We start from the raw sequence: 69,819 nt of genomic DNA on the forward strand, positions 1-69,819 counted from the left end.
GATGCCCCAGGACACCCAGGCAGGTCAGGAGGAAGTCACTGCCCCTTTCCCCTGCTCTGTCTTTTAGCTGAAAATTGCCCTGGGCTGCAGGACAACCCTGCTGCCGATGCTGTCCTGTTGGGGACGGATTGAGGGATCTCCTTCCCCTTCCCTCTGCCACAGAGGAAAACACCATCCTCTCCTTGTCCTTCCTCCCCAGGCACTGAGCTGTGGACAGAGACCAGGGAGAACAAAGCCCTGCCACAAAACCTCGTGGAAGAGGCTGTTTTGAGCAGCTCCACAGTGCAAGAATCCAACAGAGAGGAAAAGCCCCAGAGATCCCACACGAGGAGGGGGCTGCAAACCCAGCCCAGGGTGCTCTGTGGAGGAGAGACCCACCCTGTGCTTGGAAGGCAGCCAGAACTTCAGCCAGAGCTCTGACCTGGGGGTCCAGCAGCATATTCACACCAAAGAGAAACCTTCCTCCTCATCCACCAGTGGGTGCACACGGGGAAATGGCCCTATGAGTGTGAGGAATGTGGGAAGAGCTTCACTCAGAGCTCCACGCTGATCTGCCACCAGAAGATCCACATAGGGAAATGGCTTTATAGGTGTTTGGAATGTGGGAAGAGCTTCAGTGACCGCTCTCACCTCCTCTGCCACCAGAAGGTCCATACTGGGAATGGCCCTGTGAGTGTCCCAAGTGGGAAAAGCTTCAACTAGAGCTCCCATCTCATCACCCAGAGTGATGCCTTGACCTCACACCAGTGGTCCCATGTGTAAGGGAAGCTCTGCAAATGCCCTGACTGCGGGAAGATCTTTGTCCAACTTTATGACCCATCAGAGGACAAATATTGGATGATCCACAGTGACCCCCATTGGGCAGAGACCCAGTGGTCTAGACTGGATAAAGATACATTGACCAATTTTCCTGCTGAGTCACATTGGGCAGAGTCCTGTTTACCCACGTTCCAAGTGATCCACATTGGGAAGCCATCTGGCTAGTGGTGTCCACATCCTCCTTGTTCCCCATAGGCACCCTGATGAATGCAGGGGAAGGAACATCCACTAGAATGCAGACCAATGCTGGAAATTCATTGGGCAGAGCAGTCTTGTTGACTTTAGACCCCAAAAAATCTGACCAGCAGCCACCACTCATTTCTTCAGGAGGCATCAAACAAAACTGGATGATGTTTGAGGTCTTTTGCAACCAAGAGGTCTTTTAAATTCAATTGTCCTAATTCTCTATGGCCCACAGACATCTTCCACAGACAAGTGGTGATGGATTGGTGCAAAGACCAAATTATTCAAATCAAAGGCTCCAAAAAGGGCTCTTCCCACCCAAACAGCCCAGCTGCAGAGATACTCACATGACATCAACATGTAAATCCTTCTATTTGGGCCTTCGTTTTCTTTTGAGCCATTTTAATCTCTTAGAAACAGATGAAATTGGGGCTAAAATAAAGTAATTAAACAAAGATCTTCAAACCCCAACTATTTCAGTTTGATTTCAAGGAGAATTTCAGATTTAGGGGGATAATCAGGAGGATTTGGGGATTTTTATGGAGATTTGGGGCTGTTTTCCTCAAAAATACGGCTGCTCATGCCAGGTGATTGGGGTGTGCCAACAGTATGTGTCCCTGTACTGCAGTACCTGAGCCCATCTCTTCTCCAGTAATTCCAGTTGGGTGTTCCAGTACTGGGCCTGGGTGTTCCCATATGGGGTATCCCCTCAAAGTGCCCAAATCACTGTTGAAGTGCTGGAGCTGCTTTAGGTTATAGATGTTCTTGTCCATGAACCTCACCCACTCAAGGCCGTTCAGGAAGTGACTCTGGGCTGACGCCGGCAGTTTATATTCAGACACAAACGGGACGGGGCCACTGGGATCAGCGTCGTGAGCTATTTATTTTCATCATCAGTCTCATTACATGGTTATGACAATGGAGAGGAGAGATGCTAACAGCTTGCTGGTCCGGCAGGAAAACCAAAGAAACTTAATGTTACAACATACCATAAAGCCGTGTTAGCCAATTACATAGAGCAAAAGCATACTGACAGTAGTTCTATCCAATCACCTTAAGCACATGTAGCTTTGGTTAAAACAATAGTGGCCTATTCTCAAACCCAATGGCTCGTTTATAAGAGACAACGAACAAAGCTCTATTCATAAGCATAACCTTCTAGATATATACTAAATAAACTTGTTGCAACTTAGAAAGCCAAACTACACAGCTCTATTTTTCTATTTCTCACGTCTTCTCTACCGCTTAGTTATCTTTTTCTGCTGTGTTAGCACTTCACAATTCCTGCTGCATCTGAGGCCTGTCTTTTTTACCACCTTCCCAAAACCCTCTGGTTTTTATGGATTCCCACATGGGCTTTTCCCAGGAACACCACTGTGTGGGCAAGGGGATGCACCCCCCTACCCCCACCACCCTACATCAGGTCGGAAGCTCAGGGGGCCACTCTGGACCCCCCTTTCCAGCCCCCAGTCTGCCACATGGCCACTGCAGCACCAGCTGCTGTGTGAGGGAAGTCCCCCATTTGCTCCTGAGGGATGGACAAGGGGATTGGGGCCCCTCCCCTTGTGGATCTCATCCCCCCCTCAGAGCCCCAGGGAATCGCTCCAGAGATCAAGTGACAGGGGACGCGAAGGGTCCCCCACTGGGAAGCCTTTTCCCACTGTCCCACTTTCCCTTAGGTGTCCTCTCAAACATCTTTCAGTTCCCTCCCCTGCCTCCTTGCTCAACCCAGAGCTGGGGGGACTCCCAGCACCACCAGTAGGGCCCCAGCTGCCGCCCCTCGCCCCATGGCCGGGGCCGGGCAGGGAGCAGCAGCCCCAAAGCAGCCGCGCTGCGCTGGGAGCACCAGTCCGGAGCAGTCCGGAGCAGTTCAGAGTGGGGGGGGGCAACAGCCGTGCCCAGGCAGGGCCGGGCCCCTGCCTCAGCTGCCCCCTCCGGGACAGCTTGGGGGCCCCCCCTGGCGCCCTCCACATGTGCCCTTCCCAAATTCCCCTGGCAGGGAGCGCTGAGGGTGGAGGTCACAGCTGGAGTCCAGGCTGAGCACTGCGGGTCTGCCTGGACACTGCCGAGTCACCAGCACCAAGTGCTCTGCTCAGCTGAGCGCTGCCTGAGGGACTGGGCTGCAGCAAGGGGGGACACCCTGCTCGAGGGGGGATGTCCGGGGACCCTCACAGGCCACTACCAACCCCCTCCAGCGGGCTGACCCTGACTGGATGCAATGTGCCACCAAAACTGCTTTGTCCCTGCCCTCTGCACCTGGACGGGAGAGAATATAAAAGGAAAGGCCCAGGAATTGAGATAAGGACCAGGAGGGATTGCTCCCCAAACACTGTCACAGGCAAAACAGACTCATCCTGAGGAAAGGACCTCAATTTATTACCAACCAAATCAGAGCAGGATAATGCACCTTGTTCCTCCTCCTGGGAGGTGCTGCTCTGGGACAGAAGTTGGGAGTCCTTCCCCAGCCCCAGTGTGTGTCCCCACAGGTCCTTCCAGCAAAGCTGTTCCAGCGTGGGCTCCTCTGCCCAGGGATCCATGCAGGGAGGCTGCTCCAGCACGGGCTTCCCATGGGCTCACATCCTTCTTTTCGGGCATCCCCCTGTTCCAGCATAGGCTCCTCCAGGGGCTGCAGGCAGCTCCGGCACCTGGAGCAGCTCCTGCCCCACCTTCTGCACTGCCCTGGGTGTCTGCAGAGCTGTTCCTTTCACATGTTCCCACTCCTCTCTGCACCCGATTCCATCTGCACAAGAACTTTTTCCTTCTTGAATCCATTATCCCTGGGGTGTCACTGTGATCTCCTATGGGCTTGGTGTTGGTGAGTTGTGGGTCTGTCCAGAAGCTGGTGCTGGCTTTGCTGGCCATGGGGAAATTCCTGGCAGCTTCTCATAAAAGCTACCTTAGTAGCCCCCTAGTTCCAAAACCTGGCCACACAAACCAGTACACGGGCCACCTGGAATATGGATCAGCAGGTCTCAGTCCAGTGACGGTCACTGTGAATCATCCAATGTGGGTCCTCTGATGGGTGATGAAGCTGGAGCAGCAGATGAAGATCTTCTCACAGTCAGGGCATTCTCAGGGTGTTGTGGGGTGTCCACAATGAGCCTCTGTGAACGACCTGCACTCCCAGAGCAGGCTTGCTTAAACTGCTAATGAACAGTCTTTGTGTGGAGCTCCAAACCTAGTTTATTGCTATGAAGAGGGTCCAAGGACAGATGGCTGAGGACAGGGTTTCATATGGGGGGGAAAAGAGGCAGATCCAAGGCTCAAGGGCCAATGCGAACTGAGTACAAGTGGCGCAGAGCAGCGGCAGCAAACTGGGAACCAATGAGGTAACCAGGAGCAGATCACCACAGTAAACCGGGACCAACAGGGGACAAGAGAGGGGAGAACATTCTAGGGGCAGTACCTAAAAAGAAAAAAGGGCAGTTTAACTGGCTGATACCAATAAAGCCTGTTGCATTAACATGAGACTGGAAATGCCTATAGGTGAGACCATTGTATTCAGAGGGAGTCTCTCTTTGACCCTCGTCACCTTTGCCCTTCCAGGGCTGAGGTATTACAGCTCCAATGGTGGGCCCCTGGGCCTCCAAAGCAGGGCTTCCCTTATAAGTGGGACTGCTGGTGTTGGGTCAAGCCAGAGCTGCTGGAGAAGCTCTTCCCACACTCAGGACACTCGTAGGGCCTCTCCCTGGTGTGGATGCGCCGGTGCAGGGTGAGGTGGGAGTTACGTTTGAAGCCCTTCCCACAGTCGGGGCAGCGGAAGGGCCTCTCATCCGTGTGAATGCGCTGATGCAGAAGGAGATGGGAGCTGGTCCGAAATCTCTTTGCACACTCAGGACACTCATAGGGCCGTTCTCCACTGTGGATCTTCTGATGCTGAATCAGGTCAGACCTGGTGCTGAAGCTCTTCCCACACTCCCAACATTCAAAGGGCCGTTCCCTGGAGTGCAGGCGCTGGTGGGTGAGGAGGTTGGAGCGGTCATTGAAGCTTTTCCCACATTCCTTGCAGTTGTAGGGCCGTTCCCCTGTGTGAATTACCTGATGGCGGATCAGACAGGAGCTCCGGCCGAAGCTCTTCCCACATTCCAAGCATTCAAAGGGGCGTTCCCCCGTGTGGATCATCTGGTGGCGGAGGAGGTGGGAGCTCCGGCTGAAGCTCTTCCCACATTCCAAGCATATGTGGGACTTCTCCCCCACGTGAGGCTTCTTCACCAGCTCTGAGCTCCAGGTGAAGCTCTGGCCGCCTTCCTGGCACAGGGGGTCTCTTTCCTCCTTGGAGCACCCTGGGCTGGGTTTGCAGCCCCTCCTTGTGCGGGATCTCTGGGGCTTCTCTTCCTCATTGGCTTCCTGTGCTGTGGAGGGACTCAAAACAGCCTCGTCTGCAATGTTCTGCCAGGGGGATTTCTCCTCCTTGATCTCTGCCTTCAGCTCAGTGCCTGGGGGAGGAAGGACAAAGAGAGGATGGGATTTGCCTCCGTGCCAGGGAAGGGGAAGGAGATCCCCCCATCCATCCCTGGCAGGATGGTGTTAGCAGCAGGGGTTGTCCTGCAGCTGGGGGCCATGCTCGGCTGGAAGATGGAGCAGAAATGAGGGCGAAAGGGGAAGTTACTTCCTCCCTACCTGCCTGGGTGTCCTGGAGCATCTTCCTCTTCCTTGCAGCCTCCTCCTCCATTCAGCCAATCCTTAGGAATGACAAATCCTGGTTTTAGGGGAAAACAATGTGTGAGTGTGCTGAGCTGGAGGTTCCTCCTGCCCAAGTCCATTGCTAGAAGTCACCAGGTATCTTGTGTCCATGAAAACCTCTGAAACACCATTATGCAGGAAAAAAAACCCCTCCAAAATATTAAGATTCAGCACAGGAGTCCTCCAAGATACCCCCGTCTCTGGTCTCTCCATTTTGGGGTCCTGGAGGTCTTCCCTCTCCTGGGTCCTGCTTAGGGTTGCTGGAAGTTTTAGCGGTCCTAGGGGTCCCTTCTCCTCTGAGTCTCTGTTTCGGCTGCTGGGGGGTCCCAGGGCTCCCACTCTTCAGGCTTGCCCCACTCCACGATGCCGGGGACGTCCCCCCTCCCAGTCCCCCGTTTCAGGGTCGACGGAATCCTGCCCTCCCCGTTAACTCTGTGCTTCCTCCTTTCTAGTCTTCCGGGGCTATTCCAAACACCTATCGCCCCTCTCCGGTGTCCCACTCCAGGGACAGCCAGAACCGGTATCCCCTGCCCCCGCAGGCGATCTCCAGCTGGCGTGCGAGACCCCGCATCCTCCCCTGGGCACGGCCGGGATCCCCCGTGGAACAAAACACCTCCCGGGGACGCCCCAGATATCCGAGGTAGGTTCCCCCTCCCTCCCCGGTCACCTGCGGGATGCGGCGGGGGAGATGCTCCACGGGCCGGGAGGGCTGCGGACACAGGGCGCGGTGGACACGCGAATTTCCTCTTCTTCTTCCTCTCCGACTTTCTGCTGCTTTTTCTTTTTCTCCTTTGCAGAAGATCAGACAGCTACAGAAGCTGACCTCCTGTCCCTGGTACAACTCGAGGCAGGAATAAAAATGAAGACCCCTCCTCCTCGTCGTGTCTCAGTTTCTCCTCCTTTTCCGGCTCCTGCTCTTCCTCTTCCTCTTCCCTTGCGCCGCCATCAGCTGCGGGCAGGGGTCTCTGGGAGGAACAGGACGGGACACGGTAAGAAGGGAGAAGATGGTAGAGGAGGTGGGTCAGCCCCGAACCGAGATGGGGAGAGCTGGGATTCGGGGGGACGATGGGAACGGAGTGGGAGAGGGAAGATGAAGGGAGGTGGCACAGCGGGAAAGTGGTTCCCAAAGGGTCTCCCTTTATAGCTCCCTTCCGTAATCCCTGGAGGAGTTCCCTGCGGCTCTGGGGGGAAGCAGATCCTCACTGGGTGGCTCTTGGAGGGTTTCCCTCGCCCAGAAGCCGGTGGGGCAGAGGGGAATGGGAAAGGGGGGTCCGGCATGGCCTCCTGAGCTCCCAGCCGGCTGTGGGGTGCTGGGAGTCGCTGTGGCGGGGGCACATCATGACCTGTGTCCCTGCCCACACAGGGGTGTTCCAGCGGACGGGAAAGGCCAAGTGCCACTTCCAGAACGGCATTCCAGAGTGGAGCTGGACAGGAACAGCTTGGGCACTCCGTTAGAAAGCCACTCTGCATCATCCCATGCTGATTCTTGTCTACGTTTCACCCAGCTCCAGGCTCTGGAAATTCTCTTCTTCCATCTCCATTCATCACTCACCAGCACGGGCACGTGGAGAATAGCCTTACAAGTGTGAGGAATGTCGGAAGAGGGTTCAGAGCATCTCAGATCTCATGAAACATCAGTGGACACGCCTGGGAAAATCTCTACCCAGCCCCCCCTCCTATCAGGCAACACTATGATCTGAGAAATACTTGTTTAGGCCTTGGCCTTGACAAGCAGCCCCTGGGCTTAACTCCTCTTAAGTTTATCACCAGCATTGTCTGTTCCAGGGACTGGTGCTGTCCAACAAGCTCCAACAGCCTTGGAAACTTTTTTTTTTGCCTGAATAACATCCCAAAAGGGATAATATTTTAGTTCTCAACCTTTCCCAGAAAGTCACCAGCCTGAGCTTGGGCCAGGATGGACAATGTCTGTGAATAAAGCCCATCCCTTGGGCCCCATAAACAGCAGCCCAGAGTGAGTGAGGCCTTTGAGTTACAGTACAAGCTGGCTTGTACTGGGCAATTTCACCCAATCACACCTGCACCCTAAGCTGCAGACATCTCACTGCTCAGAGAACTGAGAGGTGGTAAGATCAGACCAATGAGCGGTTTAGACTGGGGCATTTTCAAACCCCCTGTATAAAGCTGGGTTCAGACAATAAAGCTCTCTCTATTATTGCCACTTGTAACTCTGAAGTGTGTCTCTGTCTCTGACCACCGACTCCACGTTACACCCTTGGAACTCTCCTGGGCTGCAGCAGCTGCGACAGCGACCTCCCTGTGCTGGGCCTCTGTGAGCTGGGAACTCTCCTGTTTGCTGCACTTGGGGCACCCCCAAATGGTCCTGGGCTGAGCCCCCCATTCCTCCTCAAGGCTCTGCCCTGCACCTGGTGGGAAGATTTGGGCCTGTGGGTATGTTCCTGTTGTGGTGTAATAAATTCTATGTGAAGTTAGAGTTTCAGTTAAGTGTTGTTAAGTTTAAGTTAAGTGCTATTGGGCCTTTAAGCCTGAACTGTTGAAATCCAAGCTCAGTTCTGCACAGGTGTCAACTCTGACCCTTGTGACTCAACAGTGGGGTCTTCCATATTCCTTTTCATCCTTACCCTCTTCTGGTTTTTTTCCCTCACCTCTTCCTCCCCCAGAACCTCCTGAGCTACATAAATTGTTTTGGGTTTATTTCACTTTGGATTGATTGATTTTGGATTTTTGTTTCCTTTTTCTTGGTGTGCTTTAGCCAGGTAATCTTCTCCTCTATCCTTAGAAGTAATCTTCTCCTCCTCTATCCCTCCTTCTCCTCCTCCTCTATCCCTTCTCCTCTTCTCCCCAGGCCCAGCACCCACTCTTGGTCTCCTGTGCCTCCCAAACCCACAGCATCCCGGAGGAGGGGCAGGGATGGAGCTGGGGCAGGTCGGGCTGGGGCAGCGCTGGGCTCTTGGCTTCTCCTGTCCACACTCAGCCCCACTGCAGCCGCTCCCGCCAGGACAGCGCGGGGGGGCCCAGCTTGATGCCCTCCATCTTCCCCCTCCTCAAATTCCCCTCCTGGGGGGCACTGAAGGTGAGGGGGGGGTTCAGGTGGGGTCCACGTGGGGAATGTTGGGCACTGTGGGTCTGCCTGACAACTGGTGAGGCATTAGCCAAACCCCTGCAGAACTGGGGGATACCCTGCAACCCCTTCAGGAACGGGGTCCCCCTGGGCCTCATCATTGCCAACCTTCAGCTGTCTCATTTCAGACCCCATCCAACCCCTCCCAATTCACATGCCACTTCTCCCAAATCCCTTCTCACCCCTCCCAATCCCTATTCCATCTGTCCCAGTCCATATCCCACCCCTTTCGATTCACATCCCACCCCTCCCCATCCCCTTCCTTCCCTTCCAGGGTTTGGAATGCTGTGGAATTGAATACTTTTGGGGTGGTATTGAGTCATTTTGGGGTGGGATCAAGCCATTTTGGGCTGGGATGGAGACACTTTCAGTGGCATTGAGTGGTTTTGAGGTGATGGATAGAACCCCTCACCTTTTGGGGTGCAAAGTAATGGAGGAAACTCCTCCAAATTCCCTCAAAAACCCCAAATCCTCCTGAATATCCCCCAGACTACAAATTCCCCCCCAAGTCCCTGTGAAATGGTGGGGTTTTACACATCTCTGACAAGGTTCTTTATTTTTACCCATTTTTGGGTGTTTTTAAAGGATAGATCACAAGAAATTCAAGGCCAAAATTAAAGAATTTACATGTCAGCACTGTTTGAGTATCTGTGGGTTTGGGTTGGGTCGGATAGGGTTGGGTGGGTGAAAGAGCCTTTTTTGGAGGGGTTCCCACAGAATTGTCTCCAAAATCTTTGTCTCTGCCAGTGCTGGATTACCATGTCTGTGACCAACTTGAATCACCAGGCTGATTCAAGTCCCAACATGGTCACCATAGATAACACAATGTGGGTCCTCTAATGGGTGAACTTGGAGCAGTGAACAAAGCTCTTCCTGCAGGCAGGGCACTCACAGGACTTCCCTTACCTGTGGGACTGTTGATGTTGGGTCAAGGCAGAGCTGCAGGAGAAGCTCCTCCCACACTTGGGACACTCACAGACCCTCCTCCTGGTGTGGACGTTCTGGTGGCAGATCAGGTTGGAACAGTCACTAAACCTCTTTCCACATTCCCTGCACATGTAGGGCTGTTCCCCAGTGTGGATGCTCTGGTGGCAGACCAGGCAGGTGCCTGACCTGAAGCTCTCCCTGCATTCCAAGCATATGTAGGATCATTCCCTAGCGTGGACACTGGTGGTAGATCAGATGGAAGAGGAGGCTGAATCTCTCTGCATTCCAAGCACGGGGGGTAGGGCCATTCCTCAGTGTGGATCTTCTGGTGGGCCGCACATCAGGCTGAAGCTCTGGATAAAACTCTTCCCACATTCCAAACACTTCTAGGGCTGTTCCCTGTGTGGATCTTCTGGTGGCAGCTCATGCTGGAGCTCTGAATGAAGCTCTTCCCACATTCCTCACACTCACAGGGCCGTGTGCACCCAGTGGTGGATGAGGAGGTTGGAGCTGTTGCTGAAGCTCTTCCCACATTCCAAGAAGCCCTTGTAGGATTTCTCCCCATCATGAAGCTGCTGGTCAACCACCAGGTCAGCTGCCTTCCCAACACAGGGTGGGTCTTTCCTCCTCAGAGCACCATAGGCTGGGTTTGCAGGCCCTCCTTGTGGGGGATCTCCATGGCTTTTCCTCCCTGTTGACTTCATGTGCTGTGGAGCCACTAAAAATGGCCTTTTTCTAAAGGTACTGCCACAGGGATCTGTTCTCTCTGGTCTCCATTCACAGCTCAGTGCCTGGGGGAGGAAGGAACAAGCAGAAGGAAGAAAAAGGACAAGGAGAGAGAAGAAGGAAGAAGGTGAGAAAGGAGATTTTCTTCCATGCCAGAGGGAAGGGAAAGGAGATCCCCCCAGTCTGTGCCCAGCAGGACAGTGTTGGCAGTGGGGTTGTCCTGCAGCTGGGGGCCATGCTAGGCTGGGAGATGGAGCAGGAGAGAGGGGAAAGGGGCACTGACTTCCTCCTCACCTGCCTGAGTATCCTGGAGTATCTTCCCCACAGTCTTCCCCATCCAGCCAAGGCTTGGGAAAGACAAATTCTGTTTTGGCTGAAAAAAATCAAGGTATGAGCTCATTGGACTGGGGTTCCTCCTACCCCAGTATATCTCATGTATATCTATATGGTCATCTTGTATATCTAAATGCCTCAGAAACATGAAGACTCAGTGTCAAAAACCCTCACAGCAGTTCTCCCTTTCTAGTTGTCTCTTTCTGGGGCTCTGGAGGTGCCCCTTCACTGGGCTGCTAGGGCTCCCATGGGTTCTGGGCTTCCCCTCTTCTTGGGTGCTGTTTAGAGATGTTTGAGGTGTCCCAGGAGTCCTTTCTCCCCTCTCTACTTAGGCATGTCTGGAGTCCCAGGGACCCCCTGATAAGAGAAATGGGTCTTAATGTCTTCACAAAAGACTAGGTCTGAAATAACCAATCAGGTTCTGAAAGAATGTGTGCAGAGGCCCTCATGAACGTCCAGCTGTATGACTTTGTTGCAGAACCCAGACAGTTTGAACTTCTGAGCTTTAGGGGAATATGCAGTAGGTGGTTCGGGAAGGCTGTACCTCAGGCGATGGGGAAACAAAGATGGCAGTACGCGGCCAAAAGTTTAGGATAGAAGGAGGTTGCATCCTCCTTTTATGAGGAGAGTCCCCACAGGTGTATGCCCTAGTGGACTCTCTCCCTTTGTTCGAATAAGGTTGCAGGGCTCCTCTGTCTCCTTTGTGAGCACTGGCTCTTCACAGCCAGTGATTGATTTTACCACACATCCGTCTCCAGACTCCCCCCTCCAGGCTGCCCGCTCTGTTCTCCCCTCTCCGCTCCAGACTGCCGGGGGTTCTGCCTCCTCCGTGCCCCCATTTCAGGGTGCCGGGGTTCTCCTCCTCGGCTCTCCCAAACCGCGGCGTCGCCCCCACTGCCGGCACTGTGCGACCGCCGTACGGCTGCGGGACCCCGCATTCCCCCGCCCACCGCCACCGCCACCGCTGCTCTGCCGGCAGCCGCATCAGGACACCCCCAAAAAAACCCACCTGCAGGGGATGCCCCGAGATATTTAGGGCGAGCTCACCTGCAGAACACTGGGGGGAAGGAGACGATGCTCCCGGGGGCGGTACAGTAAGCAGTGGACCACGAGCTTCCTCCTTCTCCTCCGTTTTCATCCCTCCTCTTACTGCTTGCTCCTCCTGGTTTTGCTCCTGCTCCTCCTCTTCCTCCTCCGTGGCCGCCCTTTCTTCTCCTCTGCACCACGGCCGCCCTAAGCTTACCCTAACCCCACGACAGCACTGGCTACGGAATGGGGTAACCCCCCCAAGCCCCCCAGTCACCTCCACAGGGATTGACCGGGAGTTTGGGGACTCCCCTCCCCAGTGTGGGTCCTCCTCCCTCCTGCCAAGCCCGAAGGAGCAGCTCCGAGGCTCAAGTGATGGAGGACAGCCGGGGATCCCCATAGGAACCTCTTTCTCGCTGTCCCACCTCCCCCTATCCCCCCTCTCCCACCCTTTCCTGACGTCCCTCCAAACTCCAGCTACCTCTCACCACGGTTTAGGGGTGACAGACCCCACATCTACCTCAGAATGGAGTTCCACGCCCCGTTATTCCAACGTTTCTCCCGCTTTTCCATCGTTACTCCTTCCCGCCCGCAGTCACGGAGGCTCCCCGTGCCACCAGCACTCCCAGTACGGCCCCAGCACTTCCAGTACGGCCCCAGCTCCCCCGCACGCCCCATCCCCAGCGCCGGGCGGTGCCGCAGCCCCAAACCCGGTCCGGACCGGTCTGGCCCAGTGCGGAGCAGCCCCACAGGGCAGGGCAGGGCCGGGCCCCGCGGGGCCCGGCCTGGGCACCCTCCACTGCCCCCTCCGCAAACGCCCCTCCTAGGGGAAGCCCCCAAAACCTGTTCATTATCTCCAAAATTCATGGAAAGCAGCACAGTCCTCCCCAAAATGGGCTCTCCAAAGGGACCCACTCCAAGTGTCAGAACCATGTGTTTACTTCTGGAACCGGGTATACCTAAGAATCCACTCAAGACTAGGGGATACCACAAAACAACCTACTACTTGGGGGCTTATTCTGAAAGCTCTCAGGAACAAGATCCTTCCTTCCTTCCTTCCTTCCTTCCTTCCTTCCTTCCTTCCTTCCTTCCTTCCTTCCTTCCTTCCTTCCTTCCTTCCTTCCTTCCTTCCTTCCTTCCTTCCTTCCTTCCTTCCTTCCTTCCTTCCTTCCTTCCTTCCTTCCTTCCTTCCTTCCTTCCTTCCTTCCTTCCTTCCTTCCTTCCTTCCTTCCTTCCTTCCTTCCTTCCTTCCTTCCTTCCTTCCTTCCTTCCTTCCTTCCTTCCTTCCTTCCTTCCTTCCTTCCTTCCTTCCTTCCTTCCTTCCTTCCTTCCTTCCTTCCTTCCTTCCTTCCTTCCTTCCTTCCTTCCTTCCTTCCTTCCTTCCTTCCTTCCTTCCTTCCTTCCTTCCTTCCTTCCTTCCTTCCTTCCTTCCTTCCTTCCTTCCTTCCTTCCTTCCTTCCTTCCTTCCTTCCTTCCTTCCTTCCTTCCTTCCTTCCTTCCTTCCTTCCTTCCTTCCTTCCTTCCTTCCTTCCTTCCTTCCTTCCTTCCTTCCTTCCTTCCTTCCTTCCTTCCTTCCTTCCTTCCTTCCTTCCTTCCTTCCTTCCTTTCCTTCCTTCCTTCCTTCCTTCCTTCCTTCCTTCCTTCCTTCCTTCCTTCCTTCCTTCCTTCCTTCCTTCCTTCCTTCCTTCCTTCCTTCCTTCCTTCCTTCCTTCCTTCCTTCCTTCCCTCCCTCCCTCCCTCCCTCCCTCCCTCCCTCCCTCCCTCCCTCCCTCCCTCCCTCCTTCCCTCCTTCCCTCCTTCCCTCCTTCCCTCCCTCCCTCCCTCCCCAGACAATTAGCTGTGGATGGTGACCAAAGGGGACAAATTCCCACAGCAGAACCTTGTGGAAGAGAGGCTGTTTTGAGCAGCTTCATGACTCAGGAATCCAACAGGGAGGAAAACCCTGGAGATCCCACATGAGGAGGGGCTGCATGCAAACCCAGCCCAGGAGCTCTGAGTAGGAAAGACCCTTCCTGTGCCAGGAAAGTGGCCAGAGCTTCAGCCAGAGCTCTGACCTGGGGGTCCAGCAGCAGCTTCATGATAGAGAGAAGCCCTACAAGTGCTTGGACTGTGGGAAGAGCTTCAGCTGGAGCTCCCACCTCATCCACCCATCCATGCTGCGAACGGCCCTACACGTGGGGAATGTGGGAAGACCTTCAATGATGTCTCCACCTTGGCCTCCCACCAGCAGCTGCACATTGGGGAACGTCCCTACAATAATGGATAATGTGGGAAGACTTTCAGCCAGAGCTTCAAGCTCCTCACCCACCAGAGCCTGCATACAGTGGAATGGCCCTTCAAGTGCCCTGACTGTGGAAAGAGCTTTGTCCATCGTCCCACCTGGTCATCCACCGGCACTTCCACAGCAGGGAGAAGCCTTATGAGTGTACTGAGTGTGGGAAGAGGTTTTGAGCAGCTCAGTTCTCATCAGACATCAACAGACACACATGGAGGAGAGTACCTTATGAGTATCCTGACTATGGCAAGAGGTTTTGGAATAGCTCACATCTCATCAGGCATCAGGAGGCACACACCAGGGAGAGGCCCTACGAGTGTCCCAAACGTAGGAAAAGATTCAGCCAGAGCTTTGCCTTGATGAGACACCAACAGACCCACCAGTAAGGGAAGCCCTACAAATCAAATGCCATGACAACAGGAAGAGCTTGAGTTGAAACTCTGAGCTCATCACCCACCAGCACCTGCACACTGGGGAGAAACCGTACAAGTGCTTGGAATGTGGGAAGAGCTTCAGCTGGAGTTCCAGCCTTATCACCCACCAACATCCGGGCACTTGGGAGCAGCCCTACAGCTGTGGGGAATGCAGGAAGAGCTTTAACTGGAGCTCTTGCCTGATTTGCTACCAGAGGATCCACAGAGGAGAACCACCCAGTGTGAGGAATGTGGGAAGTTTCACTGATGTCTCCAGCCTTATCACCCACCAGTGCCTGCACACTGGGGAATGGCCTTACAAATGTCAGGAATGTGGGAAGATGTTGGGAAGGATGAAAGTTTGACAAGTCTCACAGATATGTATGCTTGGCAGAAAGATTTTTAAATATAGAGTCAGATGAAGGAATAGAGATGGAAGCAAGTTTTGATATAAAAGAAAATTGCTGAGTCAGTCTTACTGGATAACCAAGAAGGCAAAGGGTGTGTTAGTTAGAAGGGGTTTTTATGACTTAGAGCAAAAGATAAACCCACCCCAAACAAGAAGATGTTTTTACCAAGCAGAAAGATAGCACAGGCAAACAAAACAGCAAATGTTGCAAGTAGAAAAACAGGTCTCAGAATTTTCCACTGCAAGAAAACTGAAAACAACTTCTAGCTTAAACTGTAGTGTACTATCTTTTAGCGATTGGAGAATAGTAACATGAATATGGTAATTATAGTAGTTATGATAGGCTATGGATAATAGTTAAGGTATAGATTGGTTCTACTGTATTAAGATGCTCAGCAAAGAAAAATATAGAATGCAATGTAACCAAAAGCAAAGGGTCTCCAGGCCTGCCTGGAGCTGACAGCTGTAGGCACAGCTCTGTCACCCATGATCCTGGACTGCTGTAACACCTTGGATGGAATAAACTGCATTTTGAAGAGCTGCCTGGAGTCCCACATCTCTCATTTAGGCTCTTACAGAAAGAGCCTTAACATCACCTACTACCTGATCTGCCACTAGAAGATCCATACTGGGGAACAGCCTTACAAGTGTCCCTAGTGTGGGAAGAGGTTTCAGAATGGCTCAAATCTCATCAGGCATGATGCACAGGGGATGCACACAGAGTAGAGGCCCTTCTGCTGTACCAGCTGTAGGAAGAGCTTCAACTATAGCTCCAATCTCATCACCCACCAAGACAGTCACGGCTGGGTGAAACCCTATGAGTGTTGGGAGTATGGGAGGAGCTTCTGCAGCTCTGCCTTGGCCTCACACTGCACCCATCAATAAAGGAAGCCCTTGTGAGTGCCCCAGCGGGGAGGAGGGGGGAAGAGCAGGGAAGAGCTTTGGTTATTGGTCCAACTTCTTCACCCGCTGGAGGACACACACTGGATGATCCACAGTGACCCACACTGTGCAGAGACCTGATGATCCATCCATATGCAGAGCTGGGATGCATTCAAGAAGCAGCTGTTTTTTGAGGCCTGTGATGAACAGGGATAATTTGAGGAATGGGATGTTCCCCAAGTGACCACCAGAGACCCCCAACTCTAATGTAAATGAGTTCCAAGTGATTTAAATATGTAAATGAATTTGAGGGAAATGTTTAGCATATATGTATGAGTTTGGGAAATGTATTAATATATATTAGCTATATCAATACAAACAAATGTTAGAGGTAGCTGAGTGTGTGTGATAGGGGAGTCATACCTGCACACACCTAGCACCGAAATAAATCTGCTTTCTAATAGTGAAATTACAGAGTTAAAGACTTTAGTTCCTGTTTCCATGACATTTTCTTGTTATCCAGCCCCACGCCCGCACACAATTTCCAGCTCCAAACAGGTGCTGCCACTCCCTGCCTCACACAGCACTGGGAGCTCCAGTCCTTGAGGGGGTATCCTTATTCCACGGAAGAATCTCAACATCCCTCTCCCCCTGTGAACTGGATACGTCAGGAGACTCTGCAGTTAAAATGTGGGATGGGGCTGTTACAGTCTGAAGGCCTGCACTGTCAGTCTGTGCCAGCTCAGCAGCTTTGGATAAGTTATCACTTGGTTGTTCCTTTATCCCGGTATTTTAACAGATCTCCTGTATCTTATCTCACTGTCATTTAATGCCAAAAACAGTGGAAACCTACTTCTTCATTTACTGCTGGCATGTTTGCAAACAGGGCATTGTTCGAGTTGTTTGACCCCATTCAGGCAGAGCATTCGGGTACAGGACTCCCATGGGATGTCCCTGCCCACTGTCCCACCCCCAATTTTCCTCATTCTCCCATTCATTTCCCATCTTCAATCCCCATCTCCCCCTACAGCTTAGGTTCAGGGTGGTCCCAACCCCACCCCGCCCCCCCCCACCCCCGCTTGGTTTGGGGCTGCCACCTACCTCCACTAAATTTGGGGGTTTGATGTGGCCCTTTCACTGACTTCTGTGGATTCCATATCCCTCCCACTCTGTTTATGGGTCCCAGACCAAACTTTCCACCTCTTTCCCATTGCCCTCAGATCCCCAGCCCACCATCCCCTGCTCTGGGTGTGGGGAGGTCCTACCCACCCTTTTCCCGTCCTGTCCTCATTGCTTCCCATCGTCACCCTCCCTGCTTCCCCCCCTTCTGTCACAGACATCTTTTATGAAAAATCCTTTCCTTAGGATTTTTCCTCCTGAGAAGCTGAGAGGCCTCAAGAACAAAATGTAACCAATGGTTATCTGCTGCTGTGGAATGCAACAGGTGGATCTTTGATTGGCCTATGTTAGTTGTTTCTAATTAATGGCCAATCACAGTGAGCTGGCTCGGACAGAGAGTCCGAGCCACAAGCCTTTGTCATCATTCTTTCTTTTTCTTTTTTCATCATTGTCATTCTTTTGTCATCATTTTTTCTTTTTTCATTCTTAGCTAGCCTTCTGATGAAATCTTTTCTTCTATTCTTTTAATATAGTTTTAATGTAATATATATCATAAAATAATAAATCAAGCCTTCTGAAACACGGAGTCAGATCTTCATCTCTTCCCTCATCCTAAGATCCCTGTGAACACCGTCACACCCTTCCACCCCCATCCCCTTTCCCTGAGCGCTCCACGCCTGCAGCCGGGGGTTCTCCCAGCGCCACCAGTGTCCCCAGCAGGGCCCCAGCTGTCCCCAGCTGTCCAATCCCCAGTGCTGGGCGGTGCCGCCAGCCTCAAGCACAGCCGCCTGTGCAGCGGGGGAGGTCCCAAAGCAGCCCCGGGAGCACCAGACCGGACCCGCGCGGAGCATTGGCCATGCCCGGGCCCTGCAGGGACAGCGCGGATGGGCCCGGCCTGGGTGCCCTCACCTCCCCCCTCCCCAAATTCCCCTGGCAGGGGGCGCTGGGGCCGAGGGGGGCTGCAGGTGGGCAGCACTGGGCGCTGCGGGTCTGCCCGACACGGGGCAGTTATCGTGGGCTGAGCGCTGCCGCAGGGCCGGGGCTGCAGCAAGGGGACACACTCTGCTCCAGGGGCGTGCCCTGCAATCGGGGGACCCCCACAAGCCGGTTATAACCCCTCGGCCACCGGAGGAATCATGGGGTCACACCAACCTCCCAAAATGAAGGCAAGGGGCCTCCACAAGCCATTTATAACCTGAAAATTGGCAGAAAACAGCAAGATCCTCTCCGAAATGGCATCACCTCATCCTCCCATAATGAGGGCATCATTGCAGCCTCCAAGAATAGCGGGGAGTCACCTCAACCCCTGAAAATAAGCAGTATATTCCCAAAAGCCGTCCATAATACTTCAAAACTAGCAGAAAGCAACATAGTCCTCCCCAAAATGGACTCCCTTTTCCAAGTGGAGGAGCTGTGGACCCCCTTTTCCAAGTGCCAGAGCCACATCTCCCCCCCCCCCCCCCCCCCCCCGCCTCCCACCACCCCCCAGGATTCTGGGTACCCCAAAAACTTGCTCAGGAAGGGGGGTGCCCAAAAAATCCTCTCAGGAATGGGGAATATCTCAAAATCTCTTCAGGAATGGCAGATACTCCAAAACCTCCACAGATTTGGGGGATACCCTGAAACACCCTTGGCGACATGGTCCCCCCATCCTTAACATCCCCTATCTTTTGCTATCTTATTCCAGATCCCTTCTCACCCCTCCCCAAATTCATTCCAGCCCCTAACCTGCATCCCACCACTCCCAATCCCAATCCCAATCCCACTCCTCCTGACATGAAGATCCCCTTTCCAAACCCTATTTCCTCTATCCCATCCCACCCCTCCCAAACCCCATTCCTCTCTTCCAAACTCCATCCCACTTCTCCCAGTCTACATCCCACTCCACCCCAAACCTCATCCCAACCCTCCCAATTCACATCCCACCTCTCCCAATCCCCATCACACCCCTCCTGGGGGTACTGGGGGTGCTGTGGGATCACATGATTTTTGGGGTGGAATTGAGCCATTTTGAGGTGGAATCATGCCCTTAGGGGGTGAGACTGAGCTATTTAAGGTTGGGATTTAGCCATTTTCAGCAGGATTGAGTAATTTTTATGTAACAGATTGATCCCTCTTGGATTTGGACGGCAAAACAATGGAGAAAACTCTCCCACATTTCTCCAAATATCCCCTAGAACCCCAAAATTTCAGTAAAATGTTGGCAGTTCAGAGGTTTTATTCAATTTTTTTACCCCAGCCTTGGGTGTTTTTAAGGGATAAACATGAATCAAAAGAAAATCAAGGCCAAAATAAAAAGATTTACATGTCAGCATCGTGTGAGTGTCCATGGAGTTGGCTTGGGTGGGTGGAAGAGCCTTTTTAAAAGGGGTCTCTACCCCACTGTGTTCAAAATTTTGGTCTTTGCACCAGTCCACCACCATTTGACTGTGCAAGACACCCATGGGCCAGAGAGAATTAGAATCGTGGAATTATTTAGGTTGGAAATGGCCCTAAAGATCATCCAGTGTTGCTTGATACCAGAGGAAGAAATTATCGGATGGAGCAGATGAGATTTTTGGGGTCTAAAGTCAACAAATCCACTCTTCCCAATGAATTTCCAACATCAGTCTGTGTCCCAATGGATGTTCTTGCCCCTCTGTTCATCCAGGTGCCTATGGGGAACCAGAAGGATGTGGAGACCACAAGCCAGATGTCTTCCAATGTGGATCACCAGGAACATGGGTCACTCCCATGCTCTGCCCAGCATGGATCCTCCAATGCTCTTCCCGCAGTTGGAGCGCTTGTAGAGCTTCTCTTACCAGTGGGTCCGTTGGTGTGAGGTCAAAGCAGAACTCTGGGTGAAGCTCTTCCCACACTTCAAGCACCTGTAGGGCCTCTCCCCAGTGTGGATGCGCCAGTGCTTGACCAGGTCAGAGCTACGGATGAAACCCTTCCTACAATCAGAGCAGCGGAAGGGCCTCTTCCCTGCGTGCATCCGCTGATGCATGAGGAGATCGGAGCTGGTCTGAAACCTCTTCCCACACTCATGGCACTCGTAGGGCCGTTCCCCAGTGTGGACACGCTGGTGGATGACAAGGCTGAAGCTGCGGTTGAAGCTCTTCCCACACTCCAAGCAGGTATATGGCCGTTCCCCAGTGTGCAGCCGGCGGTGGCTGATGAGGTGGGAGCTCTGGATAAAGCCCTTCCCACATTCCAAGCAAATGTGTGGCCGTTCCCCAGTGTGGAAGCGCTGGTGGTATGTGAGGCTGGACCTCTTGCTGAAGTTCTTTCCACATTCCAAGCACTTGTAGGGGCGTTCCCCTGTGTGAAGGCGCTGGTGGACCACCAGGTCAGAGCTCTGGCTGAAGTTCTTCCCACATTCCCCACATGTGTAGGGACGTTCCCCAGTGTGGATCTTCTGGTGGCGGATCAGGTGGGAGCTCCAGCTGAAGCTCTTCCCACAGTCCAAGCACTTGTAGGGCTTCTCCCTGTCAGGAAGCTGCTCATGGATCACCAGCTCTGAGCTCTGGCTGAAGCTCTGGCTGCCTTCCCGGCACAGGATGGGTCTTTCCTCCTCAGAGCTCCCTGGGCTGGGTTTGAAGCTGCGCCTCATGGAGGATCTCGGGGGCTTTTCCTCCTTGGTGACTTCCTGTGCTGTGGAGCTGCTTAAAACAGCCTCTTCCCCAAGGTTCTGACATGGGGATTTGTCTTCCCTGGTCTCTGTGTGCAGGTCATTCCCTGGGGGAGGAGGGAAGAAGGAGAGGAAGGGAAAGGAGAGGAAGGAAGAAGGAATGAGCAAGTCAAAGGAACAAGGAGAGGAGGGATCGGGGAGAGATAGGAAGGAAGAAAGAGCAGGAACAGGGAGAGGAAGGAAGTTGGGAAGGAAGAAGAAGGAAGAAGGGGAGGAATGAAAAAGAAGGAGGAAGGAGAAGAAGGAACAAAGAAGGGGAAGAAGGAGAAAGGAGAGGAAGAAATGAGGAAAAGGAAGTAAGAGGAAGGAGCATGAAGAAAAAGGAGGAAGAAGAGACAGGAAAGAGAAGGAACAAGGAAAAGAAGGAAGAAGAAGGAACAAGAAGAGGAAAGAAAAACCAGAAGAAAAGGGAGGGAGAAACAAAGAGAAGGGAGAAGGAAGATGGAGAGGAAGGAGATCTGCCTCTGTGCTAGAAGGAAGGGGAAAGACATCCCCCCAAATTCCTACCCAGCAGGACAGCTGGGGTTGTCCTGCAGCCAGGGGCAATGCTGGGCTGGGAGATGAGGCAAAAGAGAGAGGGAAAGGGGCAATGATTTCCTCCTCACCTGCCTGGGTGTCCCAGAGCATCTTCCTCTTCCTCGCAGTCTCCTCCTCCATCTGGCCAAAGTTAGGGAATGATAAATCCTGGTTTTGGCAGAAAAAACAAGATGTGAGTGTGCTGGATTGGAGATTCCTCCTGCCCAAGTCCATCTCTAGAAGTCACTGGGCATCTTGTCTCTATAAAAGTCCCAAAATACTAAGACACAGCCCCCCAAACCCCAAGATTCAGCCAAAACCCACTCCGGAATAGAAAATTCAGCCCGAAAAAACTACAAATGGCCAAGATTTAGCCCAAAAAACAATAAAACCACCAAGATCCACTCCCAAAAACTTCAAAATATCAAGATTCTGCCAGAGAAAAATCTCCCAGGAGGTCCCCCTCTCTGGTCTCTCCACTTTGGTGTTTCAATGGTCCCCCTTCTCCAGGCTGCTGGGGTTCCTCCGTGTATTGGGGATCCTTATTCTAGGATGCCAAGGGTCCCGAGAATCCCAGAGGTCTCCCCACTTTGAGGCTCTGGTGCTCGCTCTTCTCTGGGCTGCTGGGGGTCCAGTGGGTCGTGTCCCCGTTCCCCCTCCCCCTCCGCCGTGGTCCCCCTGCTTAGGGATACCAAGGATTTTGGAAGTCCTGTGCGTGCTTTCTCCTCTCGCTATCTGCTTCAAAATGCTGGGCGTTCCAGAATTCCCTCCCACCCTGGGTTTCCCACTTTGGCGTTCCTTGGGGGAGCCCTCTCCAACCTATCCCCCTCCCCTGGCTGCCGGCAGTCCCCCGCTCCGAGTCCTCCGTTTCCGGCTCCCGAGGGTATTCCCTCTCCAGGCTTCTCCCTCTCCGTGCTCGACCCCTCTTCAGGCGGCTGAGGATCCCCCAGCTCCAGTACGGCCTCTCTCCGGGGCTCACCCCCACCCCTCGGCTCTTTCGAAGGGTCCCCAAAACCGGAGTCCCATCCCCCAGCCAGCACCGGGCGATGGCCACGAGGGCGGGCTGACAATGGAGGCGGCGGGCCCCGAGCAGAAACCCGCCCCGCGGCTCTGGGAACCCGGCATCCCCCGGCCCCGCCACCGGGACCGCTCCAAAAAAACCCCACCTTCCGGACACCCTCCACGATCCTCTCCGGGAGCATTTCCGGCTCAGCTTTGGATTCCCGGAAGATCCCAAGATCACCCTCCCAGAAAAACTCTACCAGGAACCCCGCGAGCTCCCCTTCCCCGTCACCTGTGGGATGCGGAGGGGAGAACAGAGGCTGGATGCTCCCCGGGCGGGGGTGCTGCAGTTACAACGGGCTGCGAGCTTGTGGCTCCTCCTTTTCCTGCCCCTCTTCCCTTCCTCTTTCCCGCCTCCTCCTCCTCCTCCGTCTCCTTCTCCGGCTACTTCTTTTTCTGCTGAATCCTTGCTGTTCCTCGTCGTCCTTTACGCGTCCTCCCCCTGCTTCTCCTTGTTCATCCCTTCTTCTCCTCTTCTTCCTCCTCTTCCAGGCACCCTACCTGTGTGTATAGACTGGGAAAACAGAGTCTGGAGAGCAGCTGCGGCAAGGCGATCCTGGTCGATGCCCATGCAGATCCGAGTCAGCAGTGGCCTGGAATCCAGGAGGGGCAATCCGTGTGCTGGGTGCATCAGGCCCAGCATCGCCGGCCGGACCAGGGACTGCACTCACAGACAAAACATACTGGTGGGGATAGGAATTGAATTAATTACCTGTCAAAATAACAGCAGGATAATGAAAAGTAAAATGGATTATATAAACACCTTCCCTGACCCCCTCCTCCCTCCTTCCCGGGCTCTCCTCCCTCCACCAGCACAGGGAGATGGGAATGGGTGTCACAGTCAGTTCATCGTATCTTGTTCCTCCTCCTGCTGCTCTGGGACAGAAGTTGGGAGTCCTTCCCCAACCCCAGTGTGTGTCCCCATAGGTCCTTCCAGCAAAGCTGTTCCAGCGTGGGCTCCTCTGCCCAGGGATCCATGGGGCCCTGCATGGAGGCTGCTCCAGCACGGGCTTCCCACGGGCTCACATCCTTCTTTTCGGGCATCCCCCTGTTCCAGCATAGGCTCCTCCAGGGGCTGCAGGCAGCTCCGGCACCTGGAGCAGCTCCTGCCCCACCTTCTGCACTGCCCTGGGTGTCTGCAGAGCTGTTCCTTTCACATGTTCCCACTCTGCTCTTCTCTGCACCTGAGGGAGTGCGCAAGAACTTTTTCCTTCTTGAATCCATTATCCCTGGGGTGTCACTGCCATCTCTGTTTGACCCAATCTTGGCAGTGGTGTGTCTGTCCTGGAACCAGCTGGTGTTGGTTCTCTTGGACACAGGGAAGCTTCTGGCAGCTTCTCACAAAAGCCACCCCTGTAGCCCCCCTGCCACCAAAACTTGGCCGCACAAGCCCAATACAGGCACTAATGAAAGAACCCTGGAAGGCCCTTGCTATCTCTTTGGGAACTATTGGTCAGGTCACCCCTCAAGTCATAGGTCCCACCTGGCCTGCCCCATTTGTCCTGCAGGACAGAAAGAAAAGAGAGAAGAGAAAAGCAGGAGGTAGGCAAGAAGGAGGTAGAGAAAAAAACAGAAAATGGGATCCTGGGAACAAAAGAGGGATGGGGAGATGCACCAGCATGGCAAGAGAGAAAGAGACATGGAGAGGGGTATCTGTGGTTACTGCAGGCTCTGCTTTTTGCACTGATGGGTGGCACCAAGTTCTGCTGGTGGGCTCCTGAAGTGAATGTCAGTGCCTTTCCTTGGGAAGTACAACACTGGGCCCATTGTTGCTGTGCAGATGACAGCTGCCCAGGGGAGGGAAAGACCAGCAACAGCTTTCTGTCCCACCTTTTGTGTGAGAGCAATTCCCAGGCTTACTCAATTGTGGGAGGTGGGCTCAGGAGGAGATAAGAGCAATCTCAATAACCCACCATCAAAATTAGGAGCCCAGCTCCGTTGTCACCTCAGAGCTGGGGCAGTTCTCGTGCACAGGAGACACTCCAGGAATGCCCCTCATTCCCCCCGCTGCCTCCTGCTCACCTTGTGCAGGTAGAGGAGGGATGATGAACCCAAGCATTAATCCCCCCACCTCTGTTGCCATCTGACTGCAGCTGCACCCTGAGCACCCCAGGGAACTGTTGGTAGAGGTAAGAGAGGATGTCATGAGACCCCCCTTCACATCATCTCATTTCCTCTTTTCCACCCTTCTCCTATGCCTTTTCCATAGTACCTCCAAGCCCCCTGAACTCCATTTGAGGTCTCAGCCCCCTCCCATTCCCCACACCATGGATCTGAGCTCCCGTAAGAGCTCCTTACCCACACCTGGATGTGCTCCCAGTACCACCAGTACCATGTACAGCCCCAGCTCCCAGGAAATGGAAAGCAAAGAGGTGATTGGTGACAGTCAACATAGTTGGCAAACGGGAAATCATGCCTGACAAATTTGGTGACCTTCTATGGCCAATCTACAGCATTGGTGGATGGGGCAGAAAAGCTGATATTTTCTGTCTAAACTTATGCAAAGCATTTGACACTGTCCCGCACAACAGCGTCTCCAAAGTGGAGGGACATGTATTTGATGAATGGAGCACTTAATTGATAAAGAACTGTCTGGATGGCTGCATGCAAAGTGTTGTAGTCAATGGCTCATTGACCATGTGGAGAGTAGTGACAAGTGGAGTCCATACTGGGGCCAATACATCACCAGCATCTATGTTGGTGATGTGGACAGAGAGATTGAGGCACCTGCAATTTGTTTGCTGTGTGGTGCAGCACACACTGGAGGGAAGGGATGGGCCATTCAGAGGGCCCTTGACAGACTTGAGAGGTGGGGCCGATGAAAATCTCATGACGTTCAACAAAGTGAAGTGCGAGGCCCTACACCAGAGTCAGGGCAATCCCAAACACACCAACAGGCTGCATGGAGAAATGATCAAGAGTGGCCCTGTGGAGAAAGACTTTGTGATGATGGTAGATGCAAAAGTCAGCAGGTCCTGGCAGTGAGCACTCCCAGCCCAGAAACCAATGGAGTCTTGGGCTGCATCCAAAGGACAGTGGCCAGCAGATCGAGAGAGGTGACTTTGCCCCTCTACTCTGCCCTTGTGAGACCCCACCTGGAATCCTGAGCACAGGTCTGGTGTCCCCAACATGAGAAGGACTTAGAACTGTCAGAGAAAGTGAAGAGGACATCATGAAGTTGGTGGTAAGAGGACTGGAACATCTTCTCTATGGAGACAGGGTGAGAGAGCTGGGGCTGTTGAGCTTAGAGAAGGCGAGGTTGTGTGGAGACCTCAGAGCGCCTTTGCTGGTTCTGGCTGGGGTGGCTCAGTTTCCTTTGCATGGGTGGTGGTGGAGCTGTGTTTGGGGTTGTGCTGAATACAAGGCTGAGAACACAGACATGGGTTTGTCCTTGCTGAGCTTGGCCAGAGCCAAGGCCTTTCCTGCCTCTCGTATGGTCACAGTGGAGATGGAGTGGGAGTACAGGGGAAGTTGGGAGAGGTCACAGCCAAGACAGGTGACCCCATCTGACCCAAGGGATATTCCAGAGCTTATGGCATCATGCTCAGGATAGAAAGTTGGGGGAAGGGGGAGGAAGGGGTGGATGTTTGCAGCGGTGGCATTTATCTTCCCAAGTCACCATTCCATGGGATGGGGCTGTGCTATCCTGGAGCGGCTGAGCACCTGCCTGCCCTTGGGAAGCAGTGAATTCATTATTTGTTTTGATTTGCTTGTGTGATGGTTTTTGCTTTCTGTATTAAACTGTCTTAATCTCACCTGACAAGTTTTCCAGCTTTTAGCCTTCCAATTCTCTCCCCAGTCCTGTTGGGGAAAGTGTGAGCAAGCAACTGTGAGGGGTTTGGAAGCTGGACGGGGTTAAATCACAACAATGTCCAAGGTGTTTTTTTACTGAGAAATACTACAAATGTTAAGCAATAGATGGCAAATATCTGTTTGGGATGGACTTCAGAGATCATTCCTTCAGAATAAGAAAGAAATGGGAAGTGAAGAGCAGTATCAGCCATCACCTTCCAGGCATGTGGAGAACCCAGTCTACATATTTTGGCAAGTAACACCCTTATAAAGGCCCATGATTTGCAGGACTCTAAGCAGTACAATGCTTTAGTGCATTTGCATAAATGTATCATTTCTCCTTCCTGAGATCAAACTCCTATAGCTGGAGATGAGAAGGAATTTTCCTTCATAATCTGCATCTCACTCACTCCCACGGGTGAGCACCATGATATAGCCGGAAGCTTGTAATCAGAAAATATTTAAAAATAACAGGGTGACATGGATAGCTGAAACACAGTGGCCTGTGAAATTCATGAATCCCTCCTGTTCATGAATCAGTAGAAACAGTGATCCTGTATTCCTTTGTTTCCCTCCATCCTATGGACTAATTGGGATATAGAACTGTTAAATAGGGCTTTAATCCAGACAGGAGAATTTATAAGATATTTATTATTGTATACAATGGATCAGATAAACTGATAATGCAGCCAGCATGTCAGGGTGGAGAAGAAAAAGATGAGTACTCAGAAGTTAAGTGCTCCAGCAATGCTCAGGTGATAACCAGTATTTTAATGATCATCTGAGAAGATTTTGAGTAGCCCAAGGGAGATGAAACCTCCCACTGTACTGTGATCAGGATCAAAAAAACCCTTCTCAATAAACAGCTCCATCATTTCCAGTTGAAAAAAACAAGGGGTGAGATTTGTACAGTGTGACATCTAATGAAGGCACATTTACAACACATGCCAAAGATTAAGTTTCTCTAGAAGTGACTGTCTTGTAAGAGAGAACCCAGTTACAACAACTGGCAGGAGATGTCATTATGTCTTAATGGGGGGAAGCTCACTCAATAGTGGAGTGAGCTCAGCTTCAGTTCTGTATTTAGAGGGCTTTTCTTTTTCTTTTTAAAATTTATATTAAACTGCCTTGGCTATTCTCCAGCCAGGCCATTCATCAGACAGCTTGAATGTAAGGATGGAGCTCAGGTTTCTGTGGTACCACATCAACCAGAAATTGCTTTTATGTGATTTTGGTATCAATGAATAAACAGGTCATTTAAAGTGTTACTAATTTTAAAAACAAACCCTTTTGTCTTCACAAAAGATACATGAGAAGGGACACTGTTGGTGTCAAGCAGTGTAGGGCTTAACACTGGAAAACTACAACTTCCTCTGCATTGTCCATGTATTAAGGAAACTTCAAGGTCTGAGAAATGGGTCTTCCTCATTCTGAGACTCTCTGGCCATCATACGCCCACTTCCAGAGACTTTCACTGCTGGGACCAGAGCCCCTTCACAGTGGTGGCTGAAGTGCCCTGACAGGACCTGCAGGACCCTCCCATAACCCCCACTCTCTCAGTCAGACCAGGTTTCCTCACTGGTTCCACCCCAGGTTTCCCATGGCAGTCTCAGATGTTTCATTCCATAAAGCAGTTGGTTCACAGTGCAGTAACCCAGAAACAGCCCCAGCTGGTGCCTCCCAGGAGGGACTCCCAACAAAGGAACACCTTGGCTTTATCCTCTCACAGTCCAAGTGTGCCCCAGTCTCAAGTCTCAGCTCTTGCTCCTGCAGTATCTCTCAATGTCCCTCCCTGGGTTGCATCACAGGCCCCTGAGCCCTTTCTTGTGCCAAGTCAACAGTTCACGGCCTCTTGTCTCTCTGGACTCCCCCCAGAGTTCAACCTGCAGCTCCACTGCAGCTGCCCCTGAGCCACCTGCACCAGGTGTGTTCACAACCCTGTAGGGTTTCCTGGTGCCCAGGGACATTGTGACACTGCAGGGCATCACGGAAACAAGGGAACTGTATTGGGTTTTCATGGCCAGCTTTTGGTAGTGGGGGCAGGGGGCTACAGGAGTGGCTAATGTGAGAAGCTGCCAGAATCTTCTCCCACATCTAGTAGAGACAATGCCAGCCAGCTCCAGGATGGATCTACTGCTGGCCAAGGATGACCCCATCAGAGATGGTAATGATAATATATTTAAGAAGGAAAAAAAACCCAAACCTTCTTGTACAAATGGAATTGGGTGCAGAGAAGAGCAGAATGAGAGTATGTGAGAGGAACAGCTCTACAGACACCAAGGTCAGCGGAGAAGGAGGGTCAGGAGCTGCTCCAGGTGCTAGAACAGAGATTCCTTTGAGACTGGATGCCCAAAAGAGGGCTGTGAACCTGTGGGAGATCCATACTGGAGCAGGTGGATGCTTTAAAAAGAATGTGATGACTTGGGAAGACTGTGCTGGAGCAGACACCCTGCAAGGACCTGCAAATCTTCAGAGAGAAGAGCCCACAGTGGGACAGCTTTGCTGGAAGGACTTGCGGCTCTAGGGGGGACCCATGCTGGGGCAGAGGAAGGACTCAGACTTCTTTCCCTAAACAGCAGTAGGAACAAGGTGTGATGAACTGACCATGACCCCCATTCCCATCTCCCTGCACTGCTGGAGGAAGGAGGGAGAGCCCAGGAAGGAGGGTGGGATAGGGAGGTGGTGTTTTTAGGATTTATGTTATTTCTCATTATCCTGCTCTGATTTGGTTTGTAATAAAATCAGTTTGAAGTTCCAGGCTGTTTTGACCATAACTGTGGTCGGTGAGGGATCTCTTCTGGTCCTTATCTCAACTCCTGGGCCTTTCTTTTTATTTTCTCTCCTGTGTCCAGACGTGGAGAGCAAGGACAGAGTAGTTTTGGTGGCACCCAGCATCCAGCCAGGGTCAATCCACCACCAAATCCTACATGGTCCGGGACTGCAGGAAAAGCTTTGGAAGAAGCTTCAAACTTCCCATACTGGGGAGACCCTCTGGATGCCAAAACTATGGGAAGGGCTTCACTGTGAGCCCAAAATTCCTGGAACACCTCTAGGACCCATCTGGAGGAGGTCTCTGCAAGTCCTCTGGCTCCAGGAAGAGGCACAAGGAGTCAAGGTCCTGCCAGAACTACCATCTGAAGAAGAAGGTGGTGACAAGCTTTAAGCCCAGGGCCCCAGGAGCACCTGAGGCTTTCGAGCTAGACTCTGCTGAGCCCCAGGAAGGGGCTTACACAGCCTCTCATCCTGCCTCCAAAATCCCTTGGGACCCCCCAGCCATCTCTGCATTCCCCCCTCCAAGATCTCGACTCCTGAGATGAGCACAGAGGAGTGGAAGTCTCCGACTAGGGAGGCCATAAACCCCAAAATTTTATCTCCATTCACCAATTTTCTGTTTTCCTCTGCTTTTCCTATTTCCGTGTTCTGCCACGGCGGGTGGGAGCAGCCAAGAGCCCAGCACTGCCTATCCAGACCTGCCCCAGCTCCATCCCTGCTCCTCCTGCGGAACAGAAGGGGTTTTACGGGGAAGGGTAGGCGCTGGTTGTGGGAGGAGGAGGAGAAGGAATGGAGGAGGAAGGATGAAGAAGGATCAGGATAAGGAAGGGAGGTAAGAGGAGAAGGAGGTGGGAGTATAGAGGACGAGGAGGAGGAGAAGAAGCGGAGGTAGGAGGAGCAGGAAGCGGAAAAGAATGAAGTTCACGGGGCCACTGCTCAGCGTATGCTCCCCTCGGGAGCATTACCTCCACACTTACATCCCGCAGGTGACTGGGGACGCGGAGCTCGCCCCAAATATCTTGGGGGGAGGGGGATGTGTGTTCCTGGGACCATTTTTTTTTTGGAGGGGGGGGAGATATTTCAAGTTCATCCCAAATATCTTGGGGTGGGTCTCTTGTTTTTTTCGTGGGATGAGGGAATATTTCGTCCTTGCAGAATTCCAAAGCTGAACCGCAAAAGCCCCCTGGGGGGATTCTGCGGAGTCTCCAGGAAGTTTTATTTTAGGAGGACGGTCCCCGTGGCGCCTGCCGGCGGTGGGAGGGGATCACCCCGCCTGCTGCGGCTGCGCCTTTCCGGCTCCGGCCCCGCCGCCTTCGCTGCCAGCCTAGACCCGGGTGGCGCGGCCGATGGCGGGCGGCGGGGGAGGTGTGACAGACACTGGTTCTGGGGACTCTCCCGGGAGAGCCGGGTGGGGTGTGGGAGCACTGGGGCCCCCAGGATGGGGACAGTGGAGAGGGGCCATACCGAAGCTTGAGGACCCGTAGCAGCCTGGAAGTGGAGGAAGAATAGAGAGGAGGGGGCCCGGTGAGGAGGGATCTTGGAAAGGGGGGAGTCTCGGGGCCCGCCGGGAACCTGAAGTAGGGAACCTGGAGAGGGGAAACCCCTGGAAGTCTAGAGGGGAGGGAGGAGCCTGAAAGGGGAGATCGCCTTGTAGCCCTGAGAGAGAAGGAAGGAGCCTGGAGAGATGGGGAGCCCTTGGATCCCCGGGGATGCTGAAAAGGGAACCCTGGAGATAGGGGACCCCCAGGGGCTTAGAGAGTGGGGACCCTGGAGAGGGGTGGTTATGACCAGCCTCTGAAGATTTATAGTGGTGTCTGTCTGTCTATCTATCTATCTATCTATCTATCATCTATCTATCTATATCTTTTATGCACATTTTTTTGAGAACTCCCCAATTTGGATGCAATGGAAAGGAGGTGGGCAACAATTTTGGTTATTATTATCTACAGAAATGCAGCAATAAAAAAGCATAAAAATAACATGTAAGAAAACATATAAGGAAAAGAAAGAAAGAGAAAAAAAGGATAAGAGTAGAAAGTGTAACCATCTGTAGATCCAGACATGGGACTTGATTGTTGCAATTTTGATGTCAGTTGTTTGAAATGATGGTCACTGTCTTGATTTGTTGAGGCTGGGTGACACCCATGAAACACAGACTTAACTGGATTAATATACGCTTGGGGTTATGCAGGAAGGTCCATGTCCTTCCCCTGCCCTGGAAGGGGGAGTTTGCATGGTCTCTTACAACACTGTGGATTTATTGCAACACTGGATCATATGCAGTCCTCTGGTGGAAGGCTCCAGAAATGAGTCTGGGGCACTTCAGAGATCTTTGATGGTTTATGACATCTGTTAAGACATGACAGCTGACTCTCAGTAATTGTAGTTGAGCTAATTATGCCCCATCAGAAGGGATGAAAACCTTCAGCTCTCTGTCTGAATGTCCCAGTACATCTGAATGTCCCAGTATATCCCTCAGGGAGGTGGGGAGTTTTTACAACTGAGCCAGTTATGCTAAGGATGAAATTGCCCTGCTCAAAAGCACTGTCCCACCTTGTTGGATCAGCTGCCTATAGGATTTTTCCCTTATTTGGCTCAAAGCCCAGCTTCTTGCTAAACCAAGGTTGATTTGTTGTGGTCATCCTCTGGTGCTCACACCCTCTGCACCTGGGCTGTTCCCTTGCACATAATCAGCAAAGCCCCCGTGCTTTTATAAATGGCCAATTGTTCGAGCCATTAATCCAGAACATTCCAGTCTCTCACAGTGAGACCTTCAGAACCACTAACAGAGGAGGAACCCCTGGGACCCCCAGCAGCCCAGAGAGCAGGGAGCCCTGGGATTCTGAAATGGTGAGCCTTTAGAGGGGGGGACCCCCAGCAGCCTGGAGAGGCAGGGGGAGCATGGAAAGAGGGGGAGCCCCAGGACCCCTGTCATCATCCACTGGTAGGAGAGTGATGTTTGTTATAAATTCCCATCAAGCTAAAGAAAGACCCAGACACATCTTATGTTTTGTTGTTCCCAACACTTCCATGAATTCTCTGCTCCCACCACAAACTCGTCCAAGGCACTGGCTTCCAAGTGTGTGGAGCAGCACAGCTCCACAATGTCCCCAGTCCCACCACAGTTTATGTGGAGAATGGGAGAGGTGTGCTTTGCCCAGGCACAGCCAGGGAAGGAAGCAAAGAATATTTCCAGTGCTTCAGTCCTGTGTTGGTGCTGCCATGTGGATGGGCCGGAGCTGGGCAGAGAAAAAACAGAAAGAGAGGTGAGAGAGGAGAATAAAGAGAGGCAGGGAAAACAGAGAAAAAAGAGTGAGGGGGCCTGATCTGCTCCCTTTTCCAGTTCACCTAGTGCAGCCTCTTGTGTAAACCAGACTTTTGATGGGTTTTGTTCCTGTGGGCACAGCTGTTCTTCTCCAGTGGGTGAGACAGGGAGGCTGAGCACAAGTCTTGGGGCAGAGCAAGAAGTTCCTAGAATCACAGTGTAGGCTGAGTTGGAAGGGACCCATCAGGATCACCAAGTCTAACTCCAGGACTTGCACAGAACACTCCAACAATCCCATCATAGGCTGACAGCATTGTCCAAATGCTCCTTGAGCTGAGACAGGTTTGGCGCTGTGACCACTTCCCTGGCCAGCTTGTTCCAGTGCCTGACCAACTGAGGTAAAAACCTTTTCCTGATACCTCACCTAAACCTCCCTGACTCAGCTCCAGCTGTTTCCTTGAGACCTGCCACTGATCACAAGAGTGGAGAGGCTGGTACCTGCTCCTGTGCTGCCCCTTGGGAGGATGTTGAAGAGCTCAATGAGGTCTCCCCTCAGTCTCCTCCAGGTGGACAGATAAAGTGACCTCAGTTGCTCCTCATAAAGCTTCCTCTCCAGACCTTTCCCATCCTTGTGGCTCCTTTGGATGCTCTCCAGTGGCTAAATGTCTTTTTTGTGTTTTCATGCCCAAAACTGCCCCCAGGACTGAAGGTGAGGCTGCCCCAATGCAAAGCAGAGGACAATCCCCTCCCTAGCCAGGCTGGCGATGCTGGGCCTGATGACCTTAGGACATGGATGGCCCTTCTGGCTGCCAGGCACTGCTGATTTAGATCCAACTGGACATTGACCAGGACCCCCAGGTCCCTTCTCACAGCTGCTCTCCAGCATCTCATTCCCCAGTCCATACACACAACCAGGGGCACCCCATCTCAGGTGCAGAATCCTGCACTCGCCCTTGTTAAACTTCACATGGTTGGTGATTGCCTACATCTCTGATTTGTCAAGGCTTTTTGCAGGGCCTCTCTGCTCTTGCAGAAGCTGATAGCTCCTCCCAATTTAGTGTTGTTGGCAAACTTTCTTAGTATTCATTGAGTCCTGCCTCCAAGTCATTTATGAAGATGTTGAAGAGAACTGGGCTGATGATGGATCCCTGTGGAACCCCACTAGTGACTGGTGCCAGCCTGATTTCATCTGTCACTGTTGCCCTTTGTGCTCAACACAGTTATTCAGCTGTTTCAGTAACACAACAGTAACACAGTTATTCAGCTGTTTCACAGTTACTCACAGTTTGTTCAGAAGGGTCCTGGGAGGGACAGTATCAAAACCTTTGCTGAAGTCCAAAAAACATTCCATCTCCTGGCTTTCCTGGATCAACCACATGGGTTGCCCTGTCTTAGAAGAAAATCAGGTTCAACAAGCAGGACTTTCCCCTGTGCTGGCTGTGACCAATAACTGGTGTCTTCCAGGTATTTTTCAATACCTTCCAGAGTAATCTTTTCTGTTGCATCATTGGATACTGAAGTGACTCTGACAGGCCTGTAGTTTCCAGAGTCCTCCTCCTTGCCCTTCTTGAAAAGTGGGACAGCATTTGCCAGTTTCCAGTCAGTTGGGACCTCTCGGGTATCCCAGGAATACTCAAAAATCATCAAGAGAGGCTTTGCAATGACATCAGCAGCTCTGAATACTCTTGTATGAATCCCATCAGACCCCATAGATTTGCAGGGATCCAGCTGGATCAGCAGATCTCATGCAAGTTCAGGGTCAACTTGGAGTTGATCATTCTTATCTCCTGCACTGAGATTCCCTTGGTCTGTCATCTGTGTTGAAGACAGTGGCAGAGTGTATTAAAACACATCTGCCTTGTGCATGTCCCTGTTTGTGAGGTGACCATCCTAATGCTGGAATGGGACAATGTTATTTCTACCCTTTGTTTTCCCATTAATATATTTGAAAGAACTTTTTATTGTTCCCCACATTTCTGGCAGCTTCAATTCCAGCTGAGCTTTGGCCACACAGATTTTCTCCCTACAGTGTTGAGCAGCATCTCTGTATTCTTCCTATGTTACCTGACCTTTCTTCCACTGGGTACACACCTTCCTTTTTTCCTTATATCCAAGGGGAAATCCCTGTTCAGCCATGCCAGTCTTCTACCCTGCCTGCTTGACTGCCAGCATTTAGGAATTGCTGCTTCTGTGCCCTTAGAAGATGATGCAGTGATGGGCTCCAGCACCTGCAGAAACATTTTTCCAGGGTACTCATTTGTTTCCTGAACAGCCTGAGGTCTGCTCTCATGGCTGGAGTTGAAGTTTTGCTGGCACTTTACCTCCTGTCAAGAGAGATTTAAACTTGATTGCTTGGTGGTCTCTGTGGCTAAGATGGCTACCAATCTCCATTTTGCTCATGAGATCTCTCTGTTGAGAAGCAGCAGATCTCGGAGAGCATCTTTCCTTGGAAGTGTCCCTTAGTTCCTCAAAGAATAACTCTTCACTATCCTGGGCCTGGCTGGGTGGTCTATAGTAGACTCCCACAGTGGCATCTGCATTATTTGTTTGCCCCTTTATTCTCACCCACTCTCAACTGTGCCGTTGCCAGCTGTGAGCTCCAGACATTCCAGCCCTTCCATTACATCTAATGCCACCCCACACCTCTCCTGCCCTGGTTACCCTTCTGAAAGAGCCTTTAATCATCCCATGGGGCACTCCTCTAAACAGAGTTGTCTCATCCCACCAGGTTTCACTTATGCCAGTGATGTCAAATCTCTGGCAGTGGGCCAGAGCTTCCAGCACTTCTTGTTTGTTAGTCATGCTGTGTATGCATTAGTGTAGAAACATTTCAGGTGTGGTACATTGTAGCAGGATTGAGGGATTCTATCAGTGCTCCTTTCCTCAAGCTTTGGCACTCCATCCCATTGCTCGTCACTGGTGAGCCTGATTTTGTCCCTTTCCCTCTTAAAGGTAAATCCCATCAGGTGTCAGTAGGCCAGGTGTTGAATAGATCATCCCATAGTCAAATAACCCAATTTTTTCCAATTGCATCAGCCTTGGACACATGTGATTATGTGATGGATCTTTTTATTCCTGTCAATATTATTCCCTGTTACCAGAAGGACCAAGGAAATCACTACCTGTGCTCCTGATCCTGTGCCCAATTGTCTCAAGGGTTTGAAATATCTTTCGATTTCCCTCGGACTTCTCTTTATTACTTTGTTACTGCCAGCCTGAAAAACCAATAGCAGATAGTAATCAGAGGGCCTTAATAGGCTGGAGAGTTTTCCAGTAATGTCCCTTACCCAAGCCCCTGGGAGACTGCAGACTTCCCTGTGAGTTGGGTCCTGTCTGCAAATCAGGCCCTCCATTCTCTTCAGAAGGGAGAATAGTCTCCTATTAAACTTCCTTCTTTTTCTCCTGACAGAGGAGATTGTGATGCCGGGTACAGGTGGTGTTGCTTTAGGAGGCTCCTCTATCCCAGAAGCACCTTCACCCATCTTATCAGTTGTCTGGCCGCTGAGTTCCAGGGCCTCTTACTTGTTGTAGAAGGTACCTGTCCTACTTGTCAGGTTTTCAGAAGGAACCTCCCTCCTGGTAGCTGAAATTACTCTCTTCCAGCCTTCATCTTCAACAGAGCCTTAACCTTACAGGGTTCGGAGTCTCCACAACAACAAAGGTTCAAGTTTCTGAGAATCTGGAGACTGGAATGTCTCTGAAAATAACTGGTCAAAGTTGGGATTCTTGTGTTTAGTGTCTGTTTAGGATTTGAGTGTTTTGTACTCATTTTTTCTATGCTGTGTGGATCTTCAGGGCCATGCTGAGGATCCTGTCTGAGCAGGGACAGCACAAAGCCATGTGCTTCCCTTGCCTGTCTGGTCTCCCTGCTATCAGCACTTTCATGTTTGTTTACCTGAAGCCCCCCTTCACCTCCTCCCCACTGTTACATGTGGTGGTGTTGGTTCTGTACTCAATGATGCCTCCAGCACTGAACCCCCTCATCTACAGCCTGAGGAACCAAGAGCTGACGAAACTTAGGAGTGGATGCATTTGAGCAGCCACAGCCTGCCTGTTGTCCTCTGTCAGTGACTCCCAGTGCACGTCATGACAGATAAGTCTGTCTTTCCTTATTTACATATTACATATTTTTCTTCTCCACTTGTGATGTTGTTGTCTTTTAAAAAAGTGTCATTACTCATCCTTTCCTCCTTCAGCATCCACTAAGCTTGTGTGACCCAGAGACTTTGTGTAAATAGGGAGACTCACATTGTATTTAAATGAAATAAATTAACCTACAGCATTTTTTTTTAGTCTTGAGATCCATCCTCAGCAGAGCAGGAATGAATGGGAAGTGCGAACAATTTTCTGGCTGCACCAGCCTTGGAACGCGCCCTGGGCCTGGAGCAGGAGCAGCTCTTGAGGGCCTCAAGGCCGCGGCTCTTGTGCTGCCCTGGGCAGATGGGATGGCAGCAGGGGCTGCAGAGCTCTCAGCACCTCAGCCCGGGGGGAGCAGGGCAGCCAGGGAGCCTTCTTTGGCCTTGGCCAAGCACCTTCCCCCATGGCTGGGGCTGAGTCCTGTGGCAGCTGCAGCTGCTGCTGTGCCCTTGGCAGGGGCTGAGGCCGTGGGGCCAGTGCCCAGAGCAGCCTGGCCTGAGCAGAGCTGTGGGGCCAGAGCCGGCTGGGCTGGGCTGGGCTCAGAGAGGCCCTTGGTGCTGCCCAGAGCTCAGGGCAGCTGGCAGAGCTTGCAGGGAGCTGGGCTGGGCTCAGAGAGCCTGGCCCAGAAACCATCAGTGTCCATCTCAGCCTGGCTGTGCGTGCAGGGGCAGAACTCAGGCCAGGCCTTGTGGGGCAGGGCCAGCGCCTGTGCAAGGCATTGCAAACAGGCAAGTGGCCCAGAGAGGAGGCTGCTCTGTGCCCTTGGTGGCAGGGACAGAGCAGGGAGGGGGCCCAGGACATTTGTCAGTGCCAGCCTCTGTGCCCAGCCCTTGGCAGCCCTGGCTGCTGAGCCCAGCTTTGGCCTGGGCTGAGTTTGGCTGTGGCCCAGCTCCATCCTCCTGCAGGGCTCAGGGCCTGTTCCCGGCCATGGCCAGCCCTGGCCGGCCTCTCTGCTGGCCCAGAGGCCGGCAGAGCCCGGGGCAGGGCTGTCTGTGCAGCCCCATAGGTGCCACGGGCTCTGCAGGAGCTGGCAGAGGCTGCCCAGCAGGGAGGCCATGGGGCACAGAGCCTCAAGGCTGCTGTGGGCACCACGGCACAGGGGCCATTCCCAGCCGCAATGCTCCTGGCCTGGGCTGGGCCTGCACAAGGGCTCTGGGGACAGGGGAAGGCAGCAGGGCTGCGATGTCACAGGACAGGTTACAAATGGGAACCATGAAGACACTAGATAACAGCAAGGCCAGCAACAGACAGGGAATTTCTCTGCATTGTTTGTGCTGTGCAGGACTGCTTCAGAACAGGGAGGGGAATTTAATACCAGCAAACACTGATACTGATGTTGAGGAATAAAATGGCTTCTTTGCCTGAGTCTTTGCTGGAAAGGTCTCTCAGATCTCTGCATTCAGTGAAGGGCTTCAAAGAGGAGGAAAGCAAGTATTGTCAGGAACCTTACTGAGGGGGGGAAGGAGTTAAAAGCAGATGTGGCAAGGAAGAAAAAAATAAGAAAAAGTAGTATTTTCGCTCAAAGATGACTTTGCAGCTGAAAGATGCTAATATTCGGTGGGAGAAATTTCACATACTGTGATTGCTTTGAGTTGTTTTCTGTCTGCTTTGAGAAGTGGAATTTCTGCAGAAGATAACAAGATGTTGTAAAAAAGTCCTAAAATGCATTTTTCACAGGCCTTAGGCCTCCTAGTGAGAGGGAAGACAGATAAGAAGCTCAAAGATTGCAAAAGCACAGCCTTGTCAAGGAATGTGCCTTTGATGGGCCCTGTGGTATGTTATGGCAGGGGAACAGGCTTGGCATGTGTTCTTTTTGCCCCTGTTAAGATGGAATAAGCTTAGGACTGTATGTGTTCCCTTTTCTTAGCGTGGCAATAGAATAAATCTACTCTTTACACTTCAGCTGTGGATTTTGGCTGTCTTAGTTACCTGCATACATTCAGTTCACACACTCATGAAATTCATGAAAGAAGGACAAATGCCAGTATCAGCCCCTGCAGTGGCACCGGCTGGAGCTGCCTGGCTGGGAGTATCCCTGTGGGAAAGGACTTGGTGGACTGGGAGGCAGCCATATGCCCTGGCAGCAAGGAAGGCCAGGAGCACCCTGGACTGTGTGACCAGATTAAAGATATGGATTATCCAGATTGTTGTGCCTTGGTTTTGGTTCCTCAACACAGGAAAGATGTCTGTAAGCCTGAGCAGGTTTAGTGAAGGGCCTCCAAGGTGGGGCTGGAGCACCTTGCCTGTTAGGAGGCTGTGGAAGCTGGACTTGGATTAGATCCAGCCACACCTACATTCCCTTCTGTGAAGTTTGGAAAGCCAGGGGGTCCTGGGTAGGTTTTGGGGGTGTTGGGGGTCCTTTCTGTACTTTTTATCTCAAAAGAAGCTTCTCTAATAAACTTGTTTCAAGCTCTCACTCTGCTCCCAATGAGGGGAGCACTGCAGGGTGGCACTGGGTCACTGGGGAGCAGTGATGAACACTGTGAGCACGGGGAGGAAGCACTGGGAGCACTTGGAACTCTGTCATGTCCCCTGGTTGCCTCAGTTCAGCTTCCTACTTTGTGTGGGGGCTGTGCAGATCCCTGTGGTTTTAGGGTGTGCATTCAAGCAGCAAGGGTTTGATTGACAGCTGGCATTTACTGGGGAGAGGAAAATGGAGTGGGGGGTGCTGAGGGAGCTGGGGGGTAGATGCTGGAGATCTCCAGGTGTGGGCTTGCTGGGGTTGTCCAAGTGTGGGATGCTGGGTGGCAAGGGTGTTTGGGATGGCCATGTAAGGGATGCTGGGTGTACTGGATGTCCAGATGCTGGTGGTTCTGTCTATTGAGGGTGCCCAGGTGCAGGGTGCTGGGAGTGCTGGTGATGCTGAGCGGGTGCAGCTCCTGTGCTCAGATGGAAATGCTGTTCTCCGTCTCCAGTGGGTTCAGGTAGTTGTATCTCAGCGCAGCCAGGTGGTTCCTCTCCTCAATCCGGTCCCGGATCTCCTCCAGCCGCCCTTGGAAGGCCCGGATGAGCCGCCGGGGTTCCGCCTCTGTGAACCACTCCTCTGGGTACTGTCCCAGGAGCCTCTGGAGGGAGACAGCAACATGGACCCTTCAGCTTCAACCCCTTGGTGGTATTCAGGGGTTCTCCAGCACCCTGGTAGGTGTGGAGCAATGGTTGCTGTCCCCCAAGCTTAGTGACACCAAAGGTGGTGACATCCACCTTGTGGGCACCTCTTACAGTTCCTCAGGCCCACAGAGCTGTTTGGGGGGGCACATGGGGACTGTGGGGCCAGACTCACCCTGTCCTTGAGTTGGGAGCTGAGGAGAATGAGGGCAACCAGGATGTTAGCAGTGGTGGCCACCTCAGGAATGGTGTCGAGGAAGTGCTGGAGGAAGGCCCGGCCCTTCTCGCTGGGTGGTGGGTGGCGCATGGAGGATGGGGCATTGGGGACGAAGGCCCCCAGATCATACTGCAGGGGGAAAGATTACTGCAGAGAACATCCCCCCAAAACAGCAATGGGATGGGTGGGGACATCCTCCCAAAGCAGCGAGGGGACAGGTGGGAACATTCTTTGGCACAGAGAGGGGGCAGATGGGAACATCTCAGCATGGCAAGGGAGATGGATGGGGACATCTCCAGTATGAAGAGGGGATGGATGGGGACATCCTTCTGGCATGGGGACCCATTGGATGGGGACATAGGGTGAGGACATCCTTCCAACATGGAGATAGGATGGATGGGGACATCTTCTGGCATGTAGAGAGGTGTGACATAGACGTTGGTTCAGGATGGGGACATCCTTCCTGCACACAGAGGAGTGGGAGGGAGACACGTCCCCAGCATGGCTCGAGGACACCTTGAGGATATCCTTTGGGTCCCTGCCCATGTCCCACCTGCCCATTGTTGACAGCTGCGTGCTGCGCTGAGCAGGTGAACATCACCATGGTGAGGAACTTGATGAGCTCCACCACTGTCTGCAGCGACGAGGGAATACCTGGGTGGGGATGGGACAGCCAAGAGCCTCAGGGACCTGCCTGTTCCCTGCCTCCCCTGGGGACATCCTGTGGCAGCCACAGGTGTGCTACCTGAGGAGGTCCTGCCCAAGAAACCATTGGTGAAGATGTCCATCACCCAGGCCTGCAGCTCGGTGTCCCCGCTCACCGCTGCATCCCCATCATAGTAGAATGTCACGATGCCGGTGACAAAGCTGCCGTAGGGATGAGGTGATTGTGAGATCCTGGGGCATGACAGGACCACCCTCCACCCCCTGAAACCAGTCTCACCTCTCAATGGCTTCCCAGAGGCTCAGCCCATCGTCTCGGTAGTGGTAGTTGGGGACATGGGACATACCACGGTGGCGGATGTCATCGGGGAGGCACAGGGACGTGTAGGTCACCTGCTCCAGGCCTCGTTGTACCACCAGCAGCAGCCCCTCATAGGTCACCCCGGAACCCTGGGAGGAAGGCCACCCATGGTTGGGGAGGGCAGGAGGTGCCAGGCTTCAGTGTCGCCCAGTACTCCCCATATACCCCACTACCCCATACTGGTCCCAGGTTACAAGTACTCCAAGTACACACCCAATGCCCCCAGTACTCCCATATACCCCAGTGCTCTCAAGTGTCCTCCACACCATGTTCTCTAATGTCTCCCAGGTCTCTCATGCTTCCCAGTGCCCCCTAGTGCCCCCAGTACACTACAGTGTTCCCCAGCAATTTCAGTACACCCAGTGTTCCCAGTACACACCAGTACTCTACATTGGTTCCAGTAGCACCCCAGTACTACCCAGTGTTTCCAGTAGACCCCAAGGTTCCCAGGAGACCCCAGTGCCCCCCAGTAGAATCCAGTACCTCCAGGAGACCCCAGCACCGCCAAGACTCCAGTACCTTCCAGTGTTCCAGTGGACTTCAGTAGACCCTCAGTGTCCCCAGTACACCCCTGTGCCTCCCAATACCCCAGAGCATTCAGTATCCCAGCAGAGCCCAGTGGCCTCAGTCCCCAGGGCTCACCTTGTCAATGAGGCCACCCTGGTTTATGAGGACACTGCGGGCCAAGGTGTTGATGTGCAGTGTGAAGTGGAAGTGGGGCATGAGGAGCTGAGGGAGGAATAAACACCTGGCAGGTGACCACGGACCCCTTCATGGAGCTGGGGGGCTGTCAGGTGGGGCATAACTGCCCTCAGATCTGGGGATGGGGAGCAGCAGGTGGCCCTAAGGGGGGACTTTACCTTGAAGAGGGGGTGACAGGTGGGCAGGTGGCGCAGCGTGGCGATGGCAAAGACCTCCCCAAACAGGTGGGTCCTCAGCAGGTGGGTGAGGAGCTGGTGGCTGTAGAAGTCGGCGTTGCGCACCCAGGTCTTGGCCAACAGCCAGTCCCACTCATCATCACTCGGCAGGAAGATGGGGCTGCGGGGTCCTGGTGTTTGGCTGAGCTGTGGGAGACCACATGGTGCTATAGAACCATTGCCACCCTCCTGATAGCAGGATTTAGAGTGGGACACCCCTACCTGGATGGCGATGGGGCGCAGGAGCCCATCAGTGCCTTGGTGAAGCAGGCAGAGCGGGGCTGCTATGTACTGCTGGCGCCCGTAAATGGTGTCAGTTGGGATGTCCTCCAGCACCTTGTAGTCCACAATGAAAATCCGACCTTCTTGCAGCTCCTTGCCCAGGTCAGTGCCACCTCCCAGTGAGCCAGCAACCATCTCTGGTGTCACTGGGAATTTGAGTGGCAGTGTGGTGCAGCGATGGATGATGATGGGGTTGTTGCCATTGAGGAACTGGGAACCGAAGAAGTCATCTTCTTGCCAGTGCTTGGCCACATACTCAGGGACTAAGGCAATGGTCAGACATCAGCACCCACTTACCCACCCTCCAGGCATCTTGAGTGATACAGGAGGAAGGGCAGGGGACATCACAAAGGGCACCCACCAATGTCCCTGCCCTGTGTCCGGGAGAAGATGGTACGCATCTCATCCAGGCTGTTCCAGGAGCTACGTCTCAGTAGGAACCCTGAGAGAAAGTGGGAGGCCCCTCTACAGGGCAGAGGGAGGACCTCAGCACACTTCTTGCCTTCTCTGGCCCCTTTCCCTGCCATTACCCAAGTCCTCCATGGCCTCAGGGCACTGCTTACTGGAAGATGAGGAAACCAGTGAAGTTGTTGGCCCTGATGCGGGAGAACTGGATGTTGGAGTCCAGCTCGAAGATGGAGTCCACATTGAGGCAACGGGGCCAGCCCTGGGCGAAGTTCTTCCACCTGAGTGGGGGGAGAAAATGGGAGCAGACATCAGCATCACTGCTGACCAGCCCACCTGGCCAAAGCAGGCCTTGCCCCCATGTCCCTGCTGTCACCGGTAAGCCTCCTGCCGTGCTGCCAGCTCCTGATGACGATGTTCCTTGAGGATCTGTAGCTTGTCATCCACCAGCTTCTTCCCTAGAAAGAAAGGGGGTGTCAAAAGTCGGACCTCTGGCCATCAGAGGAGGATGGGGCCAGGGTGGGTCCTACCTGAGCCCTCTCGCACCTCCACCGTGGTGACTCCCTCCAGCCACTGGTAACAGGGAAAACGATACAGGGTGCCATTGGGGGCTGTCACCCGGACATCCTTGCAGAACCAGGCATCCTCCAGGAAGAGCCGCCACTTATGCAGGCGGATGAGGACAATGGGGCCCAAGTCCTGCCCACAGTGCACAGACAGGCTCTTCTCCTGGAGAGGAGGAAATGGCTTCTGGGGGAATGGGCAGATGCCCTGTAGTGGCACCAGGGACACCAGCTGAGAAGGGGCTCAAAGCATCCCCACTTGCTTCCATTGCCTCCAGGATCCTTATCCTCCATCATCCCCTCAAAGTCCTTTTCCTCCATCCTCCCAGAACACCATTCCTCCAATCCCCCCAGGACCACTACCCACCATCCTCCCCAGATTTTTTTCCTCCAGACCCTGGAACCTCTTTCCTCCATCTCCCTCAAATCCCTTCTCACCATCCCCTTGTATCCCCAGGACAGTCCATGCAGCCCCTCATGTCCCCAGGACAGCTCTACCACCCCTTGTGCCTTTTGTCCCTATCCCCATACCCACCTTCCCTGGCAGGAACAAGAAGGAGACGGTGGTCTGGCGGCTCTCGCCATAGCTGCCCACCAGGGTGATGGAGATGGAGTTGTTGGTCCCAGCTTCCACCATGTCACCTGTTGCCACTGTCACCTTGTAGGTGGCCATGACAAGCTGCAGTGATGTCCTGGAGATGCCGTCAGAGAAAAGTGAGGGGCTGTGGGGTGCAAGCCTGCTGTTTTGGGTGATTTGGGTGTCGCAACCCATGGCCGTTGTGTGAGCGGGTGACAGGTCCTTCCTCCTCAGGGAGGTGTTATCAGACCACTGCTACTGTCCAGCATTGAGTACATCTGATCTCAACTGATGTGGCCATGGGAACATTACTCAAATGATAGCCCCGGGGGTGGCTGTGGGGGCATTACCCAAGAAATGGCCCTGAGGATGGCCGCAGGGACATTACCCAAGCGATGGCCCTGTGGGTATATTACCTAAACGATGGCCCTGTGGGTGGCTGTGGGGACATTACCCAAGTGATGGCCCCAGGGGTGACCATGGGCACATTACTCAAGAAACCGTCCCATGTTCCTGGCTATGGCAATGGCCCAAGGGTGTCAGGACCCAGGACATCCCTCTGGCTGTCCTGAGCAGCCAAGACCCCTGCCAGGGGTCTCAGAGACCCTGGCACAGAGCCCAAGATGCCGGTGGTTTTGATTATGACCTGTGGAGCAAGTTACCAACCTTAGATGAAGATCTGCAAGTCATGACAAATTAAGTAGAATGATAGTGAATTTATCACAAGGTGAAAAAGTAGATTTTGGGGTTTTTAGAATGGGGATTCAGGGGGGCAAGATGGAGGGATCTGGGCGTGTCCAGCCTTTCTCCTTCTTTTTCTTGGCCTCCATCTTCTGCTGTGATGTTGCCACTTACAGATTGGTTTAGAGTAGAAGCTCACTGTCTTACATAGGTGATAGGTATTGGAAAGTAATTGTAAACATTGTCTACGTAGTTTTTAGTATAAAGACATAACACCGCCCTGGGGGCAGGCAGAATGCCTGGAACTGTCCTGCTGGACGAACCTCAGCAGGGCAGGACAAAATTTTTTACAGATAAGATAAAATAAACAACCTTGAGACTGAGAAATTAAGAGCCCTGACTCCTTCTTCAAGCGCCAGGCTGGGAAAAGAGACTTTCAAACTTTTCTCGGGGTCACTCTGACCAGCTAGAGATCCCAATGCAAGGGGGTGGTTTGAGCCAAAGGAGGGGCATTCACTGCGGGCCAGGAGCTTTATGTGCCCCCACCCAGGGTCTCCTCTGTCAAGAACATCCCCAGCTGCCATTGGCAGGCAGGAAACAGCGGTGCCAATCGCGGGCCCAGAGGTGGCTCTGGGGGCCAGGCTGCAGTGGAGCAGCTCCATCGGTGGTTCCAGCACTGGGTCTGGGGGCACTCCTGGGAGGTGGTGAGAGGTGAGTGGGACCCCTGGCATCGGAACCCCCCTGAACCGGCATTCCTGGGAATCAGAACTGCTATTGCCTGAAAGTGTGACCCCCATGAGCCCCACATTCCTGTGCGTCGAGACCCACCTGCACCCCATTTCCTGGCCCTCGCACCACTCTCTATCCTCTTTCCCAGCCATCCCACCTCTCCCAGCCCCCAGCCTCTTCCTTTCCCTTGAACCTGGCACCCTGTGCCCATTCCTGCCTTTCCCAGTCCCCAAACCCTGCTTTCCTCAACATCGATGATGCCCTGAACCCTTCTTCCTGGAGATCTTGCCTCTCCCCACCCTTATCCCTGCCTTTCCTTACCCCCAAAGTGCAATTCCCAGCACTGGGAACCTTGAACTGCAATTCAAGAGCACCAAGATGGCCTGATCCACTGTTCCATGCACAGAACGACCCTGAGCCCCCCTTCCCAGCCACCCCGTCTCTCCAACCTCCAGACCCTCCTTTTCCTTTGTCCTGGGACCCCCTGCACCCCCATTCCTGCCTTTCTCCTTTCCTAAACACTGGGGACTGCCACGATCTGCTAGTACAAGTGGGGGTTGTGATGGTTCCTTAACTGATCTCAGAGTGCAAAAAACAACACAGAGGGGATTTTCATAACTGTGTATAGGTTCGATGAGGGGTTCAGCAATTAACTTACATGTTATTGTAGCATTATCACCTCATGTTACCATACAGGGAGGGAAAACATTATTTTTGTCATCCAACACTATTGTTATCATGGTTTATCAGGTCTTCGTGTCCCTCAGAGTTCTTCTGTGAAAAAGTAAACACAACAGAATCTGCCACCAAGAGGCACAAAATTAAAATGATGGAGTTATCCAGTGTGTATTTATCCAGTGCTCTTTCCCCAGAGCATCAGGGGCTACCCACGCATATTTATTCAGAGAGGTTTTTAGCACAAGTGGTACTTGCTCTATAGTAAAGGAGGTCCACCAGAACAGGTTGTCCAGGGTAATGTGCTGGATTATTAGGATCATTTGGTACACAGCATAGGAGTCAGTGTAGATACAGACAAGAGAGGTATTCTGGACCTCAAGTTGGAAAACATTCCAAACAACTATCAGCTCCCCAACCTGAGCACTGCCTTCTCCCTCAGTAATAATTTGTTCACCAGAGGAAAGTGGAGGGCTGCTGCCCTGTATCTCCACACCTTCCCCTCTCATTTAGCAGAGGCATCAGGGAACCAAGAATTTGCTGATTGTTCAGGGGAGAAAGGTGGGGCTGTTTTAATTGCAGAGGCAGGTTTATTTTGGCTGCAACCCAAGCTCTCAGTTTCTTGGATTGCTAAATTTTTTACAGCACCTTCTGTTATTGAGAAAATGTTACAGTCATGTTCAATCTGAGCATACCAGTTTGTAACTGAGGCCCTCTGGGCCACCCCATCAGGTGGGGGGGCCCCAGTAGTGACTGTCTTAATAACTTTGAAAGGGCCTCTCAAGACAATTGGCTGTTGTCATGCAATTTTTTCCACTTCTATGAGAGTTAAACTAACCACAAACAATCCTTTTTCCCAGGTAGTGTATCTTTTCTCAGCATCTTTGAAACCACGGGAATAAAAACCAACAGGCCTCACTGGATCCTCAGGACCCCACTGCCAAATGTATACTGATAGCACTGAGGAGGCAAATCCCCATTCCACCTGACAGGGTCCAGTGCTAGGTGAGCTGTTGCTTCAAAAATCAGCAATAACAATGCTTCCTCCTGAGAAGGAGTCCAATCTCATTTCACCCCTTATCTTTGCCTGAGAGCCCCCCTTAATTTCAAATTTATAGCAATTCAGAGAGAGGGGGTTTACATTTCCCATTTCAGGGGAGGCTTCTGCCTTCCTTAGCAGACACCTGTCTTTTCAAACCAAGACAGGAACTTATAATTAAATTTATAATTTGCTGTATAGTCAAGTATGTTAAAAACAGACTGTTCTTGCTTCACCACAAGAGGACTTTGCTTCTTTGCTACCATAAACAAGACTTTGTGTATTCGTTTAAAACTGATAAGCAAGAAAAAACTGGATCTGTAGTTTGGACTATGGCCAGAAGCCTTGGAAAACAACCAGCTACCCAGAGAGCATGTGCAAAGACCAGGTTCATCCAAAGTGCACCCTGAGGAAGACTGCTTTTACCCCATTGACTTCATCTGACGACCCCTGCCCAAGACCAGCAGAAGATAGTACTTAAGCACAGAGCGATAAGAAGCTGATTACCATACAAAGAGGCTATGAATATGTTTAGGCGACCTTGAAATCTTTGCAAAGATGTATGAGCTTATGGATATATAAACAGAGTCTGCTCTGTTTGGATAGGCATGCTTGGTGAAAATATTCCGTGAAAATATTCCCCTTGTGTCCAGCCCTGTAAAATACATCCCTGCTTCACAACTATTTAATAGTTGTGGAGCTCTTATTCTGAATGTCAATAGGCTGGGAGGGGGGGGGAAAGGCTTTGGGTGTGTGCTGGAAAAACCTCTGGCCAGAGGCACAGTGACTGTCCACCCCACACTGTGCAGAGAAGCCCAGCTGAGGTTCACAGGGTGGAGAGACCTGTAATCACTGGGAAGGGGAGTGCAGGGGGTCCCTGGTGTGAAGAAAATGAAAATGTGAAGAAAATGTGAAGGAAAGGTAGGATCTGGTGGATCTTTGCATGTTGCAAAGCAAAGAGGATTGCCCCTTGAATGTGGTGCAAATACAAGTTTCAGTGGCAAGCTCCAGGCAAGCTCTTTGTCCCGGCACAAATCTTTGCGCAAGATGTAGCTGAGAAGCTTTCTGTTTGGATTCAGACGATGAGAGAGGCTGAACATAGTGCTTAGAAGGAAGGTGCATGTGGTGGTACGTAGTGCTTAGAAGGAAGGTGCTTGGCCCAGGTCAGAGAATAGATGAGGATTTGCCTTGGTGAGAATGAAAACGCCACAGTTCCAAAAGGCAAAGAACGAGGCCACAGAGCACCAGGCTGGTGTGTGCAGTGTACTGGCTGCCAGAGGAGTGTGGCTGCCACTTGCTTGCCTGCCAAATTCACATTGGCAGTCGTAAGGAGGAAGTTCAAAGATAAAGCTTGTTTAAAGACAAGCACTCTCCTGGCTTGGCTCCATTTGTTTTGGGAGCAGTTCAAGGAAGAGCTCCACTGTGGATCCTGGCTCTTGGAGACTGACAGAAGGCAATCCTGAATGTAGCAGGGAAGGAAGAGGAATTGTATCGTTGGTTATGCAGTTTATAGGCTGAAAAAGAAAAGGCAATTGCAGCACAGTCTCTTTCTTTTCTGTGCAATCAGCCACTCAACATGTGACTCACACCCACTGAACTGCATCCACCTCCCTGGAGATATGCACTTTCCCTTAAGCTCTATGTACCATCTATGTACCTCTCATCGTCACAGATTTGAAACCCCTTCAAAATGTACAGCAGCTGCTTGCAAAGTAAAAGTCCCAGAATGAAAAGCGAGTGCTGGCTTTCATAGTCCCTCTGCAATCTGTAAACTACACAAAATGTACTAGTGATTTCGCACTTTCCTTTTCAACTATATGTATAGCATCAGGACATTCTCTCAAAGTGGCAGAGTCCATTGTTACAGTGAAGCATTTCCAGCTGCAGTTACTACTGAGAGATGTCCCAGGACAGAAAGCATTTTCTGCGCTTCCCTCTTCCCTGGGAAACCTGATATTCAAGCACAATCACTTTCATACACCTTTCAGTGTTCTTGAGTGCAAGCAACTAGAGGTCACACAGAAGGAAGGAAATGTCAGGGCAGACTAAAGAAGCCATTTTTCCTAGCAGCATTTAAATTGTGCACAACACACCTGGGACCATGTACCTCCTTTTAACGTATATATGGACATTTTTCACTCTTGCAGTTTTGTTGCCAACTTTCAGCATCAAATAGACTGTAGAAGACAAAGCCATTGCTGGGCTGCCCCTTCCCCTAGCCTCACGTAAGCCACATCAAACTCACTGGTGCACTCTGTATATCCATTCTCTGCTGTGTCTACGGTCGTTATCTCTGGATCTCAGGACCTAAAGATAAGGGCAGTAGTTTTCTGATAGGGCTGGAAGAGGAAGAGGTAGCAGCACAAGCTGCTCTTGTTGAACTTCCCACTTGACAACTGCTATTGTGAATTTGGCAGACATGCCCCTCTGGCAGCCAGTACGCTGTGCACACCATCCCAGCGCTCTGTGGCCTTGTTCTTCACCCTTTGGAACCTGTCCTGCTTTCATTCTCGCCAAGGCAAATCGTCATCTATTCTTGCACAGAACACTCTGCCAGCAGGAAAGCACTCCTAAGCATTGCTTTCTGCCAAAACTGACCTGGGCCATGCACTTTTCTTCTAAGTACTATGTACCACCACATTCAGCCTCTCTCATCATCTGAATCCAAACAGAAAGCCTCTCGGCTTCATCTTGTGCAGAGATTTGTGCCAGGACAATGTGCTTGCCTGGAGCTTGCTCCTGAAACTTGTGGAAACCTGTATTTGCACCACATTCAAGGGGCAATCCTCTTTCTTTTACAATGTGCAAAGTGCTGTCAGATCTCCGTGCTCTCTGCACGGTCCTTCTTAGCTTGAAGTACTACCGCACACATTACAGCCTCACAAGGACTAAAGCTCCAGAGAGATATCTTGCACAGAAAAATGTGCTGGGACAAAATCATGTTCTTCCTGTCCCCTTCTCGTTGCTCAGATTATGGTGCTGTGTCAAATGTCTTGGACATAGAACAACTAATCCAGCAAGTCCTTCTCTCCCAGCACATTTCATTGAACAAAAGCTCCATGGACAGTTTGGACTTGGTGAAACAAATGAGATATGAGTGTACCTAAAACTGAGGAGAAACCGTGCGTAGCACACTGTGGGTGCATGCAGTACACATAGGGAGAAGTGGCAGACCTGAGTGCCATCACTGGGCTTCAGTCCTGTTCTGGATCACATAAGGTGAAGAATGAAGTGGTAGAGCACTGGGCTTGTTTGCACAGTGAACAGAATTACAAAAGTCCAGCAACAGCTCGTTCTCAATTTGAATCCACTGAGAATGCTCTTGTTGCTTGAAAAGTAACATGAAGCTGTTAGACTTTATCACAAAATGTTGAGATCAGTCAGCTCTTTTTATACTCTCAGTGTTGCAGAGTCTGTGATAACCAAGTCCATAGATCACATGTTAAAACAGAAGGCATTCTTTACATACCCCTTCTCCAAGCAGCCCTGAAACTGCGCACAACACACTGCATCTCTGTACTTTATTTCTCAGATAGCTATGCCATCACATTTTCCACTCTTGCAGCTCTGTTGCCAGCTGTCAGCAGATGCTGTTATAGAAAAAAGCTCAGAAAGTCAAAACAAGTGCAGGGCTGCACCATCTGCTTGCCACACATAAGTCACATCAAACTCACCAGTGCACTGGGTCCTTTTCTTCTCCGCTGCAACTACCATTGTGTTGTCTGGATCTTGGAGCCTACTTGAAAGCACAGTTGTTTCCACAGAGGGCTGAAAGAAAAATTGATAGCAGCAAGAAGAGCTGTCCTTAAGATTCTTGCTTAAGACTGTAATGTGAATTCAGCAGGCAAGAAAGTAGCAGCCACCAGCTTTTTGCAAGTCTTTGCGCTACAAGGGGGGAGCTGGACTCGAGCAACTGGGACATGTAATGGGGTGTCCCCTGCTTCCAGTGCCCCTTCCTGGTGCTCCCAGTGCCTCACCTTAGCGCTCCCAGTTCTCTTCAGAGCTCCCTGTAGGACTCCCTGGTTCCCTTTCCTGCCCCCAGTTCCAACCAGTGCTCCCAGCTGACTCTCAGTTCACTCCTGGTGGACTCAGTGTTGCTCCCTTCAGCACCGTCCCCGTCTCACCCCAATGCTTCCAGTGCCATCCCTGTGTCACTCCCAAACTGTCCCAGTGCTCCCAGGGTCACCCCCTAGCTCTCTCCACATCTTTTCAATCTCTCTTGTGTCTTTGGCTCACCCCAAACTGACTCCAGCTCTTTTGGATTCATCAAGGCCAGAGCAAAGGGGAATGTCTGTGGAAGATGCAGAACCCCTGTCAGCACCGAAATTCCCAATGTTCCACCCACTGTCCCAAGGAAACACCTAAACCCAGCTTTTCCCACCACCAACTCTGGGAAATCATGTGTGCCAAGGAACTGAAATCCTGGACACGGCACCAAAGTGGAGACAAAAAACTTCCTGCAGAGCCTAACCTCCAAATCCTGCAGCTGCTTTGCCTGTTCCTAACCTGGAGACAACCCAAGATCACCTAGAGCACAGAGATGGGGCACGAGGACACCCCAAGACCCTCAGACCCCCTGGGGGGAGGTGGGGAGTACAGACACTAAGGTCCTCCAGGCCTGGAGGTATGAAGAGGTGCCTGCAGTGGCCCCTCAACCCTGATGGAATCCCCCCAAGTTCAAGCTCCACATGGCTCCCCCTGAATTTTCTTGACCAGTGTTTATTGATTGGGCTTTTCCTAGTTTTCCTTTGTTTCCAGGAAAGGTTTCTCCAGGGTGATTAATAACCCATCTTGTGTTATGACTTAAGAATACATCCAGATGTGTCCACAAATTACCTCCACTTCTTTCAAATAGGAAAAAGATGCCACCTTTTCCCTGCTCTGGTCTGTACCCACAGAGAGGACTTCAGTACCTGCGCCAAGGGCTGTGCAGCCACTTTGGGGTGGAGCAGGGGCTGAGGTGGGTGGGTGTGGAGCAGAGATCCTCCCACCTTCGCAGAACTTGCTCTGCCCATCCTAAACACACACTTCAGTCGTTTTGACCCATTTAACTCTTTCTCCAGTCTCCTACACCATTCAATATCAGCCACTGTCAGAAAATCTTGCTGTTTTCAATGGCTGCAGCTTTAAAAGAGAAAGTTCAACATGGCAAAAGTTTGGAGGGCTGAAAACAGCAGGTATTTCCAGCCTGTGTGTTCCATACTTTGTCTAAAAGGCTGTTGGTATCTGGATGTTTAGACACTTTTTTAGACACTGAGTTACGTTTATCATCTGAAGATGTAAAAATCTTCATCTCCGCAGCACACCCATAGGCCACATTCATCCCACTCAGCTAATCCCAGACCAATTCCTGCCCTCTGCCTGATGCCCCCAGTGCCAGCCCAGTTTAGGCTGCTCTAATTCAGCTCTGCCAGTCCCACCCTGATAGACTGAAGTGCCTGCAGTTCATTTCATGAGGCTCAAAACTAACAGGAAGTTCTCAGCTTTAATTTTCAGCTGGCTTAGCCCTGAAGCAGGTCACCAGAGTCAGCTAAATCTCCAGAAATGTCCTAAGGAAGGACAAATTGTCCAGCCAAAGCTGTGCCAGTGGTGCTGAAGTGGTGACTTCCACTGTCTCAAGAGCAGCCTTGGGACTGCAGCCTGAGATCCCTGAGGAGCCACATTTCCTCAGGAGCAGGAGCAGCAGCCTGATGGATGTTTAAAACTTTAGCAATTCACATGCACAGTTCTTTCCTGTGCCTCCATGATAGCCTTCAAAAAGGAGCAAACCCACTGATTTCAGGACATGAAAGATCCCTGCAGGAGGAACTCAACACAAGCTTCCAGATGTGTCCCCAGTAATTCCCTGACTGTTGTCAACAGAGCTTTAGGACGGCACCCAGCGCCCCTGTGTTCATGGCAGGTGAGCTCAGCTCAGCTGGCAGTGAGACTGTATGGGGGGGTCCCAGACTCCCATTCTGGAAGCCCAGTGCTGTGGTGGCTTGTGGTGGGTCACAGTGGCCACAGACTCGGCTGCTTGCCCACAGGTCTCTGTTGTCCTAGGATTCACAACAAAATCTCTTTTTCCCACCCTGTCAGAGAGAGCAAAGTCCCAGCACCTGCTGCAAGGTTCAAGTCTCCATGCCCAGGATTTGTGCCAGGGACAAGGGGACACTCAGCCTCCCCCAGGTAGCACCTCCTGCTCTATTAAACATCACAGCCAATGTCATTCTGGGGCTGGAGCAGCAGCAAGTTCAGGCTGAGGAGAAAGTTCTTATTGGAATCCTTGGACTTCACACTGGTGTTCCCAGTAACACTGAGAAGGTCATGGTTTGGTTACCAGATGAAGAATCATTAGCACCTGGTGGGTTTGATGCCTTAGGATTTTAGCTTTTATATTTTTTCATGTATTTGTGAACCTGCAATTCTTTAGAGTACAACTCTGAATTCCACACACAGTGTTAGCTGCTGCTTACCCATTTTGGTCAGACACAATAATTCCTCTCTAAGCCTGGGAATCAAGGACACCTCACTGTCTCAGGCCCTGAGAGATGTAAACAAAAGTGAGCTGGGGGGGGAGCAAACTTGGGGTAAATGACTTCATTACCTGAAGCTGTAATTGGAAGATTAACCTCCAATATGCAAATAGAACAAACTTATAAAAGTGTGAAAACCCGTGACCCGCTGTCCATTTTTGACTGTAGCCCCTTGGGGGGCTTAATCTGCCTGAAATGTACTAGAAGGCCCTTCAATAAATCCAACTGCTCTTTATTCCCTTAATTTTGTCTGGCCTATGTTTTTAGGTAGCCCTGGAAAAGGCATCAGGTTAATACAATGCAAATTTTTAAAAACCCGTTTGTCTATGCAATCACATTATACTTATTCTGTAGGAAAAAGAACTGGAAAGCAACCAGCCCAGTTGTGGCAACTTTTACTAGTTCAGGTATAATTTTGGGGTTATCAACCACCAGAGACCACCAAAGAGATCCCCAGGACAAAAGAATGTGTGCATAAAAGGAAGAAAAAATATCTTAATGATTTTGGGGAAAATTATTATCATATGTATGTTTACTCCAGGAAAATCAATGAATATGTATATAAAATAGAGTATAGAAACAGAAGCAGTTTCTATAATCAGTGTGGACTTGGGGGAGTTACACCCCACACGTCCAGCCAAATAAAGAATGCCTGCTTTCTGCAGGAAAACACATGAGATAGTTCCTCAAACAGAAAACTAAAATGCACAAGAAAGAAAATGCTCACAAAATGAGACTAAACTGTTTCCAAGCTACCAGAATCCATTAAATGGAATCGGACAATTTAATTTAAACAGCAGAATGTGACAGGCTCCTTATCTTTTTTTTGCAAAGAACAACAAGTACAGTATGTCCACTGTCCTGGTTTGAAAAGACAGGTGTCTGCTAAGGAAGGCAGGAGCCTCCCTTGAAATAGAGAGCTTAAACCCCCTCCCTCTGAACTATTATAATTTTGAAATTAAGAGGCTCTCAGGCAAAGATATGGAATAGGAATAACAGTTCTTTACTAGGAAAATTAAAAATACAAATGCAATAGTACAAACAAGCAAACAAACAAAAAAAACCCCCCACTGACAGAGTGAGAATACAACCTGACACCCAGTGGGTCAGGGTGGTGGTACCAGTCCTATTAAATGATGGCTGCAGTGCTCCTGCAGTGACAGGTGTGGTTCTGTTGAAGCAGTGATCCTGTAGAAGGGTGGAGTTTTCCTCTGAAGGTCCAGTGGTGGTGTAGATGGGCCTGGACTGCCTTGGGAATCCAGTGTAGAAGAAAGCTGCTCCTCTGGGAATCCAGTCGGAAAAGGCTGATCTGGTGTTCCAAAATCTCAGATTATATCCAGGTAGGAATGCTTGGCTCCTCCCTATGGGTAGAGCATCTCACAATGGGATGGTGTAATTTTTATCAGTCATGCAGTGACATTCACTGGCCCATTAACAGAAGATATCTCCTGGAGGGAGGATTGGTTGTAGAAGAGATAAAGAAAACTGCCCAATTGACAGACGATAACTGCCCCTCCTCTAACAGACGGGAATAGAATACACACCCCCAGCTACATCTTTCAACCTAAGACATCCACTGAAGACAATTCCTTTTGGAAGAACACATTCCTCAACTTCCCTTGAAGCTGGGAATTTGTGCTCAATACAGACAGGTTAGGGAGCCCTGACAAGCAGGCTCTGATGTTAGAAAATGTCTTGATGTGTGGACAGGAGCTGCACCACTAACTGTAAAGTGAAATGAGTGTTGAAGGAGCATGGTGGGTCCCAGGGAACTCTGATCCCTGCAGAACCTCATCTAACATGGATGGGCCAACCCAGCTGCACTGGGATCACAGATGACTGCACTTCCAACTGCCAGGTCAAACATCACCTCATCACCTTCCTATTAAATGCTTATCACTGCTTGCTGTGAATGACAGGAGAATTGGGTGGGGAGTAGCAGCAAATTGACATTTATTGATTTTCTGAATTATCGAAAGGAAATATAATCAACTGTCACATTAACATTAATTGCTAATTCTACACAATTAGGGGAATTTCATTAAATGTACCACTTGCCATGCCCACAAAGACATTTCCTTCAGAGGGAAAGGAGAGTGTTTCAAACTGTGCCATAGATGAGCCCTCATTTAAGCAAGGCTTTTACAGTTTCCTTTCTGTAAACCATGACAAATTCACGATTGACTTTTTTTTCCAAAAAAAAAGTCATGGCAGTTCACTTGTGCACTGTGAGTCCCACTTTAAAAAGCTTTTAAAGAGATTGTTTTATCTGCAATGATTTTGTGCCTGTAATCAGAAAGTATATTTAATTGTTCTTTTAACCATTACTGCCCTCAAAGTGGGTTTGCCTGAGAAGAATAGAAGCTCATACATGCAGATGTAAGCAGGCTGCTTCCCCTGAAGAAATCAGAGCAAACACAGAGTTCAGATCTAGGATTTGAGGAGTCCCAACTCACTGGAAGCTGGAGAATGTTGTCCTGTGTTGCAGTGCAGTTTCCTGTTTGACCTGTCCCAGCCCCCTCAGGTGCACCAACCTTTCCCCCTCCCCCTTTTGCCCTCCTGCCCAAGAGCTGCCCATCAATCTTAACATTCCAGCAAGGCGTCGTGTGATTGGCAGATGCACCCCAGGCCTGGGCTCATTGGTTTGTCCTAGCGTCCACATCCCTTGACCCCTTCCCTTGCTCACACCTGGTTGGTCCTCACCTGTCCCTCCCCTCCCCCTGTCCCCGGGGCTTAAAAGGACACGAGACCATGCGGCTGGGTGTCTGTCTGGAGCTGTTACCACGTTCAGAGGCCTACCATGCTGCAATAAAACTCTGGATTTAAGCTCTACGGCAGAACCCGCTCCTTTTCTCTTCACTGCTGGTTGAACCTTTTCCACCAAAGGTAAACTGAGTTCCTACTTTGTCTGGATTTGTTCCGAGCGCCCAGCTGCAGCACCCAGCCGGCCAAAGGCATCTCTGCGGTGAAAACACCACAGCTGCCGCCTTTGGTCCAGCAGCGAGGCCAGACGAAGCCAGGCAGGACACACCTGGAAACGTTCGGGGTCTAATGTTTAATAGTCCTGATTTTCAAGGGCAAGGAGGAACCCAGACACTACAGGCCTGTCAGTCTCACTCTGATACTTGATAGAATCATGGAAAAGTTTGTTCTGCGAAGTACTGAAAAACACCTGGAGGACAATGCAGGCATCAGTCAGAGTCAGCACAGCTTCATGAGGGGAAAGTCCTGTTTGTGAAATCTGATTTCCTTCTATGACAGGGGAACCCACTTGGTTGATCCAGGAAAGCCAGCAGATGGAATCTTTCTGGATTTCAGCAAAGCTTTTGTGCCTCCCAGAATGCCTCCCAGAATGCTTCTAGACAAAGTGCCCATCACATAGCTGGATGAACACATTGTGGAATGGGTGAGCAACTGGCTCACAGGTCAGGCACTGAGGCTGGCAGTGACTGGGGTGACACCACGCTGGCAGTGGTCACCAGAGGGTTCTGCAGGGCTTCATTGGCAGTCCTGGCTCTCCAATGTCTTTATTAACGATGTGAACACAGGACTTGAAGGGATAATCAGTAAATTTACCGATGACACCAAACTGGGAGGAACTGTCACCTGCCCGGAGGGCAGAGAGGCTCTGCAGAGAGGCCTCCCAAATAGAGATGGGCAATCACCAACGGTGTGGAGTTTAACAAGGGAGGGGTCAGATTCTGCCCCTGGGATGGGCAGCCCTGGCTTGGCGTATGGACAGGGGAAGGAGGGGCTGCAGGGCAGCTGTAGGGAGGGACCTGGGGGTCCTGGCCAAGGGCAAGCTGAACATGAGTCAACAGTGCCTTGGCGGTCCAAAGTGTCACTGTGTCCTGGGGGGCAGCAGCCCAGCATCCTGGCCTCTGGGCTGGGGAGGTAATTGTCACGCTCTGCTCTGCACTGGGGTGGCCTCACCTTGAGCGAGAACACAATATAAAAAAGACATAAAGCCATTGCAAAGTGTCCAGAGGTGGTCACAAGGATGGGGAAGGGTCTCAAGGGGCTCTGTGAGGAACAGCTGAGGACACTTGGTTTGTTCATCTGGAGAAGAGGAGACTCAGGTGAGACCTCAGTGAGCTCTTCAACATCTTCCTGAGGGGCAGTGCAGGGGCCAGCACCAAGCTCTTCACTCTCATGAGCAGGGACAGGACTCAATGAAATGGCTGGAGCTGAGTCAGGGGAGGACAGGTTGGATATCAGGAGAAAGTTTTTCGCCTAGAGGGGGGTTGAGCACTGGGGCAGGGTCCTCAAGGAAGTGGTACCAGCCCCAAGTCTGTTATGGGACAGGAAGCATTTGGATGATGCTCTCAGGCCCACGGTGGAATTGTTGTGGTGTTCTGTGCAGGGCAGGAGTTGGACTCAATGATCCTGATGAGTCCCTTTCAACTCAGCATGTTCTGTGTTGCTCTGAAATTATTTCAGCATCCAGCATTCAGCTTTCACTCTAGAATAAAGCTGTTCCAGCCTGGTGAACACAGACATTTCACCCCTCCGAAGTACAGCACCTACAATATTCCTTAATTTCTTTGGATTAAAGAAAGAAAGAAACTGCATTTAAATGTCACTGTAACAATTCCATGCCCTTCTTCACTGGCTGCCTGTAAGGGGGGCCATTTACAGAGCAGCTTGACAGGGGCCATGGCTTGCCCTGGCCATAGGAGGGGACAGAACAGGCTGTGGGTGCCCCCCATGCCCCTGTCACTCATGGGGGATGTGACAGTGATGGGGGACAGGTGACCTGGTCATGCCACCAGGAGTGCCAGGATGGGGCACAGGTGGACATGGAAGCACCACCATGGATGTTGTGACACCAGGGCACGCATTGCCATGGAGATGCCACCGTGGGTATGGTGACACCAAGGGATGTGTGGCCTTGGAGGTGCCACCGCAGGTCCCGAGATGCTCATGGAGATGCCACCAGGGGACAGGTGGCCATGGGGTGGCAATGCCAGTGGGTGTGGCAGTGTGACAATGACAGGCCATGTGTGGGGCCAGGCTGGGGTGGCTCTGTGCCTGCCCTGTGGGTGGCCTCACTGGTAACGAGCCGGTTTGGCTGGATCCCAGTGCTGGTGCCACAGGGCCTGGCCCGGTGCCACTGTCAGTGCCAGCCCTGGCATGGGCAACGTTGGGACAGGGACACATGGGGCGGGAAGAGACCCTGGGGATAGGGGAGACTGAGCATCCCAGGGGGCTGTGCCAGGCCAACACCTCCCACACCCCAAAATTCATCACCCCCCGCCCATCATCATCACCCCAAAAGTCATCACCCCCCCCCCCAAACCATGACACCCAAACCATCCCCATCACCCTCCACCCATCATAATCACCCCAAAATTCATCACACCCCACCCATCGCCTCAAAATTCCCCCCACCCCTCACCACCACTCTCCCACCCCTGTACCTTCCTCACCTGCCCCATCCTGTGCCCCCAGCGCTGCCCTGGCTCCGCTGCCACCGTGTCGCCTCCTCCTGTCCTCGGAATGCAGGTACTGCTGCAGGGGTGGCCTCGTCCCCTCCTGTCCCCCTCGGGTCCCTGTACCCTTGGGCGCCTTGGAGGGGGCGAAAAACGCCTTTTGGAACAGGGACCCACACGCGCTGGCCTTGGGGACACCACTGTCGCCAGCCCTGTTGCCGTCAGTGCCGGGGTGGCTGTAGGAGCATTTCCAGCCCTGCATCCGCTCCCAGTGGCAGCTCCCCGGGGACCTCCCGCCCCTTTCGGGATCGCCGCCTGTTGACCGCCGAGGACAGGCGCGGCGCGCCACTTGTAGTTCTTCAGTAGGGCGGGGGGCTCGGGGGTGGCCGGGAGGGCTTTCACCTCCATCTGTTGGGGGGAGAGTAGAGTTTGAGGGTTCCACGGGGTAGATGTGGGGGCGCTGGCATGGGGGGAGTCACTTTGGGGGGCCCCAGGGGGTAGGTAAATTTAGGAGTGGTGGGACGGGGGAAGTAATTTTGTGAGCTGGACTTGTGGGTGGCGAGATGGGGGGAATCATTTTGGGGGTTCATGGGCTGGATTTGGGGTTAGTGGGATGGAGGGAGGCATTTTGGGGGTCCCTGGGCAGGCGTGGGTGGGGTTGGGATGGGGAGAGTCACTCAGGGGAGTCCAGGGGCTGAACTTGGGCGTCGTGGGATGGGCAACCCCAACCTGGCATCCCCACCTTGAGGGGTCCCCAGTTTTTGGGGTCCCCCCTCCCTGGGATACCCCTGCCCATCCAGGGGACCCAAATTTTTGGGTTCTTCTGCCCACCCAGGGGGTGCCCACCCAGGTGGGTCCCCACGGCAGCGCCTCGCAGCCCCCACCCCTGCCGGGGACAGGGTGATGGGTGCCCCGCAATCCCCATGGCTCGGGCGCAGGCGGGACTGGAGACGTTTCCGTCCCGCCCCGGCCGCGCTTCCCCTGCGCCCCGCCCCCCCCCCCCCCCCCCCCCCCCCCGCACCCTGGGGACCCCCTGATCCCCCCTTTGTCACCCGCTCAGCGCGGGGGACCCGGTGGCACCGCAGGACCCCCTCCGTGACATCCCCGAGGTGGCACCCGCGCTTTTGATCATCACCACCCGCCAATTTGTCACCAGCGCCCCAAAGCGGGGAGTGGCCCACATCCTACAAGGGGGGTGACAGAATTTTTGGGGTCCCTCCACGCCACTTCCAGCCCCCGCATCCCCCCGAGGATGCCGCGCGACCCCGTATTCCCCACGCTGTCCCGGCCGCAGCATCCCCCGAGGGTACCCTGGGGACTCTGGGGACTGTCCCCATGTCCCTCCCGCCCCGTCCCCGTGGTATGTCCGCTGCTGCTCTCGCGCTCGGTCCCCCGGTCCCCGGTCCTGTCGCAGCTTCCCCATGTGACCAGGCAGGAATTACAGTCACCCTGTCACCTCCTCCTCCTTTTCCGCCGCTCCCTCGGGAGGTGATGCTGCTGCTCCCGCTGGGTACGCCCCGGTGACACCCGGGGGACACCGCGGGTGACCTCTCAAAGAGACTGCAGGGTCACAGTGGCTCCTAGAGTCCCCCCGAAATGACAGCTGGGAGGGGCTGGGATGCTGCAGGTGCCAGTTTGGAGACTGGGTGCTCGTTTGGGGGGGAGGTTTGGGGTCTCCAGGGTGGCTCCCTAAGTCTCCTCCCATCATCCCAAAGTCACCCCCAGCCCGTGCCTCAGTTTCCCCTTGCTCTGCAGGGACCACCCAGAGCTGATGTCCTGGAATTGGATTTATTTTGGGAGGTTTTGAGGTTGGGGCTACTGGGATGGGCTGGTGGGCCAGTGGGATGGGCCAGTTGTGGCTGGGCTGGTGGTCATCTCAGCTAGGGGCTGTCCAGGCTGGGGGGCTGCAGATCAGAGTCCAGCTGGGATCCATGGGTCTGGTGTTCATCTGGACCAATGTCCAGCTGGGATCCATCAGACCAACATCTGCTGGACTAATGTCTGTCCAGACTGGGCTGGTTTCCATCTGGACTGCTGTCCAACCTCTCCTGCCTCCATCCAGCCCAGGCTCCCTGGCCGGGGCTGCTCCTCACTGCAGGGTGGACAAAGACCCATGGTCAGTCACAAGATGACCCTAAACCCCTTCCCACCAACCCCACCAGGCCACCCACCCTGAGTCCCCGTGCCACTGGTGTCCTCTGGAAGCCAGGCCAGCTCTGGATCTCCTCGAAGAGGGCGTTGCCGGGGCAGTCGGTGTGGCCGAGCTGGCGGTGGCCACGCAGGATGAAGTCCGGCCGGATGTGGCCGAAGCGGACGGCGCAGGGCAGGAGCTCGTCCCGCACGAGGGCCAGCGTGTCGGGGTCCGGCAGGGCGGCCGTGAAGTCCCCAACGATGCCAACGCCGAAGCCTTGGGTGTTGTAGCCCTTGGTGTGGGCACCCACCCAGTGCCACCCCCGGCCCTCGTACAGGTACCCATCCGAGCCCACCACAAAGCTGTGAGGACATGATGGCAGTGAGGGGACAGGGATGGGGACTGCAAAGGGACAGGGATGGGGATAGTGGAGAGACAGAGATGGGGACAATGCGGGGACAATGATGTGGGCTGTGGGGGCCTATGGGGACAGAAGGGGAAATGGGAACGGGGACTGTGGGTCAACAGGGATGGGGACTGTGAGGGGACAATGATGGGGACTGGAAAGGGACAGGGATGGGGACTGTGGGGGTTATGAGGATAGTGTGGGGACAGGGATGGGGACTGGGAGGGGACAGTGGTGGGGACCATGGGGGGACAGTGGTGGGGACTGCAAGGGGACAGTGGCGAGGACCATTGAGGGGCAGTTATGGGGACCATGAAGGGACAGTGGTAGAGACTATGGGGGGACAATGGTGGGGGCCATGGGGGGACAGTGATGGGGACTGTGAGAGGACAGTGGTGGGGTCTGTGAGGTGACAATGACATGGACTGCAATGGGACAGTGATGGAGACCACAGGGGATTACAGTTACCATGGGGTAGACAGGGATCATGGGGAGACAAGGATCGGCCCCATGGAGGGTGGCAGGAACCAGTGGAGGTGACAGTGCCCACAGGGGTACAATGACAGGGCCCACGGGAGGTGACAGGGACTGTGGCAGGTGCCATCACCCCAGGGAGGTGACAGTGACCTGTAGCCGATGTCATCCCAGCCACGGGTGTCCTGGTGGAAGCGCTGCATTTCCCTCATGGCGTGGGCGCAGGCGCTGAAGGTCTGGCAGGGCCGGGATGGCTCCAGGGTGTGGTGCAGGAACACCGAGCCCAGCGGGGGCTGCAGCGGGTCTGGGGTGCCCCGGTAGGGACGGGCACCCCACAGGCAGCGTGGCATGATGGCCGGGCACTCTGCGGGGACAACAGCAGAGTGTTCCCTGAGATCCTAGGGACATGGCAGAGGGGACATGGGGGGGACATGGGGTTTGATGGGGACACAGTAGAGTCTGCATTAGGACAAGGGGCTTGACGGACCCTTGGGGACATGGTGATGTCCACATGGGGACAAGGTCATTTGGGGACAAGAGGCCATTTGGGTACAAGGGGCTTGGAATCACAGCAGAGGCTGTGTGGAGACACAGGGGGTGATAATCTTTGTCTGGGAGGTGACAACGCCCATTTAGGTGGTGACAGTCCCTGTTTGAAGGGTGACGCTCCCGTTTAGGGGGTAACAATCCCTGTCTGGGAGATGACAACTACTGTTTAGGGGGTGACAACTCTGTTTGGGGAGGACAATACCCATTTGAGCAGTGACAATCCGTATTTGGGAGATCACAATGCCCATTTGTGCAGTGGCAATCCCTGTTTAGGGGGTGACAACCCCTGTCTGGGAAGTGACAACCCCAGTTTGGGAGGTATCAACCCCATTTATGAGATGCCACCCCACCCGTACCCCACCCGTACCCACGTAGCGCTCGCTGAACTCCCGCGCTGCCCTATGAGCCACGGCCGCCACCCCCTGTGTCCCCACGTCTCTCAGGAGCTCCGAGGTGGGCGACAGCGTCCTCAGCAGCTCCAAAACCGCTGCCACCTCCTTCTCCAGACGTCCCTGTCCCGCCAGTGCCCCAAAATTCCGGCGCCGGTAACTGCTGGGGGGTCTCCCCACTTCCGAGCCATTCCCAGTCCCGTAGTAGCCCCGAAGCAGTTCGGTCACCGGGAGGGGTCCCCGGGCCAGCCGCGCCCCCAGGACCGCCCCATCCATGGCCCCGATGGCCACAGGGTCGGGGACAGGGGACGGGGGACCCCTCAAGGTGTAATTTTGGGGATTCTCCACGTCGTCCCAGCAGCCGCCGGGTCCCAACGCGGTGGCGTTGTGGTCACTCCCCTGCGCCAGCAGGAAGGATGTCCCCAAAGCCTCGGTGATGGTGACAGCCAAGAGGGGGTCGGCGGGCGGGTCGAGGGTGGGGAGGGGTCGCTCAAACCCGCCGGATCTCAGCCCCGCCTCGATGCCGGCCAGGAGGGGACCGAGGGCCACCGTGGAGCCGTCGGGCGCCAGCACCGCCCCCAGCTCCGGTGTCGCCGGGTCGTGGTGGAGGAGCTCGGTCAGGAGCTGCCATTGGCCCGGGGTGAGAGCCGGGGGGCGTTCGGGGGTCCCGAGGGGCCCGCCCAGCACCGCCCGGCACCCCGGGGTGCTGCAGACTCCCAGCCGCCTCACCAAGGCCGCGGCGGCGCCGGGGGAGCCGCCCCGGGCTGGGGACTCGAGGGCATCCAGGATGTCGAGCACCGAGTCCATGTGGCGTGGGGGGACAGTTGGGGACACAGCTGGGGACACGCCTGGGGGGATAGGGGGTGGGGGGTGAGGGGGGTTAAGGGGGTGGGGAGGGGGTTGGAAGAGGGAGAGGCACCCAAAAATGTGCCACAAGCAAGGGGAGGGCACCCAAAATGGGGGGAAAGGACCCAAAAAAGGGGGGAAATCACCCCAAATAAGGGGAAAAGACCCAAACCCGGGGGAAAGGACCCATAATAAGGGGAAAGGACCCAAAATAGGGCAAAAGGACCCAAAAGAGGGGGAAGGACCTAAAAGAAGGGGAAAGAACCCAAAATAAGGGCGAAAGGAACCAAAACAGGGTGAAAGGATCCAGGGAAAGGATCCAAAATAAGGGGGAACAGACCCAAAAGAGAGGAGAACGACCCAAAATCAGAGGAAAAAAGGTGTCCTAGGGTGTTGTGGGATGTCGTGGCATGTTCTTACCTGTGCCAGGGTGGGCGCAGATGCTCAGTGCCAGCAGCAGCCACGGGAACATCCTGCAGGACACGGTGACTCCTTGAGGGACACAAGGACACCCTGTGGAACCAGGGGACACCCTGCAGGACATGGCCCCGGGGCCTTGGGGACTTTGACCCCACAGGGACACATGGGGGAGGGACAGGGACACAGGGAAGGGGACAGGGAGACATGGGGAGGAGGGAACACGGGGAAAGGGACAGGGAGACATGGAAAAGGACAGGGACACACGAGGGGAGGGGACGGGGACACATGGGGAGGAGGGGGCACAATGCCACCAGGACACACATCAGGGACAATGTCACCACACCTGTGGGAACACTGCCACCATGACATGTCAGCGCATGAAGCCACCAGGATATATCAGGGGACGCTGTCACCAAGCCATGTGATCCCTCCAGGTGACACTGACCCTTGTCCTGTCCCCAGCCTGTTCCCAGGGGCAGTTGGGGTCCCCTGAGTGCAGTGGCTCTGGGACACCCTGGTGGCTGTCACCTGCTTCTGGGCCACTTGTCACCAGCTGAACAAGTTCCCTGTCCCCCCCTAGTGGGTGGTGAAATTCAGCTGGGACACCGTAGTGGTGACAGTGGGAACATAGTGGCAGGAACTGCATCAGGCAGTGCTTTGCCATGGCCAAGATGAAGATGCTGGTGGCACTGTGGTGGCACTGACACTGTCTCAGTGTGTGACCCCACCCATGTCCATGTCCCTCCATGTCCCCATCCATGTCTGTGTCCCCTCATGTCCTCATCCATGAGGGGGATGTCCACATCCATGTCCATGTCCCCCATGTCCCCATGCATGGCCATGTCGCCATCCATGGCCATGTCCCCCCACGTCATTGTTCCCCACCCATGCCTTTGTTAAACATCTTTATTTTTACCCCAGTTCCAGGGGTTTCAAAGGGATGAACAAAAATGAAAAAAAAATCAAGGCTAAACCAAAAGGATTTATGTGTCTGTGCCAGTTGAGCATCCACGTGCTTACATGGGTGGAAGAACCTTTTTAGATGGGATTTCCATCCCACTGTCTCCAAAATTGTGAGTTTTGCCCCAATATATCCCCATTTTGCTGTGGAAGATGCCTGTGGGCCAGAGAGAATTAAAACAATGGATTTATGTTCGAGAAGACCTCTGAGGCCATCCAGTGTTGCTTGATGCCACCAGAAGATGCAAAAGGTGAGATTTTTCTGGGGACGGAAGTTGACAAATCTGCTCTCCACAATGGATTTCTGATGTTGGTCTGTGGATGTGTCCAGGTGCCCACAGGGAGACAGGAGGATGTAGAGCCCCCCAGCCAGGGGTCTTCCCAATATGGATCACCAGGACCATGGATCACCAGCTCATCCTGAAGTTCTTCCCACCCTCTCCACACTTGTAGGATCTTTCCCCAGTGTGGATTCTCCAGTGGTAGATCAGAGTTGAGCTCTGGTTGAAGCTCTTCCCACATTCTGATCGCTTGTGGGGCTGCTCATGGACACCCAGCTCTGAGCTCTGGCCTGAAGCTGCTCATGGACACCCAGCTCTGAGGTCTGGCCTATCTCCAGCTGCATTTCTGGCCCAGGGTGGGTTTTTCCTCCTCACAGATCCCAGGGCTGGGTTTACAGCCCCTCCTCATAAAGAATCTCTGAGGCTTTTCCTCCCTTTTGGATTTCTGCAACATGGAGCTGCTCAAAATGGCCTCTGCCACGAGGTTCTGCTGCGGGGATTTGTCCTACCTGGTCTCCATCCTCAGCTCCATCCTCTGTCTGGGGGAGGAAGGACAAGGAGAGGATGGGATTTGCCTCCGTGCCAGAGGGAAGGGAAAGGAGATCCCCCCCCTCCATCCCAGGCAGCACCGGGGTTGTCCTGCAGCTGGGGGCAGTACTGGGCTGGGAGATGGAGCAGGAGGGAGGGGGAAAGGGGCACTGACTTCCTCCTCAACTGCCTGGGTGTCCTGGGACATCTTCCTCTTCCTCGTGGTCGTCTCCCCTTCTATCAGGTCAAGGTTTGGGAATGGGAAATCCTGGTTTGCGGGGGAAAAACAAGGGGTGAGCTCATTGATGGTTTGATGGTCCTGCTACACAAGTCCAGTTCGACAAGTGACCACCCCTTTCAGCCTCGGGGGCCCAGACTTGGCTCATCTCCAGCCTCCCCCAACCTTTCCATCTACCGGGCGTCCCCTGGCTCCAGGATCGCCCCTCTGTGCTCTCCCCACTCCGGGGCTCCCGTGTTCTACCCTGGCTCTCTCCGGGGAATCCCTAACACCGATATCGCCCCTGTCCCCAAAGGTACTGCGCGATCGCTACCTGGGATCACTCTAGATCCCTCCAAAGTGGCATTTGCGGCTCAGCTTTGGGCTCCTGTGTTATAAATAAGAAGCTTGACTAGGCCAATATTCAAGCAGCAATCAATTTATTAACTAATATGGTAAAGTAAAAGCAATACAGCGCTGGGTACAGTGTGGGAAGTTTTCCCTTCAACTGCACACTGATAGCTGAGGCTTACAGGTATTAATAGGGGTACTCATAAGCTTTCTCAGCAGTTTCTATTCCAATTTTTACTCATCAGCAGTTTCTCTTCCAAATTTTTACGTCACAATTCTATACACTATTGTGATTTAGTTTTTCTCAGGATGTATCCCAAAAGGAGTATTCCCAGATGGTGATGGTCCGGTTTCCAAAAGAAGAAAGACGAATCCCATCTGGTGGAGTCCAGCTCCCCAGATGTGGGTCCACCTTTTAATTGCAAAGACTATAAATCTCATAACAGTGATGTCCAGCTTCCCTTGGTCGAAACTATAAATCCTTGAGGTGATGTTCATCTTCCTTTCTTGAGCTGCTTTTCTCTGTTTCGTTAAGGCATGAGATAAGCATGTTTCCTTTATATATATTCCAAAGCTATAGTTTCAAGGATATAAGCAATATTCTAAAATTATACTTCAAAAGGTTATTATTGCAAAACTCTTTAAGGCTTAACTACAAGCAAAGAGCAACATCCTGAACACTTTAATTCAAATGCTCCTAAATCAACTAAGGTTAATTGCGAACAAAAGATAAGTTCAAAGGCCTTCTTCCATGCTTTACTTTTCTCAGTTATTAGAATTCGTCTTTATAACTGTCCCATGGTCAGTTTCCACACATATCACAATCACAAATACACACATTGCCTGTATGTACCTGACACGAAACACAGCTTTGTATTTCACACCTGCAAGATCCAAACATTCCCTGCCCCGCAAAAAAACCCTCCTGGAGACCCTGCGATGGACCTCCCCCTCTCCGGTCCCCTGCGGGTTCTGGGGGGGAAGCGATGCTGCCGGAGCCGGGGAAGCCTCAGCGGGCGGGCCGGGGAACATCGCGGTTTTCTGCTGCTGCTGCTCGTCTTCCTCTTCCTCTTCCTCCTTCTCTTCCTCCTCTTTTTCCTCTTTCTACCGCTCCTCCTCCACTCTCAGCCCGGCCCGGGCAGGTGCCGACACCCAAAAGCAGCCGCGCTCTGCCCTGGGGGTATCTCCAAAACGGCCCCGCCCCACCCGGCACTGGGAGCGATACTGGGAACATTGGGAACGATGGTGAGAGCACCGGGCAGGAACTGGGAGCGCTCTCCCTGCCAGTCCCGCCCTTACTGGGAGCATTGGGAAGGAACTGGGAGCAAACAGCGCCCGGACGCGGCTGCAGCCGGCGGGGGCGGAGCTATGGAAATATCAGGGGGATCGCGTGCTGTGATTGGTGGGTGGGAGCAGTGCGGGGTTTCTCCGGTCACGTGAGGGGTGAGGCGGGCTGGAGCGATGGCGGCGGCGTCCGGTGCGAGGGGACCGGGATCGGGAATACGGGACAGAGACCGGGAATGGGACCGGGAATACAGGACAGGGGTCGGGAATAGGACTGGAAATACGGAAGTGGGAACGGGAACGGAATATGGGAAGGGGAGTAGGAATACGGAAACGGCAACCGGACTGAGAATATGGGATGAGGAGTAGGAAGAAAGGACCGGGATTGCGGACCGGAATAAGGGAGCGCGACTGGAAATGCGGGAACTTGAATATGGGAACGGGACCGGGAATGGGAATGTGGAAACGGAAGAGGGAATATAGAAATAGAAGTATGCCAACAGGAATGTGAGAACGGGAACAGGAAAGTTAGGGTATACGAGACTGAGAATATGGGAACGGCAACCAGACAGAGAATATGGGACAGGAACAGGGAATGAGACCGGGAATGGGATCCGGACTGAGATGGGAGCAGGACGGGACACGGGAAGGGGGTGGGGGGCACGGGAGTGACAGCAAGGAGAGGGACATCCGGGACAGGGGACATTAGGAACCTGGAGAGGGGGACGTGGGCATAGGTCCAGGGCAGTGGGTCCTTGAGCAGCTGCCCCAGAACCTCCACCAGGGTCTCTCAGTGCAGCCAAAGCTGCTTGGCCCTGGTTTCCCAAAGCCCTGAGCAACTCCCAAGTCCCTTCTAGGAGCACTTCCTCCAGCCCACACAGCTCCTGCAAGTTCCTCCCATGGCACCGACCATGTCTTAGTTCAAGGTCTTTATTTTTACCCCATTTTTGGGTGTTTGGAAAGGACAAAGAGAAATTAAAAGAAAATCAAGGTCACAGGAGCCTGGAAGAGGTGGAGCCCCCCCAGCCAGGTGTCTTCTCAATATGGATCACCAGGACCACGGATCACCAGGGCTCTGCCCAACGGGGGTCACTGGAGACCACCCAACGCTGATCCTCCCATGGGGGATGGAGCTGGAGCAGCGCACGAAGCTCTTCCTGCACTCAGGGCACTCACAGAGCTTCCCTTAGTGGTGCCTCCGTTGGTGTTGGGTCAAGACTGAGCTGTGCCTGAAGCTCTTGACACTCAAGACTCTAGTATGGCCTCTCCACAGTGTGAATTCACTGATGTAGGAGATCGGAGCTGCTCTGAAACCTCTTCCCATACTCAGGACACTCATAGGGCCTGTGGGACATCATGAGGAGCAGGGCTGGGATGTCCTCTGGTGCCTGGGACATCACAAGGAGAGGAGCTTGGATGTGCTCTGGTGCCTGTAAATGTAGTAATCACATATCCTCTGAACAAAGAGAGACAGCTCTCCCAGGATTTTCCTGGGAAGCTGTGAGAAGCTGCGAGAAAGCTTAGAAAAAAGAATTAAAACAATTATTATCTCTCTTTCTGCACATGTTGTTTATAGATATGATTTTCCAGAGTGTGCTATTCTTAGTTCACCAAGAGTGTGAGGTTTTTACTTTAAGACCAATCAGGTCTCAACTTAATGAGTTGGGTTATAAAAGATGCACTATTTTCTACTAAATGCCTTCTTTCCACCTTTTGAAGACTGGTGTCTTTGTTCCTGTCCCTAACTCAATGGCAACGTGTGAAATCCCAAGGGGAGGGTCACAGTGGGGCAGCTCTCAGTGTCCCCAGCAGGTCACGCTGTCCAGTGCAGCCGTGCCAGCGCTCACTGCGCACTTGGGGCAGGCTGGGCTGGACGGGGCTTGGGGCACAAACACCGCCCTGGGACTGGGCTCTGCCCCTGCCTCTGCGGCCCAGCCCCTGGTGGGAGCACCTTGGGCAAGGCATGGGGCTGCTGCTGGCCCAGGGGGACAGGCCTTGCCCCCTGCCAGCTGCCCAGGCCCCTCTGATACCTGTGCCACATCCCTGTGCCTCCTGTCCCCGCTACTCCCTGCCACCCCTCACTCCATCAAAGCCCCACTCAACCTCTTCACAGTGATCTCTGGAAAGAAAGAAAGAATAAGGAAAGGAAGTGTAGCTAGTTGACCCTGGATGCCAGGCACCCACCAAAGCTACTCTCTTGCTCCCCTCCAGAGATGGACAGGAGAGAGAAAACAGAATGAAGACTTCATGGGTTGAGCTAAGGACTGGGACAGATCACTCAGCAGATACCATTGTTAGCGTTAGGAACACATAATCATGGAATGATTATATGCAGGTGCTTTTATTAAAGAGCTCTGGGCATCAGGGGTACACAGACCCAAACCTGACTCTGACATGGTTTCGAGCTGAACATGTTTTATATTCTATCGTTATATACTTACATATTAATTATTAAACTTACATTGTTCTATTGTATACATTGATTTCATCCAAGCATGATTTTCTTGTGATTCTCCCTCAAACACCACTACATAGTTTCTCATGATTCTTTAAACAATAATTATATCTAATCACATCTAACAATTATATTATTCATCATATACTGACTATACAGGTGCAATTTCACATGATCTAGCAAATACAAAGCCTAACATTTCCCAGTGCCTGCCTTTAACATTATCCTAGGGCCTACTACGCCTAACTTTCTTTC

General features: G+C 52.8%; 2 protein-coding genes, 1 long non-coding RNA gene and 1 pseudogene across 3 annotated transcripts; 1 reads left to right on the top strand and 3 right to left on the bottom strand.

The window, feature by feature from the left end:
- Positions 1 to 1,866: 1,866 nt before the first annotated feature.
- On the bottom strand, positions 1,867 to 22,358 carry LOC118700745 (zinc finger protein 345-like; annotated as a pseudogene).
- LOC118700786 (uncharacterized) lies at positions 6,590 to 8,135 on the top strand. The gene is made up of 2 exons (XR_004982341.2): positions 6,590 to 6,674; positions 7,049 to 8,135. It is a non-coding gene; the product is annotated as an uncharacterized LOC118700786 (long non-coding RNA).
- A 16,639-nt stretch (positions 22,359 to 38,997) lies between the features above and the next one.
- Positions 38,998 to 43,298, bottom strand: LOC118700778 (hydroperoxide isomerase ALOXE3-like). The gene is made up of 13 exons (XM_036405364.1): positions 43,161 to 43,298; positions 42,593 to 42,791; positions 42,439 to 42,520; positions 42,221 to 42,343; positions 42,019 to 42,122; positions 41,598 to 41,920; positions 41,319 to 41,522; positions 41,101 to 41,187; positions 40,378 to 40,547; positions 40,180 to 40,301; positions 39,988 to 40,088; positions 39,393 to 39,563; positions 38,998 to 39,177 (listed from the first exon to the last, which is right to left on the bottom strand). The coding sequence occupies exons 1-13, from the start codon at positions 43,296 to 43,298 to the stop codon at positions 38,998 to 39,000; spliced, it is 2,004 nt and encodes a 667-aa protein (XP_036261257.1).
- A 14,148-nt stretch (positions 43,299 to 57,446) lies between these two features.
- LOC118700744 (N-acetylmuramoyl-L-alanine amidase-like) lies at positions 57,447 to 63,540 on the bottom strand. Its single transcript, XM_036405335.1, has 7 exons — positions 63,489 to 63,540; positions 62,201 to 63,058; positions 61,438 to 61,648; positions 60,445 to 60,766; positions 58,571 to 58,681; positions 58,271 to 58,409; positions 57,447 to 57,457 (listed from the first exon to the last, which is right to left on the bottom strand). Exons 1-7 carry the CDS (start codon positions 63,538 to 63,540, stop codon positions 57,447 to 57,449), a joined length of 1,704 nt encoding a protein of 567 aa, XP_036261228.1.
- Between the last annotated feature and the right edge of the window lie 6,279 nt (positions 63,541 to 69,819).

This window comes from Molothrus ater, chromosome 33 (assembly GCF_012460135.2).
Source record: "Molothrus ater isolate BHLD 08-10-18 breed brown headed cowbird chromosome 33, BPBGC_Mater_1.1, whole genome shotgun sequence".
NCBI lineage: Eukaryota > Metazoa > Chordata > Aves > Passeriformes > Icteridae > Molothrus > Molothrus ater.

Bases quoted from the DNA above. Each gene is read 5' to 3' on its own strand.
- LOC118700778 (XM_036405364.1), bottom strand. From the start codon at position 43,298: ATGGCCACCTACAAGGTGACAGTGGCAACAGGTGACATGGTGGAAGCT. The intron at 41,921-42,018 runs GTGGGTGCCCTT...CCATTGCCTTAG, and splicing joins GACACAGGGCAGGGACATTG to TCCCTGAGTATGTGGCCAAG. The intron at 40,548-41,100 runs GTGAGCCCTGGG...CCTTCCTCCCAG, and splicing joins AGGGTGGCCTCATTGACAAG to GGTTCCGGGGTGACCTATGA.
- LOC118700744 (XM_036405335.1), bottom strand. From the start codon at position 63,540: ATGTTCCCGTGGCTGCTGCTGGCACTGAGCATCTGCGCCCACCCTGGC. The intron at 63,059-63,488 runs GTAAGAACATGC...GCGTGTCCCCAG, and splicing joins CTGCGCCCACCCTGGCACAG to CTGTGTCCCCAACTGTCCCC. The intron at 58,410-58,570 runs GCGGGAGGTCCC...GCCCCCTCCAAG, and splicing joins AGGCGGCGATCCCGAAAGGG to GCGCCCAAGGGTACAGGGAC.